The sequence below is a fragment of the Silurus aristotelis genome (assembly GCF_946808225.1).
Source record: "Silurus aristotelis genome assembly, chromosome: 24".
Taxonomy (NCBI): Eukaryota; Metazoa; Chordata; class Actinopteri; order Siluriformes; family Siluridae; genus Silurus; species Silurus aristotelis.
In genome coordinates, this window is record NC_139597.1 from 9,326,997 (window position 1) to 9,399,085 (window position 72,089).

The following is a 72,089-nucleotide window of genomic DNA, read 5'->3' on the forward strand; positions in this document are numbered from 1 at the left end:
ATGGTACAGGTGTGGCTAAGGCTCTGGCTGTATGCTTTAGAGATGGAGTCCATCTCCTACTTGTAGCCTCGTGCTGGCAGGCTGGCCATGGTTAGCCAACCTCCTAGGAGGGACCTTCTCTCTCAAACCGCGGGGCGCTTGGCCTTACCCCTGCCCCAAGCTGTGGAGGCTATGGCTGTGGCCCTTAGGGCAGATGTCGAACTACATGGTGCGGAGTTCACCAGTTATATCCACTTAACTGCCCGGTTGGAACAGTTCGCCAAAGGGTTGTCTCCTTCCACCCTAATTTTTACGTGTCCGCTATTGCAGTTATCATGCTCCACTTGCCGAGCATTCGCTAGGGAAAGTGCCAGTGCCTTCTTCTACTTCAGACCGGGGTATGTCCCCAAGGTACCCTCAGCTGTTCCATGTCCAGTCATGCTCCAGGCATTCTATTCTAAAAGCAGACAAACACGTCCACAGAACGGAGCTGGGGAAGAAGTCAGAACATCTGTTTGTTTGCTACAGTTCCTATAAAAAGGGACTCTCTGCGAACAAGCAGACCCTCAGCAGGTAGATTGTGGATGCTATCTCATCCTTTAATGAGTCCTCTGGTCTCCCCACACCTTACGGGGTCAGAGCTCACTCCGCTCAGTGTAGCAGCCTCTAAAGCCTTGTCCTCTGTAGCGTCCCCCCATCTGCAGACATCTGCAACACTGCGGGCTGGTCTACCCAACTGACCTTTGTCAGGTTCTACAGCCTTGACCTTAGTGCCACTCCTGGCTCCTCTGTCCTTCGACCTAGCTGTGCCCATCCACACTAGGCAGGAACGGTTCAGTCTGTGGTATTAAACATACAAAGCGTTGTTGACGCAGCTCTAGTTCCTAAAAGGAAACGTCTCTAGGTTATGTATGTTACCTGGTTAATCCTGAAATGAGACGCTGCATCTCTGGGCCACACTCCTGACGTCTCTTCCTTCCCTTTCCAGAAGCTATTACCGTTTTCACTGCATGTGCTTGAATAGCTTCCTGGTTGTGACATCACTGTGCCGGTGACATCGCGTCTTTCTGTTAGACAGATTACACATGTGATTCAGAGCATGGTCAAGCGGAAGCGTTGACACGTTGACACAGCATCTTGTTTTTTGTTAGTTGACACCAACAGTCAATATCTAATACAGTGATCATACAAGACTCAAAAACAGATCCGCTTTGGGAAAGCTTCTGCTTGACCACGCTATGATCTAATCTGTCCAACGGAAAGCTATAAAAGCACATGCAGTGGAAACGGTGCTAGCTTCTGTTTGTTTGGGAAGCGCTCTGTGTAAGTCTTTGGTACCAGGTAAAGTATTGGTAAGTGGAAAAGGTAAGAAAAAAAAGAGAACAAGCTGAAAAGGGAAGTGAAAAGGACTGAAAAGGGAAGGAAGCGATGTAGGGAGTGTGGCCTGGAGACGCAGCGTCTCGTTCCAGGTTTAACCAGGTTACATACTGTATGTAAGCTAAGGACGATCTTACAAAAAACATACAATAAAAATAGGGCTATTAAAATTAATGCATTACTAACAAGTTTTATTAATAAGTTGGCCACTATACAGCTATAATACTGTGTGCATCGACATGAGAGAAAATAAATAAATAAATAAAAAATGTATAATTATGTGTGTGTGTGTGTGTGTGTGTGTGTGTGTGTGTGTGTGTGTGTGTGTGTGTGTGTGTGTGTTATTAGAGCTGTCTAAAACACATTAATGCAAATTAATTTTAACGGCATCAATTTTATTAATGCGTGATTAATGCAGCGCATATTTCTTGACCATTTTTGTTACAAATATAAATAAATATAAAAGCTTAATTAAAACCTTTAATGCAACACACATTTATTCACAACTTCTTTTCTTTACTGATATATATATATATATATATATATATATATATATATATATATATATATATATATATATATATATATATATATATATATATATATAACTAAAAATCATTTTTGATTACTAAACATTTGTTTTACTGATGCGGCAAGTCTCAAATCAACCAACCAAAATCCATTCTGAAGCACACATTAGATGCAATTAAAACAGTCCCTGTGGAAACATAGGAAAAGTTCCATTTGGAGTCTTGATGATTTACGTAAGTTTAAACACCATAATTACTTTAAAACATTTACAAATATATTTTTATGAGCTGTCCTGTCATCTGAAAATGTAAACAGGCTTGTCTGTTTGAGCAACTGGCTCAGTGCAAAGAAAGAGAAGTAATGGGAACCTGTGGTTTTTCAGTTTTTTTTCCCATGTGTTAGACATGTTCTTTAAAAAACATGTCTACCGTCTTTGAAACATGTCTGTGTTCTTTAAGCTTTATGTTTAGGATGGTTTTGGTAATATTAAAGATATATTTACATCAGTGGCGAGCCGTGCATTTGGTACCTGGGCATTCAGTGGGAACTTATCTGACCTAATCCACCTCTTAATACCACCACTATCATGTCACGATTATAGAAACCATCAATACAATTCAAAAACGCAATATAAAAATGCGTGGCATTACAGAGAGAGAGGCACTTTACATATGGAGGGTGAATACCATTTTACTAAAGCAAGAAACCCAGTTAAGACTCCAAACCCCTACATTACCACTGCAACTGCAGACCTACATCATCTGGAGCAGTTCAGAATCAATATTTGTCTAATAACATGACAAAAACTTTAAAATGTAAATAAAATACAACCTACTCACCAGAGATGCAGACTCATAATTTGCACTGCTCCTCAGAAGCTGTAATCCAGTGGTACCACTCGTATTCACTGGTCTGGAAGTGGTGAACAAACTCTTTCCCTGGCTGAGACAAGCTAGCTAGCTTCGGGGTTGGCCGACCTCCTCACAATGTCTAGTTTTTCTTGAAAATTAATTTTTTAAGTATGTACGCAACCAAATCAATTTCTCTTCCTCCATAGGCATAAAAAAAGTCTAACTCAGATGTATTCATGTCTTTTCATACTCTGGGCCAGCTAGCTGTGAGGAGATTATGAAATCTGATTGATTAAAGAAACAGACCCGTTGCTAATATAGAGGCTGAAATCTGATTGGACATAAAATCTAACATCCACATACACGTACTGGAAGCAGTGCAGCCAAGAGAAACGCCACAAAATGAAGAGAATAAACTGTTGGGAATAAATTAATAAACTTTAATGGAACAAATATTAGAATTAAGGTTGTAAATGTAGGTCAGTGCTTCTGATAAAAAGAAAGAAAGAAGGCTTTGCTGGCCCTGACTGCCCGCCACTGATTTACATAAAGCATCCATATTTGTCTATGCCCATGTTGATTAGAGTATTAAAAACTTGTAAAGCATTAATTTAAGGTACATTTAGAAGAGACCAAAATGTGCGACTCAAGTTAACTCAAGCATCCAGGCATCCAGAACACCTTTTGAGAAAATGAGTAATTAACACAACACCAATCTGTAATATTAAAGTGAATTTCAGAATACATTAATAAAAATTTTAATATAGAGCTTAACATGCATCTGGTATAGATTTTAACACAAACATGTGAACATATCAGTTTATAAAAGCATATCAGTTTACTTATTAAACCCTCTATTATAATCTTTATATGAGAAGAAAATCTATTAACAATACAAATATGTTTTCAGTCTAGACTTAAACAATGAGACTGTCTGAGTCCCAAACACTATTTTCAAGGTTGTTCTATTACTGTGGGGTTTTATCAGACAATGTTCTGCCCCTTGCTGTGCCTGCACCTTTTGACTAAAATATTGTGCCATTTTCATGGACACCATAATGCTAGTTACAATTTCTGTACAATTTTGATTGTGTGAACAATAGTTAATTGCCAGAGACAGAAGAGATAACTGCCTGCCTGGCTTTTATTGTCTTTTTAGGCATATACAGAACAGTGCACAGTGCACAAAACTAACTAGAACAGAAAGTACACATATGCAAATGTGTAATAAACAGCATTTAGAGCAAACAACAGAACACAATCATATAATAAACACAGTTGTTTAACAGCAGTTACTTGTTCAAAACATCTCAATGAAGGTGTTCGTTTGTGCATGTTTTTGTGTGTGTTTCTGGGTCAGTCCAGTCCAGTCCCTTTGTATTGAGGAGTCAAATGGCTTGTGGGAACCGTCACACATAGATACAGATGTCGGGGTGCACAAATATGGGAACATACAATGCCAGGGGAGTACTAGAGATGCACATTTGTCTTCAGAAATGTCTCTTGGACTGCTGAGTCACAGTCCTTAACCTGCACTTCACTCTGAGGGGCCAAATCCACAGGTGTAGATAACCAGGCTGAGGGTACCAAATAAAAGCAGATGACTGGAAATGATAGGAAGCTATCAAGAGCTTCGGATGCCAGGATACTTATCAGTTTGACTATAGCCCAAAGCTGTTACAGAGATAGTTCCATGGTATACATGAGGCCAACATATAAATGAGCAAAATCTATTATGTAATATGGAAGAATAGCAAATGTACATATTACAGAAACATGTTTTAAGTTTATTTATACAGCTCTTAACGATTAACATTGTCTCAAAGCAGCCGTACAGAATGTAAGAATTAGAGAACAGAAAATATTAATATATATGAATTATGTGCATTTATCCATCATATACAAGCTTATGTAAAACTGTCACAAGGAAAACAATGTCATAAAATTGAAGAATATAAAAAAATATAAAGGGTTGGCCACTGGAAGCAAAGTTATTACATTTGCCTGTGGAAGCTCTTAGTAAAATTTCATTTTAGGATTTATATGTATACATAAGAAATACAATCGTTTTCCACACATCACATTTGATGAAGAAAGAAAACAAAAGAAATTCATATTTTAATCATAATTAATTATGATACATTTGTCAATAACAACCCAGCTATTAGGGTTGCACAAGCCAGTGGACTCTTAGGGTTGCATTATGAAGGCATCCGCCGTAAAACATGTGCCAAATCAAATATATGGATCACGAATCAGAATTCCACACTGGATAGGATGGGGCCAGGGTGACCAATGACCGTCACAGGTATTGTTAGCCAACAGGGTAACAGTGGAAATTGGGCTACTGTTGGCCCGAAGAAGGGGAAGAAGAGGAGGAAGACGTCTACAGAGACAGCAGGGAAAGGAGAAGTGTAGGTGAGTAGAGGTTTGGGTGGGCACTTTAAATGTTGGTACTATGACTGGTAAAGCGAGAGAATTAGCTGATGTGATGGAGCGGAGAAAGATAGACATGTTCAAGAGACCAAGTGGAAAGGGAGTAAGGCCCTTAAGTAAGGAGGTGGGATTAAACTGTTCTACCATGGTGTGGATGGAAAGAGAAATGGTGTAGGGTGATCCTGGAGGAAGAGTACAGTAAGAGTGTAGTTGAGGTGAAGAGAGTTTCTGGACGTGAAGCTGGAGGTAGAAGGGGTGATGATAAGTGTCATCACTTCCTATGCTTCACAAGTGGGTTGTAAGATGGAGTAGAAAAAAAATTCTGGAGTGCGTTCGATGAAGTGGTAGAAGGTTGAACTAGGAAAGAAAGATTAGTGATTGGGGCAGACTTTAAGGGGCATGTAGGTGAAGGGGACAGAGGTGATGAGGAGGTGATGTGTAGGTATTGCTTTAAGGAGAAGAATGTGGAAGGGCAGATGGTGGTAAATCTAGCCAAAAGTGTGTACTATGTTCTATGTAGGAGATGCAACCTGAAGTAGATTGGAGACTGTAAGGTGATGGCAGGGGACAGTGTAGCTAGACAGCATTGGATGGTGGTCTGTAGGATGGCTTTGGAGGTGAAGAAGAAGAGGAATAGAGTGAGGACTGAGAGAAGAATAAGATGGTGGAAACTGAAGAAGGAATATTGTAGTGTAAGGATAAGGGAAAAGGTCAGACACCCTGTTTGGTGGTGGTGAAGAGGTGCTGAATAATTAGGCAACTACTGCAGATGTGATAAGGGTGACAGCTAGAAAGGAACTTGGTGTGACATCTGGAAATAGAAAAAAAGTCAAAGAGAGTTGGTGGTGGAATAAGGAAGTACAGGAAAGCATAAAAAGAAAGACCGGCAGAGAGATGAGAAAAGTAGGCAGGAGTCCAAGGAGATGCGGCAACAAGTGAAGAGGGATGTGGCAAAAGCTAATAAAAAGGCATGCATATTAGGAGCTTTATGTGAAGTTGGACACTAAAGAAGGAGAAAAGGATTTGTACCGATTAGCCAGGCAGAGGGACCATTCTGGGAAGGATGTGCTACAACTTAAAGCAATAAAGGATGCAGAGGAAAATGTGTTGACTATTGAGAAGAGTGTTTTGAGAAGATGAATTGAGTATTTTGAGCAGCTGATGAATGAGGAAAATGAGAGAGAGAGAAGGTTGGATGATGTGGAAATGGTGAAGCAGAAAGTGTATAGGATTTGTAAGGAGAAAGTGAGAGCAGCGATTAAGAGGATGAAGAGTGAAAAGTTGGTGGGACCAGATGACATACCAGTAGAAGCATGCAGATGTTTAGGAGTTTTTAACCAGATTCTTTAACAAGATTTTGGAAGGTGAAAGGATGCCCGAGAAATAGAGAAGAAGTGTACCGGGAGAATAAAGGAGATGTGCAGACCTGCAGTAACTACAGGGGAATACATTTGATCAGTCACACCCTAAAGTTATTAGAAAGAGTAGTGGAAGCTAGGTGAGGAGATGAGGTGACCATCTGTGAGCAACAGTATGGTGTCATGCTGAGGAAGAACACCGCAGATGCATTATTTGCTTTGAGAATGTTGATAGAAAAGTACAGAGAAGGTCAAAAGGAGCTGCATTGTGTGTTGTTGGACTTAAAGAAAGTGTACGACAGGGTGCAGAGAGAAAAGTTGTGGTATTGTATAAGGAAGTCAGGTGTGTCAGAGAAGTATTTGAGGGTGGTGCAGGACATGTATGAGGACAGTGTGACAGCAGTGAGGTGTGCAGTAGGAACGAAAGACTGGTTCAAGGTGGGAGTTGGATTGCATCAAGGATCGGCTATGAGCCCTTTCCTGTTTGCAGTGGTAATGGACAGGTTGATGGACGAGGTCAGACATGAGTCTCCATGGACTATGATGTTTGCAGATGATATTGTTATTTGTGGTGAGAGTAGGGAGCAGGTTGAGAAGGGCCTGAAAAGCTGGAGGTACGTGCTGGAGTGAAGGGGAATGAAAGTCAGTAGGAGTAAGACAGAGTACATGTGTGTGAATGAGAGGAAGGGCAGTGGAGTGGTGCAGTTGCAGGGAGAAAAAGTGGTCAAGGTGAAGGAGTTTACGTACCTGGGCTCAACAATGCAAAGTAATGGAGAGCGTGTTAAATAGTGAAGAAAAGAGTGCAGGCAGGGTGGAGTGGGTGGAGAAGAGTGATAGCAGGAGTGATTTGTGATAAAAGGGTATCTGCAAGAGTGAAAGGAAAAGTTTATAGGACTGTGGTGAGACCTGCTATATTGTATGGTTTAGAGACAGTGGCATTGAGTAAAAGACAGGAGGTGGAGCTGGAGGTAGCAGAGCTGAAGATGTTGAGATTTTAATTGGAGTGACGAGGATTAGCGGGACAGTGCATGTAGGACGTTTTGGAGACAATGTGAGGGAGACTAGATTGAAATAGTTTGGACATGTGCAGAGGAGGGACATGGAGTATATCGGCAGAAGAATGCTGAGATGGAGCCACCAGGATGGAGGAAAAGAGGAAGGCCAAGGAGGTTTATGGATGTGGTGAGGGAAGACATGCAGGTAGTTGGTTTAAAAGAAGCAGATGTAGAGGACAGGGGGGTATGGAGACAGATGATCCGCTGTGGCCACTCCTAATGGGAGAAGCCGAAAGAAGAAGAAGAAGACATATGTCAATAACATTGTATCAGTATTTTTTATTACATGTTTCTTTAGCGAAACAGTCTTGAATTGTCTAATTATGATTTCCATGGAGAATTTAAGTATGTCAATCCTAAAAAAAAAAAAAATGAAATTGTGTGCAATAATGTGGATTGCTTTGAGTTCTCCTTATTAATCACACCATTCACTCCAGCAGGGTGCTAGTCTGGTGGAGCAATAATGCATGCAAATGTTCTTCTCTAAATGATGAGACACCAAGTATCGCCTTAGCTATCCTCTTATTTATTCAATGTGAGAATTTCAGCTGATTTGTAACTGTAATTGGTCCCTGAGCATATTGCTCTGATTGGGAATGAAATAGGAAAACAGATATGACTAAGATAAGGTCTGAAGAGAAAATAGGTAGGTCCTGCCAACCATGAACAAGCCTATATCTGTGTTGTTTACAATAAGTAAATAAAAGAAACTGCTGAACCATGGAGAGAGGGTAGAATAGATATAAAAGAGCACTCTGACCCACGCAATGGGAAGAAGAAATTCACAGCATTTCCCTTGGGGTTCTTTCCATATCAAACTTGCTTCCCTATCAACATATTTAATTACATACTAATTAGGTTGCAGCTCTCTCTGTGTGCCCTCTAATTGCCATATTCACTGGCAGAAGGATGGGTTTTAACAACATGGATCCAACTATGTACCAGACTTGCCAAAAAATTCTGAGAACTGAATCATATGCAATACCTGTGCGAAAATCAACTGCATTTGGTATGGATCATTTAAATATTTAAATATTATGGATTATTTAAATATCCTGTACATTTAATCTTTGTACAGAAGCTCCCACGTTTATGGTTTGTTGTATGGAGCTAAGCATGGTGCTATAAATGTACTTTAATGTGGTTTGGAAAATCTTGCCAGATGTAAGCTTAAAGGTGTTGCAATTGCTAGCTAGTTTACAAAACATTATGCTTTGATTGTTTTGGTTACATTCCATAATGAAATGGATTTAAGTCTAATAGATTCAGATATAAAAGGCATAAATAACAGGTGTTAAATGATCAGTGATGCATATGTGCAGTTGCTTACACAGTATTGAAAATCTAATAAAGTTTTAATATTTAAATGCTAATAGAAACATTTTGTCAAAAGATCAATTCATTACACACTTCAACACAAATGTAATATTAATGGTCAGTCCAGGCGTTGGTTCTTTAAATGCCATGGCTGATGTTTACTTTAGCAAATTAGAATGATGCATGTTATCATTTACATTTACATTTGGGGCGTTTGATAGACATTTTGTCCGGAGCAACTTACAAGTGTATAATTTATATAACTGATCAAGTAAGGGTTAAGGGCCATTGTTGGTTAATGGACCAAAGGTGGCAGCTTGGTGGGGGTAAACTCACAACCATTGATCAGAGGTCTTAACCACTACCACTTCCTCCTTTTCATCAAAATATTTACTTATTTCCACTGTAGGCTTCTAAACTTTGAGGGTGAGAATGGTTGTATTTATTATTTTTTTATTTTATTTAGAGAATAATAAATGGAACATAATCAATATTTTGTAGTGTGTGTGTCTGTCTGTTCATCCAGTGTTCTTGTAATTAACTTGAGGCATACAGTAAGTTCAAAATATGGCATGTGACTGAGACACATGCAAAAAGAAACATATTCCAATTCAGAAAAGGCTTTATTTAAAAACCTTTATAAAATTAACTTGAATATGCAACTCATCAGATACAAGGATGGCAAAACTCTAAACAGTCAGTAACATAATTTGTGGATCAAACCCATTATGGAGCTGTGAGGTTCCTATTATACTGACTGCTCCATTGCACCATTTGTAACTAGATAATCTTGATATTCAGACTATAATAAAAGTTGCATTTCATTTTTTTGAACCGTGAAATTTGTGTAATTTGCTCTATGAAATCTCACATACAAATAATGGCTCTTATACAACAGTATTATGTCAAAAATCTGTCTGTGTGAGCTACATTCCATGAGCATTGATAGCTAGTTTAACAGCATGGGTACATTCCACTGTTTGAATCCCTCTACCTGTCTGTGTTCAATACATAAAATTCAAATTCTAGCAATATTGAGATGCACTGAAGCTGTTACTACACTTGCTACAGGCTGTCAGTCAGTCTGTGTATTGCAAGTTTTTGGAAACTATTTGTTTTGACAGATCAGAGGGAAAAATATATTTGGCCATAGTCTGACTGAAATGTCAGTTAGTCAGTATTCCTTGTATATAAAAGCAATATCACACTGACAATCATGCCGTTGTACTGAACATTGTACTGAATATTCAGTAAAACCTTCATTCTTGAGTATTGCCTAATTGTTGCACAGAGACCACACACTGTTATTAATGTTTATTTATTTATACATTCATAACCCAGCCATTAGGGGGGCACAAGCCAGTGTACTCTTAGTGCCGGTCCCAAGCCCGGGTAAATGGGGAGGGTTGCGTTAGGAAGGGCATCCAGCGTAAAACATGTGCCAAATCAAATATGCGGATCACAAATGAGAATTTCATACCGGATCGGTCGAGGCCCGGGTTAACAACGACCGCCACAGGTATCGTTAGCCGACAGGGTACCGGTGGAAATTGGGCTACTGTTGGCCGAAGGAGGAGAAGGAGAGGAGGAAGGCGTCTACAGAGACGGCAGGAAAAGGAGCAGTGTAGGAGAGTAGAGGTTCGGGTTGGTACTTTAAATGTTGGTACTATGACGGGTAAAGGGAGAGAGATAGCGGATATGATGGAGAGGAGAAAGGTAGATGTGTTGTGTGTTCAGGAGACCAAGTGGAAAGGGAGTAAGGCCAGGAACATTGGAGGTGGGTTTAAACTGTTTTATCGTGGTGTGGATGGGAAGAGAAATGGTGTAGGGGTGATTCTGAAGGAAGCGTACAGTAAGAGTGTAGTGGAGGTGAAGAGAGTTTCTGATAGGGTGATGATCGTGAAGGTGGAAGTTGAAGGGAATTAGATGAAGTGGTAGATGGTGTACCTAGGAAAGAACGATTGGTGATTGGGGCAGACTTTAATGGGCATGTAGGTGAAGGGAACAGAGGTGATGAGGAGGTGATGGGTAGGTATGGTTTTAAGGAGAGGAATGTGGAAGGGCAGATGGTGGTAGATTTTGCTAAAAGGATGGAAATAGCAGTGGTGAACACGTATTTTAAGAAGAAGGAGGATCATAGGGTGACGTATAAGAGTGGAGGAAGGTGCACACAGGTGGATTATCTTCTGTGTAGGAGATGCAACCTGAAGGAGATTGGAGACTGTAAGGTGTTAGCGGGGGACAGTGTAGCTAGACAGCATCGGATGGTGGTCTGTAGGATGGTTTTGGAGGCGAAGAAGAAGAGGAGGAAAGTAAGGTTTGAAAGAAGAATAAGATGGTGGAAACTGAAGGAGGAAGAGTGTAGTGTGAGGTTCAGGGAAGAGGTCAGACAGGGGCTTGGTGGTGGTGAAGAGGTGCCGGATGATTGGGCAACTACTGCAGGAGTGATGAGGGAGGCAGCTAGAAAAGTACTTGGTGTGACATCTGGAAATAGAAAGCAAGACAAGGAGACGTGGTGGTGGAATGAGGAAGTGCAGGAGAGCATTAGGGGGAAGGAGGTTGGCAAAACAGAAGTGGGATCGACAGAGTGATTAGAAAAGTAGGCAGGAGTACAAGGAGATGCGGCAGCAGGTTAAAAGGGATGTGGCGAAAGCCAAGGAAAAGGCATATGAGGAACTGTATAAGAGGTTGGACACTGAGGAAGGAGAAAAGGATTTATACCGATTGGCCAAGCAGAGGGACCGAGCTGGGAAGGATGTACTGCAAGTTAGAGCAATAAAGGATGGAGAGGGAAATGTGTTGACTAGTGAGGAGAGTGTGTTGAGAAGATGGAGGGAGTATTTTGAGCAGCTGATGAATGAGGAAAATCAGAGAGAGAGAAGGTTGGAGGATGTGGAGTTGGTGAAGCAGGATGTAGATAGGATTAGTAAGGAGGAAGTGAGAGCAGCGATTAAGAGGATGAAGAATGGAAAGTCGGTTGGACCAGATGACATACCGGTAGAAGCGTGAAGATGTTTAGGAGAGATGGCAGTGGAGTTTTTAACCAGATTGTTTAACAGGATTCTGGAAGGGGAGAGGATGCCTGAGGAATGGAGAAGGAGTGTGCTGGTACCGATCTTTAAGCATAAGGGAGATGTGCAGACCTGCAGTAACTACAGGGGAATTAAGTTGATCAGTCACACCATGAAGTTATGGGAAAGAGTAGTGGAAGCCAGGCTGAGAGAAGAGGTGACCATCTGTGAGCAACAGTATGGTTTCATGCCGAGGAAGAGCACCACAGATGCCGTATTTGCTTTGAGGATGTTGATGGAGAAGTATAGAGAAGGACAGAAGGAGCTGCATTGTGTATTTGTGGATTTAGAGAAAGCGTACGACAGGGTGCCGAGATAGGAGTTGTGGTATTGTATGAGGAAGTCAGGTGTGTCAGAGAAGTATGTGAGGGTGGTGCAGGACATGTATGAGGACAGTGTGACGACAGTAAAGTGTGCAGTAGGTACGACAGACTGGTTCAGGGTGAAGGTTGGACTGCATCAAGGATCGGCCCTGAGCCCTTTCCTGTTTGCAGTGGTGATGGACAGGTTGACGGACGAGGTCAGACAGGAGTCTCCCTGGACTATGATGTTTGCAGATGATATTGTGATTTGTGGTGAGAGTAGAGAGCAGGTTGAGAAGAGCCTGGAGAGGTGGAGATATGCGCTGGAGAGAAGGGGAATGAAAGTCAGTAGGAGTAAGACAGAGTACATGTGTGTGAATAAGAGGGAGGGCAGTGGAGTGATGCGGTTGCAGGGAGAAGAGGTGGAGAAGGTGGAGGAGTTCAGGTACCTGGGGTCAACAGTGCAAAGTAATGGAGAGTGTGTTAGGGAAGTAAAGAAAAGAGTGCAGGCAGGGTGGAGTGGGTGGAGAAGAGTGACAGGAGTGATTTGTGATAGAAGAGTATCTGCAAATGAAAGGGAAAGTTTATAGGACTGTGGTGAGACCTGCGATGTTGTATGGATTAGAGACAGTGGCATTGAGTAAAAGACAGGAGGTGGAGCTGGAGGTAGCAGAGCTGAAGATGTTGAGGTTTTCGTTGGGAGTGACGAGGATGGACAAGATTAGAAATGAGTTTATTAGAGGGACAGCACATGTAGGATGTTTTGGTGACAAGGTGAGGGAGGCGAGATTGAGATGGTTTGGACATGTGCAGAGAAGGGACATGAATTATATTGGTAGAAAAATGCTGAAGATGGAGCCACCAGGTAGGAGGAAAAGAGGAAGGCCAAGGAGGAGGTTCATGGATGTGGTGAGGGAAGACATGCAGGTAGTTGGTGTAAAAGAGGCAGATATAGAGGACAGGGTGGTATGGAGACGGATGATCCGCTGTGGCGACCCCTAATGGGAGCAGCCGAAAGAAGAAGAAGAAGTATTTATACATTCATATTTTTAAACAGATTTTTTTGTTAATAGTATAATTATAATAATGGCCTAGATTTACCTAACAAAGGCACAAACAACAGTTGCTTCTTAAGGTGCAATCACATACAGTATTGTGTATCACCTAATATTTGTGTAATACCTAAAATTTTTCGTATATGTCCAGCAAAGTTTAAATGCACTACAGCAACTGAGCCTAGAGGAGGGCCATTTCAAATATGCTGTTCTCATGCCTTTTTTTTTTCTAATTTCCTTTAATGGCTACAGCATTTACCATGCAATATAGCCAAAAGCTATTCAGTAAAGGCAGAATCAATAGCCATGTTAGGAAAATCTATGTAAGCCTTGTGTACAAAATCATGTTGTATAGATTAAGTTGAGAGCTGACAAACAAATTAAGCAAAGTCGCACATATAATTCAGCAGAGCTGTTTGCATAATTCTTTCCATCTTGAACATGCCTGGCAGCTGGAAACTCTCTGTCCATTAAAAACAGTATCTGCTGTAACTAAAATCAATTACACGACGAGTGAGTCAGGAAGAAAGTAAGATGCAAAACAGTGCATCATATTCACCCGACTGTATAAATTTAAATTAATAGCTGAAGACATTGTCGCTGTCATGAGGTGGTCAGGATTACTTTATTAAATCCAGGGGATTAAATATTTTTTTCTGCAAGAGTGGCTCAGCGTAACACAACCCCATTAAATTCACACATTAAGAGCTGGTCATTCATTGCTTGGTGTAGATGGTTGTTATTTGATGGTCAGGTCCCATGAACAAACATGGTAATGTATGTAATGCATAGCAGTTGTTGTCGAAGTGGAGGCTCAGGGACAGGGGTCGGTGTATATCCAATTGGTAGAGATTACTATAAATTATTAGCATTAATCATGTAAGAAAGTGATGTATTTTTCCTGATATACAGTGTAGATGGGCAGGAAAATCCAGAAAGAAAGAAATCTAGTAACTTGTATAAATAATTGGATACTGTATGATAAATGTATATGGTATTTATTATACAAGTTAATATTTAACTCCCATATTTTCTTAAATTTATAGGAATCCATGGTCATTTTATTTTCTGAAAGGGGTTTGGGACTGTAAAAATCGTGAGACTCCCTGTACTCCAGTATTTTTTTTATTTTTTTATTCCAATTTTACATAAAAATTTATTTTTGACAAATGTTCAATACAACTTATTTATGACAGTTATTTCTTTTACCTAGGCTTACCCCAGTGTGTATTTTCAAGACTTTTGCCATTTCTCTTTCTGTAACAAATGCAATGGCTTTATGGACTAGTTCTGTTTCTTGCTACATCACAGATTTTTACATAAAGACTTTTTGTTCTCTCCAGCACAATCCCCTTAGTCAATTATATTCAAAACAATTCAAAAAGTCAGCAAAAGCACTTAGAGTTACTATGGCCTTGTGGGATACCCATTAGGCTGTGGTGAAAAAAGTGCAGAAAAAAAAAACATCTTTAAGAGAAATTCATGGGGAATGTGTCAAACACGTTTTAGCTCAATTAGCTAGTCTAATATGTATTTAAATGAAAGGTAAACAGTATCCACAGTAAAATGTACTCTGAATATGATGTGAATGACACATTTGTGTATTTCTATATAAATCTTACTTGTACATTTATTTCTGACAATTCTTTCCAAATAAAACAAAAGATACAAGTTGAGAGATTGATCGCAAATGACTTTTAGCACAGACTGCCTAGTGGTCTAAAATTTAACTGTCTGATCTCAAACAAGATAATACTATATACAATATATATATATATATATATATATATATATATATATATATATATATATATATATATATATATATATATATATATATATATATATACAGTATATAAAAAGCTAGCATTTAAGAAAAATGATGCATAAGCACTCAATGTGCACAATTTAGGACAAAGTTAAGCATAAAATCTTTAAAATCACGTAAAAGTGGATGCAATCCATTTTTTGGATTCCATCAGGATGTGAATGTCCAGCTCCATATTTATTTTTGCACTGATTGCAACACGATCATCACTTTTTTTCATAAACCACTGATCTCCATTTATTTTCATGCACAACATCCTACCATGGAGTGGAATGTAAAACAAAAATGTCCAGAGAACTGAAGCTTAACCTATATCTGCATCATTTGCATGCAATGTGCTGCTTTCAAGCTGATTTTAAGTCTAATGTGCAATCTCATACAACATAAAGGGGAATAAATCATGATAGTTAAGTGAGATCTTTTGTCTGAACTGGATTTTATAAAGTGTATAGTGTTGGACAAACTGGTTCTTACTCAAACTCTTTCCACAAAGTTGGAGGCACATATTTTTAAAGAAGATGTGGCTGCATTAAAATTTCCCCTAATTTAACTAAACCTGTGCTATAATGACAATGCCCCTGTGCACAATACCAGCTCCATGAATCGCCAAAAATCCCACAGCAAACTTTACAAACTGGTGAAACATCTTCCCAGAAAAGTGAAGGTTATTATAATAGCAAATGGGAACTCAATGCAAAATGGGATGTTCATAAACCACATACAAATCTTATGGTCAGGTGTTCAGAAAGTATTCAAAGCGCTTCACTTCCGCATTTTGTTATGTTCCAGCTTTATTCCAAAACGGATTAAATTCATTATTTTCCTCAAAATTCTACAAACAATACCCCATAATGACAACGCAAAAAAGGTGAGTTTGAAATCTTTGCGAGAAAAAAATAAATAATAAAAAATCACATTTACATACGTTTTTTTAGCCTTTGCTCAATACTTGCACCTTTGGCACCAATTACAGCCTCAAGTCTTTTTGAGTATGATGCTACAAGCTTGGCACACCAATTTCTTTGGCAGTTTCTCCCATTCTTTATTGCAAAACCTCTTAAGCTCCACATCCAGGTTGGATGTGAAGCATCAGTGAACAGCTATTTCCAGATCTCTCCAGAGATGGTCAATCAGGTTCAAGTCTGGGTTCTGGCTGGGTCACTCAAGGACATTCACAGAGTCGTCCCATAGCCACTCTTTTGTTATCTTGGCTGTGTGCTTAGGGATGTTGTCCTGTTGGAAGATGAACCGTCAGTCCAGTCTGAAGTTCAGAGCACTCTGGAGCAGGTTTTTTATCAAGGATGTCTCTGTACATTGCTGAATTCATCTTTCTCTCGATCCTGACCAGTCTCATGCTTCACTGTAGGAATGGTATTGGCCCGGTGATGAGCAGTGCCTGGTTTCCTCCAGACATGACACTTGGCATTCAGGACAAATACATTTTATTTGTTTCTAATGGTCTGAGAGTCATTCAAGTGCCTTTTGGCAAACTCCAGGTGGGCTGTCAGGCACCTTTTACTGAGGAGTGGCTTTCATGCAGATCTTACAGGTGTGTGCCTTTCTAAATAATGTCCAATCAACTGAATTTATCACAGATGGACTCAACTCAATCAAGTTGTAGAAACATCTCAAGGATGATCAGTTGAAACAGGATGCACCTGAGTTCAATTTTGAGTGTCAAGGCAAAATCTGGAAAAAGTGAAGAACTGTGAATATTTCTGGATAAATGAATAAATATTGACTGAATCAAGCAGTGAATGAATTTGGTAAATGAATGATGTTCTATAGAAATATAACTTTATAACAAGGAAATTCAGTCACAGTATAAGTATCAATGAAATTGGATGCCTATCCTCTCATTGCTGATTTATACTCAGAGCCCCATTCAAATTATTATCTCGTGTCAGCGACAAGCTGAGATAATCGAAAGTCACGTTTTTGTTTTGACACACTGACAAATGTCAGCCAAATATTCAAACAATGAAATAATGAAACAATTCTAACTCCCAAGGCACATCTCTCAACATTTCAGGTTTATGTTACATGATACAAGACTTTCTGTACTTACCTGTCCTCTACGTCTCCCTTACCGAGATCATCACTGTTTTCACTAAAAGCTGCTTTGCGTTGCAATTTTGGGATGATTCACTCCACACTCACATACCCTAAGCATGCTAAAAGTGTGCAGGAGTGACAGGGATAAAGCTAGAGCTGTCATATGAAAGACAGCACACACAGTGAAGTGAATAGTTTAAGTGGAATAAAAGAGGCAGTTCGAAGGCTGACTCATCAGAGAACCCAAAACCTTTGGTGCTAAACCCATGACTCATCAATTTATTCGGTTTCAGTTGGATACATTGACTAGTTTTCAGTATAGCAGAGAGCTTTTTTCATATGCTCATGTCCCGATTACATCATTAGCCTATTTTCCCAAGCCAATACAAATTTTTACCTGGGTGGATTATTATTTTTTATACATATTTTACACTTTTCATCCTCTGATGATTATCCTCTAGATTCTTGTTGCTAAGTTTAACAGTCACAGACAGAATCCAAAAGGCTGTCTTATGCTCTACAAGGCTGATTGCTGAAGCATGTGGGCTGCATACATATTAGTACACCAAGTGAATCCCCTGGTTGTAAAATCAGTTTGCAAGAAAATAAAGCAAATACAAACACAAAATATTTTGCTTCTACAAGGTCAACTTGGAAAGACTATGACCACATTTTAGTAACTTTTATCAACTCAATAAAGTGGATAAAACTGCTCACAGACATCATTGGTTTTCCATGGGACACTAATAACCACTTGGGGCTCTAGCCACTTTTTATAATGTATTAACTGGCAGGACTTCTGGAGGAAGGCAGAAGCCCTAAAAAAACTTACATCTTAAACATAGCATTGATTTAACTAAAGTCTGCAATTACCAGCAGTGTGAACAACAGCACCATTAATTCCCCAGACTAGCAAGGAAATATAGCTGGGCTGCAGGAAATGCACACATCTTAGAAGAATAGTTTGTAGTTTGATAGGTGCTTCTAAAACAAGAAAAACAAAATAAATTATATATTCATTTAGGAACAGCCAGAATACATAATACATACTTTAGACATTTACAATTACCTCCACTCAGCAAGAAAAGAGCTTTTTGGCTTTACAGAGCTCTTGAGAGGTACTTAAGTAAAGGTACTTTATGTTCAAAATTAAGTACAATTTGTCCATTTATACAGGTTATAAAGAAGTCCTTGGCATAAATTCTTATAGAAGCACATTTTCATAATTTCTTCTTACATTTTTTCCATTTAGAATTCAATTTAAATGTTTCGAATCTTAAAGATCATCACTTGCGATGGATTCGATTCCTGTCCATTTCAAATACACAGAGGTATGTATAAAAGATTGCAGCTTTCACTAGTTTAAAGGCTGTGACTAGAAAAGCATACAAATTATATCTAACATTCTGAATGCTGTAGGCAAACTGTCTAAGTCTGAGTCTGCTGCACTATTTAAGCTACTTTCACTTTTAACATGGTACAGTTTTTACACAATGCAATTAATTTGACTTATTTATCTGCATTGCTCTTACAAAAACTTAACAAGCAAACCCACGCAATAGTTATCTCAGTAACTGCCTGTGCTCACTTTCATTGCCATTTTGAATATGGCTGACACAGGAGATTGTGCCACAGAGTACAATATTTGTCCAAAAATCTGTATGAGACAGAGGCCTCAAAACACATGCTGAGGTAAGCTGAAGTTAAAGATATAATAATGCAGCCTACTGTGAAGCTGACTAGCTATTACTATCCAGTGTTTGTTTCTAGTCAGCTAATATTTCTATTTTATAATTTTGTATATAAAATGTCTAAATCAAGCCAATCTGATCATTTTGGCTTGTTTGCTATTAAGTTTGATGTGGTCTCAGACTCCAAAAATACTTGGCTAAATTTGTTAAAAAAAGTGTTTGAAAAAATCTTGTAAAGCTATTGTTCACTGGTTAAATAATACAATGATCTTTTTTTTTTTTTTTTTTAAGTGTGCATAGAAATGACTGAGAACACTGAGCAATGAGAACATATGCTAAGAAGCCATTGATAAATGGTTGGATAATTATAGAAATCGCTACTTTAAATGTTTTGTGTATTCTGCCCAGCAACTATAACCACTATGTCTAACTTTGTATCACTAAATGAAATATACACTCAAATGTACAATTGAGCAAAATCAGTGTCAGCTTTAGTAACCAAAAACGCCCAAGCATACAAGGATTTTTTTTCTGGTATGAAGCAAACCAGTAGTTCACATTTACCAGACAGACGGTTCTGGACTGAACAAGACATAGACTAAAACAAAATGATTACATATAACTAGATGACCAAGCACAGAAAATAGTACACATTGGCCTGAGACAGAAAGTGATATACAGCAATATAATACCTTATAGGGTATAAAGGTACAACGTAGGATTACCAAAACTGGACATTTAAAGGCTACTGTCCTTAAATAACCTTTTGAAAAAATCCATTAGCCAAAGCTTTGTGCAATCAGGTTCATGTCAATGGTGTGACATGTTTGACCCAAAGACAGAACAGCTTCACTTTCTGGATGCACTAAGCAGCAATCACTGTCCCTTTTCTCTAACTTTTCAGCAACCTTATTATCACGAAGGAGTGTCCATTCTCATTTGGAAAAGGGGTGCGCTGAAGATGGTGAAGCTGCAGAATCATCAGTTTGAGAGCAAAGCATTCTGAGCTACACAACGTCAGACATCCAGCCAAAGTGATTGCTGCAAGTCAGCCAGCAGAATTGGCCGTGGATAAATAGGTCACTTAATAGGCTGTTCACTGCACAGTCGGACATGATACATAAGAGAGGGAGAGAGCAGAGTCTAGTCCTGCCGACTAGAGCAAAATGGAACGCTGGGAACATACTGTGGAAGCATCTATCTCAACTCCAAAGCAGTAATGATAGTAAGTGATTATGTCTAGAAGAAAATACATTTGTACTCTTTGCTTTTTTATTAGGGTTAAGCTTATTTAACATGACCAAGCATCCAGCGCACTTCAGTGACTAAGAAATGCCAAAGGCAAAGATTTCTATTTAGTTGGGCATTTATTTATTTGCTTAAATTATAATATATGTTATAGGTTATTTTATGCCCACTCTATTTAAATAGCTGAAAAGTTGCTTTGAGGTAAAGTAACAGTGATCTAGGTTGATTACTGGTTATGTGACATAGGTCTTAAACAGACTCTTCCCTTCATGTTTTTAACTTGGCTGTGAACTCAAAGTGAGGGCAAGCATAGGAAGCGAAGCTGAAGTCAGAGTCGCCATGGAAACAGTGAAACCATTGAAATGTTACCCTCTATCTAACCCGCACCATTTCTTTAAGCACAAATAATATTCTAGCCAACCGTTCAGGCAGAATCCATGATACAAACATTAGCTCTGTCACAGTGTAATGTCATATGGCTCCTTGACTCAATATAACATAGGTATTTACTATAAAAAGAGTGCTTTGCAAAGCATAATGGCTTTGTTTTAAAAAGCAAACCTGTCTTACATGACCACTTTGCGTTTTCTTTCTTCTTGCAGACCACTGGGGATTTGTGGACTGAGGAGAGTGGCACGCTTTTATGTGCAAAGGCTAATAAGAGGATTCTAGAAACAGTAAATATGACATGACACAGCAAGAATCACTGAAACAGATTTCAGTATCTGTCTCAGAGTGCCCCTCTGTCTGAGTACCTCCTTTATCTAGACTACTGTAGCCATTGTAAGCAAGAACCAGAAAAGGAATTCTGCTGCACCTCAAAAATGATATCAGGTAAAAAAAAAATATATCTTGAAGACATTTGAATTTATCTACTTTTTCCTCATTATACGATTATGATAAAATCAGTATATATTTTAATATATTTATCTTCAATAATTATTTTATTCTGTTCAGAGTCATGGTGGATCCATACCCTATTCCAGGAACACCAAGCCTATACACCAGTTTAATGGAGGGCATCAGGTGCAGACATTTACACAATTATTTGCATCTAGGGTCAATTTTGCATAGCCAATCCAACATTCTTGAGAATCCTTCATTTTTGTGTATCCTTCATATTTTTGTATAAGTACAGAAAATCTACATACAAAGAGGGAACATGCAAAACTTCAGGTAGACATTAAACCAAGCTCAGGATTACTGTGGACCCTGGAGCTGTGAGGCAGCAACACAAGCCCCTGCACCACTATGCTGCCCAGATTTCTTCTATTAGCAGCTAATCTTGCTTCGTTCTATAAATAAATGACTAAAACAGATGAAATTTGTTGCCGATATGTGGATTTCAGATCAACTACAGACTTAATTTTGTTAGATGCTTTTTATCATTAATGGTTAACCAAAGATATTTTGTTTGGCTTTTTGCTGTGTGTTCTTGCATCTCTTGCTAACTATGGGGGACAGGGGGTGGGAAATGTCCGGATAATGGAGCATGGAGTGTGTCTGCTTCACAAAACCATGCCGGCAAGGAGGGCTACAGACGAGGTGTGTGATTGTGCTTTTTACACTCCATGATGACATTTAAAATAGTAACCAGAGATTGGATGCAGTGTCAGCACTTGAATCTGTTCTTTACTCAGGCATCTGTGCCTTAAGTTTTGCACTCAATCCGCATGACTTTTTCCAATGCACCATTACACTTTCACTTAGCACATTTCATACTTTCACTGCCTGAAGCACTGCTCTCAGTCTGCATTTACTTTGCCGATGCACTGTGATACTGTTGTCAATAACGGACACTCGTTTTTATTACTTTATTTCAAGGTGGAGAAAAAGTCCGGCAATAACCATGCAGGCACTGGCCCATGAAATAGTTTTGTTCTTTACTACACAGATATTGCTCAAAGGGGTTCTCTCTCTCTTTCAAGCTTGTTCTCTCTTCCTCTCTCAGGGGGGAAGCAGTCAAAGAAAAGTAGCACAGCCGTTACTGTGCAATTTATCTTTGTTACAAAAAAAAGAGCACAAGACAGAACACAAACAAAACAAGAAAATAAAGTGGTTTTGGGTCATAACCATTGATCATAAATTCCATTAAGATTTGACACTGCACCAGATTGGTAGTGGGACAGTGGCGTTTCTTTTACCAGGTGGAAACCTACAACAAGGACAGTGCCAGAGGTGAGAAAAAAAAAGAAGAAATGTATTGAATAATGATTCAATCATACAATTTCACAGTAAACAGACTTCTCTTTTAATGGAATGAAACTTATGCCATGATAGCAAACAATATCAGTTTGCTACAAGTGGTTTCTGAGAGCCTGAACAGATAATTATTATGGGTAACAACAGGCCACCAAATATGCACAAAGCAGTATGCTACCATTAAGACATTCCTAAAGAAATTGAATGTTGTTACATTCCTAGACAGCATTCATGACTCTGTAGGGATCCTACTTTAACATATCCACTTTTTTAAAAAATATATTATTATAATAGCTACAGAAGTCCATTTGTCATGTCTTTTCAAATTAATTTACAGGAATTTAGAAATAAGCATAGAAAGCTGCTGTTACACAATAATAATAATAATAATAATAATAATAATAATAATAATAATAATAATAATAATAATAATAGATTGTAGTAGTAGTAGTAGTAGTAGCAGTAGTAGTAGTAATACCTGGTTCAATATTGAAGGCTGTTTTATTTTGGTTCATGACAAATAATTTCAAATTATTTCATTTTATTTCCACATTTTGACTCTAAATTCTGACTAAAATATTTTAAGGGGTTGATAACATGCAAACCATTACAGTACCTGTCAAAAGCTTGGAAACACCTAGTTGTTGTGGCTTTTATGAAACATATGCATCCTTCCAAACAACTTCATAAATGTACAGATGCTACATTTAATTTTCATTGAAAAATCCTCCTTCAGCATGAACAAAAGCTTTACACAATCTTCTGACCTAAACAGTTAGTTTCTCCAAACATTATTTCCTTTGGACTTGGCGATCCAGTTCATCCCAGAGCAGTTCAATAGGATTTAGGTCCGTTGACTGGGCAGGTCATTCAGTGATAGAAAACACTTCAGCTGACTGTTTGCTCTCTAAATAACACATACAGAGCTTAAGTGTATGGTTTGGGTCATTGTCTTGTATTGTGAAGTTGCTTGCAATTTGTTGAATAATGGAATAGTTACTCCACTATTACTTTTCCCTGCTTCAAAACAAATCAAACCATTAGGCTTCCAACCTTCATGTTTAACCTTAGGTGTGAGGCAGTCTGCTAACATCTTCTCTCCTGTTCCTATCTTATATAAGTTTTACTGTTAAAATAAAAAATGTCAAATTTTGACTCATCTGTCCAAATAACTTTATTCCAATCATTCACTGTCCTGTTCTGTTCTTGTGCTTTTGCCCTTTATCTAGTTTGTTGTAAATAAACAAAAGGAACGTGTCTCTCTAAAACCATAAGACTAGGTGTTTCCAAACCTTTGACAGGCACTGCAGTTTCTATTCATACCTAAAGAACAAAAGATGCACAAATAAAAATTTAACACAAACATGAAGATTTTAACCATTATTAAAGACTATTTTCATACCCCTAATGTGCCACCTATTTCTCTATGACCTGCAAAGGCCCTGGCCATCAATCTAAACAAAGAATATATAAAATGAGAACCTCTATCCAGTAGGTCAAGACAGTGGCATTAATCTCCTCTGGAGTGTGTTCTGCATTAGAATCAGCTTTTTAGTAGTGGACTCACATTTTAGACATGCTGATAATCCCTGCACCAGCATGCTGTGCAAAGAGTGCTGTAAATGAGCAGGACAGCAGCGGACAGGGCAGATACCAAGGTCAGTGTTTTACTTAAGCTGGTATGCTCTAATTAAATCACAGAATCCTGCATTGAACCCCAACAGAGAGACCCCTTTTCTGCCATAAGTCAATTAAATTTGTAATATGGGGTGAAATGTAGCTCAACACGTCAGCCAGTGAAACATGGCCTGTCTGGACCAAGTTCAGTATGTTTCATTTAACTTCACCAAGCAGGAAATGCAGTTGCCCAGAGAAGTGAATCATCTAAATAAGATCCCCTCTATATCTCATTCTCATTCTAACACATTGTGGGATGTATGTTTATTTCATCATTCTTGAATAATGCTCCTGAGACCTACATGGACTGTCTGACACTATTATATCATTATTATACAGAAAATTAGATTATATATTAGTATATCGAAACACAAATTACAACGTGTCTCACAAGTGATGCAACTAAACATCATGACAAGTGATATATTTTATATATCTAAGTGTATTATTAATATACTTTTATTATTATAAATAAGAAATTAACAGAATTTTAACTTTTTCTATTAAAAAAATATACTATACTATTTCTATAACATTTTTACAGACTTAACATGGTAAGGACAAAACTGTCTTGTACCCAATGGCATACAGTGAGGTGGAGGACAGGTGGGAACTGGACAGACAGAGCCAGATTTAGACATATTTCAACCGCAATGAGATACAATTATTTCATTCTCATTAACTTGGTCTGATTAAGCAGTGCCATTTGGTGGTAGATAATAACAAATCTAAATATCTTTTACACAGATATGAGAACTCAGTCTTCTAGACTATGAAGGGTGATGCTATGCAAATAAAAGGTCTACAAACAGTATATTGTTGATATTCACACAAATAATCACCTCAGGTCAGTGTGAACGGGATTGGAAAATCCGAGGTGAGGCAGAACTCTCGGCTCCTGCACTTCATTGTGCCTTGCCGGGAATTACAGCAATAAAAACAGAATCATAGACAAATTTTATTGTAACACAGGTCTGACAGGAAAACGCTTCGTATAACAAAATATAATTCTCATTTCATTACATTTATATTTTATTGGAATATAAGAGGTGAGGCACTTCCTCGGCTGCCTCTCCTTAATGCTGATCTTTTCTTCTGTAAAGTCTGTCATATATTTTTTACACCCTTCTGTCCCCTGATATAATGACTTGGCCTGCATTATTTGATCGCTTTGAGATATTTATTTATTTATTTATTTGATGTTTTTGTGCTTGCAAAAAAAAAAAAAGTCTGTATGTCATTTTTAATCTGATTAACTTTTATAGTTCTGCACAGAGCCATTAAAGGTTTGTGCAGAGAACTGCGATGAAAATGTCGCATGGAACCTTCTCAATAAATTTACGCTTCCTTTACAAAGATTGTGGAAACTGGACGGGAGCTCTTTCCCACCCGTATTTAGTTATTCCTTTCGAACCGCTATTACGCCGAGTTAGAAAATCTAACCAATAGAAACACAGATAGCGGATAACTAGCCAATCATTGTAATAGAGGCGGGGTTAGTCTAAAAAACGTTCAATAGAAAAAAAAATGAAACCAGGAAATGCAGTAAGATCATGTGACCTGCAGCCTGTTTTCCCAGCAACAGTGAGCAACATGGCGTCTTCATTGACTTTTCCAGGCGTGTTTGCGGTGCTGTGCCTCTTCCTCCTGAGTGTCCTGCAGCCCGTGGAGGCTTACGACGGCGGGGATGCCGTGGCTCTGCTATTGGGGATGGCCATCACGGTGGTTGGCTTCTGCGTGTGCCTCGGCTGGTACTCCCGGAGACGCAGCGGACAGTTTTGATACGACATGCAGGCCGCCCCGTGGTCCGGAAATGTCGCTTCTCGCCTCCTGAAATCCCCGAAACGCCGCTGCAGCTGGTCGCTCTTTCCTGTACGTGTGGCGGTTATAAGACTCTTGACCCTGTAGTGGAAGGTGAAGGTGAAGGCGAAGGTGAAGGCGATTCAATTCGACTCAACTCTACTCGAGGGTCCGAGGTACAAATGAGGGAAGTTCCAACACCAAACCGGAGAGAGAGAGAGAGAGAGAGAGAGAGAGTATGCAGTTAACAAGTCGACATGCACTTCCACTGGACTCATCTGGATAATGATATTCAAGCACATCTGTACGACATGTGGACTCTCCTACTATTACTTTGTTGTACGATGATGTCTGTTATTACACGACGACAATCTCTTTCTTTTCTCCCTCCTGTTATATACACATAGCTCTGTAATTCCAATGTTCCTGACACATGGGCCCTGAAGGCTGAAGGCGTTCATTCTTCACATTTTTAAGCACTGAAAGTTGTCTTTCCCTCGCTGTTTTGCACTTACAATTAGTGGTCTTACTATAGTGAACTATACTTGAAAAATAATTGCTTCCCGCATATGCTTATTTTCTGTAATAAACTCTATGAATGCTACACAGTGGTCTATCTTTTCTCCTAGGTAATGATAAAAACACCTGAAACACGTTTCCATGAAAATAAACTTTAGATTTGTGTTGATGTAATAACACTGGAGTACATACAGTAACATGTAGCTTGAATCTGTAGACCAGGGGGTCACCAACATTTTTTAAACTGAGCGCTACTTCTTGGGTACCGATTAATGTGAAGGGCTACCAGTTTGATACAGTTTTCAGTTTGATCTGAAATAACAAATTTGCTCAGTTTACCTTTTATTGTTATTATTAATATATATGTAAAGACACTGATCGTGTTAATGATTTCTCATAATAATTATCAACAATGATTAAACAAAGTAGGAAACAGCTTTTTTTCATAAAAGGCCAGTGGGCTACTCATGTGGTCCTTGTGGGCTACCTGGTACCCGTAGGCACCATGTTGGTGACCCCTGCTTTATAGAAAGAAACCGATGCTTTTCTATGCATTCATCTTCTGCAATTGCTTTATCCTAGTCTTGATAGTGAATATTGAGCCAATCCTAGGAACAAGGCTTGTAAAGCAGGAATACATTCACACATTCCCACCTACAAGTGGTTTTGAGTCACTAGTGTACTTGCTGGCATTTTTTGGGAGGTAGGAGGAAACACTCAAATGTGATTATTTTCCATAGAAGATACAATTACCTCTGGTTATTGTTACCAAACTCTTGATGCTAAGGTTAAAGTTTCAACCCATTTGTTATCTAGAATACACGGCGTGGACTGGATTTGAGTTGGTAAAAATGGGGAGATGATATTGAACGAGTCTTGCTGCTTCCCCGTGAAAATACAGTTGGTTTAGGGCTGTTTTCATTATTCATTTCCATTGATCAAAATATAACCCCATGAAACCAAAAAGATATATATTTATGTTTTGTATGCAGTACAATAGATTAAATCCATACCCCCACTTCCAGGGTCCCCAGTTCACTCAGGACTTTGGGTTACTGTCTGTTTAGAGTTGTGCATGCTCTCCATGTGGGTTTCCTCTGAGTTTCCTGGTGTCTTTCATTCTTCCAAAATACACATGCTCATAGGTTGATTGGCTTAACTAAATTGCCCCTAGGTGTAAGTATCTGAATGTGTGCAAGCTACGAACCAATGGACTAGCATGTATTCAATATGCTATGGATCTACCTCCTCCCTGACCAGGATAAAGGATTAATTTTAAGTAATTATAAAGTATGATGATGATGATGATTACTATTATTATCCGTAATTACTTTGATCTGTAATTGTATCTTTGTTGCTTTCATTTTCCAAATTGTCCATTTAGACTTCAAATGCAAACACTTCCATTTACAGACCCCTCGTCATCTGGAAGTGGCCTATAACTGAGCATGTCCTTTGTCCTCCTGTGTGTGTATATGAGAATGGGAGAAATGGACCAGTGATGCTGCCCCCCATTGTGCAGATGTTGCCAATGGAGACGGCGCTTCTCCTCCTCCTGCTGCTGCTGCTGCTGCAACCGGAGACCAGACGCGGCTCCGGATCACGAAGAGCGCCAGTGCGCATGCGCCGTCTGCACCGTTTACTGTATATTCACAGTGGGGGGAATAGGGGCAGACGACAAAACCAAGCCCTTATTTAAAAAAAGGAAAAAAAGAAAAAAAAAGGACGAAAAAACGCCGAAGTGGAATCTAATATGTAAATATCATCTCGGAGGCAAGCGGGAATATCAACAGGTATGTATTAATTCATCTCTTTTGTTGTCGTTTGTGTGACAGTGTGCGCTTCCCATGCGGCTGGGAATGGCATCGATTCATAGAAGCGGCTTTGGTTACAAACTGCTTCACCTAATGGACGATGCGCTTCAGACTGAGACTCGCTCGACGGGAAATAATAAAACCAGGATACATGACACTCGCGAGGTAAAATCATAATAATAATAATAATAATAATAATAATAATAATAATAATAATAATAATAATAATAATAATAACCCATTTGTTATACAGGATACTTAGCCTGGACTGGATTTTAGGCGAGATGTTGTAAACATGGCGAGAGAATAAATGGTAGATCTTAAAACACACTGAAACGGAGAGATGCAGAATTGGTCTTGCTCTTTCTTCATGAAAAAAATAAAATAAAAAAAATAAAAAAATCACATCAGCATTGGGGTCTAGAGCTGTTTTGCTCATTCGTTTCTATCCGTCTAAAAGGAACACAGGATTAATAACCTGAATATAATCTTGAAAAATACCTCCTTTATTTTTCCTACACGTTCAACCAAAAAAAAAAAAAAAAAGACAGAATGTCCCAGATTATTTTTTTCCATCAAACCCTAATGTAGGCTGTGTGAGAGCAGGCTGTGGTGCACCAGGATCCGATTTTAGTGAATGCAGAAACGCATTGTTATTACCATTATTATTAGGAGTATTATTATTAGTTTTCAGTGCCAGGTGACTGTCAGTGATGTTAGCCCTGGGTAGCTAATTCCCTAATTTTCTCTGCATTCGAAGGCTGACTGGGATTGTTCCTGTTAAATAGAGACTAGACACTGATTCTGCAGGATCCCTGGGTGGGAGCAACAGCTTCCTGCTGCATTTCTATAAATGTTTCACTCCATCTGCGCCAGAACCTGCACTTAATGCCTTTTGTCTCTTCTGCGTATTTTCTTAACCCCTAACCCACTACTTTAATATTCATATTTCTCAGACTGATGTGGCAGTTTATCCCAATGAAGGATTTTGGTTAACCTGACATTTGCTTTTCAAGCAAATCCTATTGTTTGCAGTAATAATGACTGTATCATGTCGAGTTGAACAACCCAACTGTGGCTCTGCACTAGCTGCATACCATTACAGCTTAAATGTGGTTTTCAAACTGCTAATGGAAAGAAAAAATTGACATTAAGTACCTCTCTGAGTCTGAGACAGAGAGAGCAATGCCATAAAAAGCAGCATGTTTGTTTAATGTTAGCAAATCCTGATGGGTGGATCGTATTTTTCTGGGATTTCTTTTAGGTGTGATGAGACAAAGGAACAAAGGATGCCTTAGAAGTGAGGCAGAGAGCAAGGCTGGAATCGGCTTCAAAGCACACCAAATGGATCTATCTCCTCTCCTTGCATCCAGATCATGATACTTGGCTTAAAGCTTTAATCATCTTTATGATCCCTCCTCCATCTATGGCGAACTATAGCCATGCAGGGGACCACAACATCTTGCAGAATGTCTCTCCCCTCGCCACATTCCTCAAACTAACCTCCCTGGGCTTCATCATTGGCGTCGGTGTTGTGGGAAACCTACTGATCTCCATCCTGCTGGTCAAAGACAAGAGCCTACACCGCGCACCCTACTACTTTTTGTTGGATCTGTGCGCCTCAGACATCCTGCGCTCAGCCATCTGCTTCCCCTTTGTATTCACCTCGGTGAAGAACGGCTCAGTGTGGACGTACGGCACCCTCACTTGCAAAGTGATCGCCTTCCTGGGTGTGCTCTCTTGCTTCCACACAGCTTTCATGCTGTTCTGTGTCAGCGTGACACGCTACCTAGCTATCGCACACCATCGCTTTTATACCAAGCGGCTGACCCTGTGGACGTGCTTGGCTGTGGTGTGCATGGTGTGGACGCTGTCGGTGGCCATGGCATTTCCGCCTGTGCTAGATGTCGGCACATATTCGTTCATCCGCGAGGAGGACCAGTGCACATTTCAGCACCGCTCATTCCGCGCCAATGACTCGCTGGGTTTTATGCTGCTGCTCGCCCTGATCCTCCTGGCCACCCAGCTTGTCTACCTCAAGCTCATATTCTTTGTTCACGATCGGCGCAAGATGAAACCGGTCCAGTTCGTGCCGGCTGTCAGCCAAAACTGGACCTTCCACGGGCCAGGGGCCAGTGGGCAAGCAGCTGCTAACTGGCTAGCTGGTTTCGGCCGAGGCCCGACGCCTCCAACCTTGCTGGGCATCCGGCAAAACGGCAATGCAGCAGGCCGGCGGCGCCTCCTGGTGTTGGATGAGTTTAAGACTGAGAAGAGGATAAGCAGAATGTTCTACGTCATGACTTTCTTCTTTCTTAGTCTGTGGGGGCCCTACCTAGTGGCATGCTACTGGAGAGTGTTCGCCCGTGGACCTGCCGTGCCAGGAGGCTATCTCACAGCAGCCGTATGGATGAGCTTTGCTCAGGCAGCCGTCAATCCCTTCATCTGCATTTTCTCCAACCGTGAGCTCAGACGTTGCTTCAGCACCACACTCCTCTACTGCAGAAAGTCCAGGTTACCAAGGGAACCCTACTGTGTTATATGAAGGCTAAATGGGTAAATTTTTTGGCTCCCTCTGGGTGTTCAGGGGTACATCCTTGTTGTATAGCTCTCCTTTTCTTCATCTTCTTCAGTATAACCCCTGTACACAGCCCTGCCCTCACCCTGTAGGCCTGGTGTCAAACTGTCAATCAAATACACCTCTCAATGCGAAGCTTGAAGGGAATAAAATAATCAGGGAGTGGAGGAACCCCTTCTGTGTTTATGTTCTAGTAAACAACTGCTGCGGAATGTCCTAAAAGCAGAACTGCAAAAAAAAAAAATAGAAAAGAAAAAAGAACAAAAAGAAAGTGAAATAAAAAGAAAGAATGAAAAAAGGAAGGATGTCAATCAAAATGTGATTTTAATAATGGACTCATGCCTTCGCTTTGGATAAGTGGAAGACTCACATTGTACATGACAGAATCACTGGAATGGGTTTGCGTTTAAAAGTTGCACTAAGCTAAAAAAAAAAAAAAAGAAACGATGACGCTGTTTTTCCTAATTTGCATTGCAAGGATGTCTCAGTTTCTCCCCAAACTGACATATGAATGCTTTCTTTTGCAACAGACTTCTCATTTACTGTAAGTAAACAAAACATGTGAGGTGACAAACTCTGTTGGAATACACCTTCACAGGAGGAATAAATTGGTTTAAATGTAAGTGATATCTTTTTCAGTTTTTCGGGTATGGGTGGAGAGGGTTTTGGGACTAAATGGGTACTGATGTGTGATTTTTTCCAATTGCAACTTTAAATTATTTCTTGTAGTTTTATGATCCATGCAGTATGTCCTTGTCTGGCAGTATTCTTTTTTCCTATCTCAGTTTCTAACGATCTTAAAACAATTTTTGGGTTTTAAAAGTTGCTTTTGAGAACCTTGTGCTAAAATGAACGTGGAGAACCAGTTCAATGTTTCATATCCATGTTACCCAGTCACTGACCTTGTTCCAGTATTGCTGATTCCACTCCAGATGTTCTTGCCTTAATGGTTCTGATATTTGTTATTTTGGGTCCGATTTTCAAATGCTCTCCTCTGAAATGCCTCCAGGCTTACAAAGGAGCATTTTCACATTGAAGTAAAGTGCATGTTCATTTTAAAAGCATATCCACTCTCATAAGCATCGACACTGGAAATGCACCAGATGCCCCATTTTCTTCTCCTGAAGCAGTTTTGCTGTACACCTACACTCCATTGAGTGCGCAGAGTGCAGGAAGCCGAGAAGCGCTTGCGTGTGTGTTTGTGTGTAAGCTGGACAGCTGTCACATCAAGACCAGAGCCTTAGTATAAAATCTTGCACAATTTGTAAAAAATGTAATAGAAAACGAACAACAACAAAAAAAAAACATTGTATTTAAGGCACAGCATCTTGTTTATACCCAACATTTGCTCTTTACTGATTGTTTTGATTAACTTTTTTCTCTTGTGGCCATTTTAAAATTTATTATGTATTTTTTTTGTATATTATAGATAAATAGTGTGTAAGTTTGTGAGTCTTTCATTTAAGAGTCCCGGATGTGAGTACTGTTTAAGTTACGATTGCATTTGCTGAAAGTTAACTGTGTAATCTGTTGCTTACATTTTTGAAAATAAAATTTTACATTTTGCAAAATGCGAACGTTCTGATGATTGAAAATCAGCCAGTTTAACTGAGTTCCCTATTTTTAATTTCTTTATTATTCTTTATTTTTTAATGAAAGCTAAAATATCACCTGTGTTGCATTTTCGAATGTAATGCATTTCTTTTTTTGTAGGAATTCACAAATGTTTGCTATGTGAACTATAATTTCTGTCTTTTGCCTGTATTCCGGTTTGTGTTGTTTTTGTACATCTTGTTTCTGTAAAAGACGGCTTTTTTTTGTCCAAAATAGCTATCATTTTCTAAAAGGCTCTCATGTAAGTGAAGTATGTCCCGGTCTGTTGTGTTTTCCATCAGTAAGCCTATTACTCTTACTAAGGGAAAACCATGAAAATTTAGATAAAAAGAAAGACGGCAGGTCGTTGTACACAAAGACTCCCACATTTAGCCTGGTTCTTGCCAAAACTCTTGGCACCCTAGCATTTTTAAAATATGAGTTTTGCCTTTTTTATACCATTTTTTCGTCTGCATGGCTGTCAGTAGAAAAATAGCACATGTTCAGTTTCCAAAAACAAAATGTGACAGAGACAAGCATTTAAATATCATATTTAGTAATAGAAAAAGTTTTTAGATTAAAAGCAACAAGTGCAACAGCCAAATTCTCCAGGAGCCTGGAATATTTTTTACCAATATCTTCTATTAAACAGTGCCCTTAAGATAACATACAAATACTAACTGGGTTTATTTTACTTGTATTCAGTTCTATATTTAGAGCCATCTCCTTTAATTGTTAGTGAAACCAAAATATGACATGTATATTACGTGACAATACTTTTGGATAATACTGGGTATGTATTCAGTGATCAATTAGAAGGCTGTTCACGCCATCCTATTACTTCAGGTGGAGTCACTGAGTAATATTCTTTGAGATTTGTAACTGAACATTAACTTGTAAATGTTGGGGTTAAAGAAATCCCCCCAAAAAACTGTTTTTTTTTAAACAGTGTAGTATCATAACATTTGTATTCATCGTCTATATATATACCCACAATTCACCTTACTGTCCTCAGCAAGATTTTCAACTTGAATATCTACCCCCAATGGAATTGAATGTAGTTTTGTTTTAATTGAAGATGTGTTTTGTTTTAATAATGAATTGAAATGTTGGTCGATGACAAGCATGCATTCATTGACATTTTGATTATTTTCATTTTTCACTGTTGTTATGGAAACATTTGCCTGAATGTTGTTTTGTATGAGATTTTTAACTTGTTGCGAATGTTTCAATTATATTTCTGAAACTGGAATTGCATAGTAAGAACTTCGCTCAGACAGTTGCAAGGTTCTACTTGTTTCAAGGTTGTGGTATTTGCTTTGTGCTTTCACATCTGGTTTCACCAGCCTGTGTTCTCTCCCACTGGAATTGAGCGTATTGATTTTTGTGTCCATTTTTATATAACATGGCAGAATCTGAAGTGAGACATAAGTTTGCCCAATGTAGTTGGAGTGGAAACATGAGACACAGATCCTACCTTCAACTTCTGCTAAAGACATGGCACATACTTTGTACCTATAATGACCTATTTACTGTTTGGCAATGAATAATTTAATTATTTGAATCATTCTCTATGCAAGTGCAACTATAACTGTTTTGAAAAATACAGTATATGTTACGATTGTCTGAGTACATAGAGATCTAAACCCATGTATAGACTTTAATGCATAAAAATACAAACCAAGCAAGATAGATTCAATACACAGGCATTGAGTAAACATACAGCACAGTCTTAATGTATACAAATATTAACAAGTGCGGAGTTCATACTTAAAAATAATACCAAACTTCAATACATACAAATGCATGCATTACCAGGAAAAAAAGTATTGGGACACCTGACTTTTCCAGCCATATTTGGTTCTTCCACAAATGTTTACCACATAGTTGAAGACACACAATTGTACAGGAGGTATTTGGATGTGCTAGCATTAAATATTCCCATTTACTTAAACTAGGAGACCCAAACCTGTTCCATTATGACAATGCTCCTGTGCACAAAGCCAGCTTGATGTAGATATGTTTTACATGGGTTAGAGTGGCTCTGACCTCATTTCTACTGCACACCTTTAGAATGAATGGGAATGCTGATTGCACCCCATGCCTCCTCACCTTACATCTTCCCAGAGAAGTGGAGAAAAAAGTAAAGACTTTGAGAGTAAAGATGTTCAAAAAGCACATATGAATATTCTGGTCAGGTGTCCAAAATCTTTTGTCCATGTAGTGTACCAACATATAGACGTAATTCATAGACATATTTTTTAAGATTCACACGATTTGATATTGCTACAGATGGCATTCCTGTGTGAAAAGATCTTTTGTTTGTTTCATGTTTGGCAAAAAAATAATAAATTTACCCTGATTCTCTTAACTGAAAAATAATAGTGTGGAAGTATTCCTGATATAAATAGGTTATTTGGATTTAGATTTGTTCTGTGCCCATGTGTTTGAACAATTCTAATGAAAATTTTCTTTAAAAGAATTTATAGCGATATAGTCCTGACTAGGCAACGTCCTTGTTTTCTTTCATTTGTTTCATTGAATGTCCCTCCTACACTGATTTCCTATCCGATATTATCAGTGTCTCTAATACTCATCTGAAATGGAAAAAGAATTCCATAACATGCTTGAACAGTCAGGTTTTTCCCTTTTGTTCAAAGGACAGGGCTCTTTTGTATTCTGTTCTCTGGTAGTCAAATGCAATATAGCAGCATCTTGCAGCTCTGTCTGTGCATTACAGTGTGTTTTAGGCAGGTGATAGTGCTTGTGGTGTGTGTGGGTGTGTGTTTTTGGTGGGGGGTGTTCATTACGACACTGTTAGCCTGGGCAGTAAAGCAGGATTGGGGCCACAAGGTTCATGCTTCCCTCAGCATTCCCAGGTGAAATATCACAGAGGCAGCTAACAGTTATCGATGTTCCTGGAGCAGGACGGTGTTGTCGAGGCAGGACTGGAACAGCATGGGGTTATTGTGGGTAGCCAGGGGGCACCTCGCCATTGCTGAAGCACAGCTGCAGATCGATACCTAAAGAGAACCGTAATTCAGAAATCTTTTCTACCTATTGTTTAAATATGCACAGTAAAACAGTTATATAAAACCACAATCGATGCTAACTACACCAGTAGGGTCCAATATTTGACATATCTCTAATCAATTCACAGTCAGATGCTTTAATAGTGATGAAATATTAGTGCTAATGTTGTGATGAGAGGCAGTGGGAGGAGAAATAAGGGGATGCTAAAACACGTGTCCAGCTGTGTTCCTGCGCCTGCAGTGCATAAACAGCTTTCCAATGTGTTTGTTGACAATCTGTCGCTCTCCCTTCCTCTCTTAAAAAAAAAGTGTGATTATGCTTGAATATGCTTTATCTGTATGATATGCACGGCGGAGTCTGGAGGAAGGAAGACAGGGATGTTTGAGTTAAAGCCCAATAAAAAACTAGATGATGATCGGCGGTCCCTTGAGGTCTGCATCAACAAAATGTTGCTGTAGTCATTAGCTGGTCTCGGAATACAAATCATCAGGCAGATGCTTTCAAAACTATTTATATTTTGGTTTCTGGGAGATTGCTGCAGGTTTTTAATGGTTATCCTTCACTGGTTGAATGCTAGAAACAAAAAACATTTGAAGGACAGATCTGCTCTGAATGATATGTCTTATTTTAGATCTTGTGTAAATGGTGCCTAAAATGTATTTTCTAATAACATTCTGAAATAATTTTTTTTTGGTTTAACATTTTTATTGACACATCCTTAGGTTTATCCTTACTATTGTTAATGGTTTGATTACCCACAATGCCTACCTGATTTGGCTACAGTACCTACTAATAGAAGTGCTATTATGATTTCAGACCGATGCAGCAGTGCTTTAGGTCTTTAGTATGTCCAGCTCTTACACTCTGCTCAAACAGATCAGCTTTCAAAGCTTCAGCCTTTATGCTATCAATGCAGGCAATAATGTATTGCCTTCTAGAAGTCCAAGGTTTTCCCCAATTCGACACTGGATTACTCAATAATACATTCAATGTTGCTGGAAAACGGTGAATAAAAGAACAAGCTTTTGCTCTTTGGTTTCAGGATCTCACAGTAAAACATTTCCATTATCCATTATTTGTATTTTTCTGGAAATCACTGCTGTTTTTTTTCTTCTTACACACTGTTTTAACTGCACTGGCAATGTCCCCGTGTGATATCAGTGTGTGGCACACAGCTCACAGGGATAATAAAAAATACAGCACCACTCGAAGAATTCACACCAGAATCACTAAGCCCATCACAAATATTTCAGTACAGACACATTTAATATGTCATTGGGTGAACTTTTACTTTTAACTGGTGCATAATGTTTTGTATGTTGGCTTGAAAGTGTTTTGTTGCACTAAAACTAACTTTTATGTAGACTCTGTAAAAACACTATTTATTGGATATACTGTAATTTTTACTAGGCTTTGTAATATTCTTTTTTCAATCTCACCATAGAGAGAGACAGAAATAAAATGACAGCGATTTCACCCCTTCAGCAACCTGCGGGTAAAATGTTTTGTTTAAGCAGACATTTGCTAAAAAATGCATTGCACTATTACTCTCTACCCCAAAGTCCACTTCCACACTGAATTAGACATGCAGCCATTAGTTAGATAGACAGGGCTACCAAATGTCCTTTAAACGCTGCACACTTTGTTTGCTTCATCACTGCTGAATACACATGAATACACATCATGCATCTTTTCCTGCTACTGGGTGTCTGCATATTTTGCATGAACTATCCTAAATGTCCACACTAGCTCTAAGAAAGTCGCCCTAACATCCAGTCTTATCTGTAGCAGGAAGTTATTCCTTCCAAAAATATATACGGTGTGTGCAAAACACAAGAACAAGACAAAAAACTTTAGATGTTAACATCAATTAAGAAACACATAAATATGAACTCACAGCAGAAAAGACTATTTATATATATACAGTGGGTACGGAAAGTATTCAGACCCCCTTAAATTTTTCACTCTTTTTTATTTTGCAGCCATTTGCTAAAATCATTTAAGTTCATTTCTTTTCCTCATTAATGTACACATAGCACCCTATATTGACAGAAAAACACAGAATTGTTGACACTGTTGCAGATTTATTAAAAAAGAAAAACTAAAATATCACATGGTCCTAAGTATTCAGACCCTTTGCTCAGTATTTAGTAGAAGCCCCCTTTTGATCTAATACAGCCATGAGTCTTTTTGGGAAAGATGCAACAAGTCTTTCACACCTGGATTCAGGGATCCTCCGCCATTCCTCCTTGCAGGTCCTCTCCAGTTCTGTCAGGTTGGACGGTAAACGTTGGTGGACAGCTATTTTTAGGTCTCTCCAGAGATGCTCAATTGGGTTTAAGTCATTGCTCTGGCTGGGCCATTCAAGAACAGTCACGGAGTTGTTGTGAAGCCACTCCATCGTTATTTTAGCTGTGTGCTTAGGGTCATTGTCTTGTTGGAAGGTAAACCTTCAGCCCAGTCTGAGGTCCAAAGCACTCTGGAGAAGGTTTTCGTCCAGGATATCCCTGTGCTTGGCCGCATTCATCTTTCCCTTTATTGCAACCAGTCGTCCTGTCCCTGCAGCTGAAAAACACCCCCACAGCATGATGCTGCCACCACCATGCTTCATTGTTGAGACTGTACTGGACAGGTGATGAGCAGTGCCTGGTTTTCTCCACACATACCGCTTAGAATTAAGGCCAAAAAGATCTATCTTGGTCTCATTAGACCAGAGAATCTTATTTCTCACCATCTTGGAGAACTCCATGCGGGTTTTCATGTGTCCTGCACTGAGGAGAGGCTTCCGTCGGGCCACTCTGCTATAAAGCCCCACTGGTGAAGGGCTGCAGTGATGGTTGACTGTGACAACTTTCTCCCATCTTCCGACTGCATCTCTGGAGCTCAGCCACAGTGATCTTTGGGTTCTTCTTTACCTCTCTCACCAAGGCTCTTCTCCCCCGATAGCTCAGTTTGGCCGGTCGGCCAGCTCTAGGAATGGTTCTGGTCGTCCCAAACGTCTTCCATTTGAGGATTATGGAGGCCACTGTGCTCTTAGAAACCTTAAGTGCAGCAAAAAATTTTTTGGAACCTTGGCCAGATCTGTGCCTTGCCACAATTCTGTCTCTGAGCTCTTCAGGCAGTTCCTTTTACCTTAATGATTCTCATTTGCTCTGACATGCATTGTGATTTGTAAGGTCTTATATAAACAGGTGTGTGGCTTTCCTAATCAAGTCCAATCAGTATAATAAAAAATTTTCTGGACTCAAATGAAGGTGTAGAACCATCTCAAGGATGATCAGAAGAAATGGAGAGCACCTGAGTTAAATATATGAGTGTCACAGCAAAGGGTCTGAAAACTTAGGACCATGTGATATTTCAGTTTTTCTTTTTTAATAAATCTGCAAAAAGGTCAACAATTCTGTGTTTTTCTGTCAGTATGGGGTGCTATGGGTACATTCATGAGGAAAAGAAATGAACTTAAATGATTTTAGCAAATGGCTGCAATATAACAAAAAGTGAAAAATTTAAGGGGGTCTGAATACTTTCCGTACCCACTGTATATATATATATATATATATATGCAAATATATGTTTATTTTTACTCAACATAGAGCATGAAAGCAAAATATTCTTGTAAATGTTTTGTAAATGTAAAAGTAATTATGGTGTTTTAAATTACGTATCATCAGGACACCAAACGGAACTTTTGCAATGTTTTCACATGGATGATTTTAATTGCTGGATGTGTGCATCATTGCAGATTTCAGTGTTTGAATTGGCACATCAGTAAAACAAATGTTTAGTGATTACAAATAATTATTTAGTGAAGTTTTTTTTTTTTCTTACCTGATTAAAGAAAGCTGTAAAAAAACATGTGTTGCATTGAAGGTTTTAATTTCACCTTTGTTATATATATATATATATATATATATATATATATATATATATATATATATATATATATATATATAATTAATATTTTTAGTATAAATGGTCAAATAGAAATGCGTGCTGCATAAATCGTATGTTAATGATATTAATGCGGTTAAAATGAATAAATTCTTTAATGCATTATTAATTTTGACAGCCCTAATATATATATATATATATATATATATATATATATATATATATATATATATATATGTATGTATGTATGTATATATATATATATATATATATATATATATATATATATATATATATATATACATATATATATATATATACATATATATATATATATATATATATATATATATATATATATATATATATATATATATATATGTATATATGTATGTGTGTGTGTATATATATATATATATATATATATATATATATATATATATATATATATATATATATATATATATATATATATATATATGCAAACCTGCTTACTATAACATAAAAGGTATGGTCACATTCATTCTTTATCTCACTATAGACTAGCTGTCTTATTAAGTGCTTTTTTTATGATTTGTCATCCACTTCAATACAATCAGCAATGAGCATGTTCAAAAAGCACTCACTCTTGCTGTTGAGGTTTTTGTTTGTTTAATCAAGGAAATCCTGAACCAAAAGTCCAGTGGGTGGAGCTAGACCTATGCTGGATCATCCTATATACACCTAGCCCTAAACTTAACCACCAGCAATATCTCTTATAATACTACTTAACATGAAACAATACACATCTTCTGGCTCGCTTGATTCTCCCCAAGTAGGAGGAACTGGATCAGGTCTGCTCTAACTAGACTTTTTGTTCTGCAGAAACTTGTTACTTGTTAATCTTGATCTTGGTGCTCAAACAATTGTTAAAAGTCAGTTCTAATTGGTTAGAAGGAAAACCTACAGTAATGGCAGTTTTAACAATAAAATGACAGCCAACAAATATATGATATCTACACTTTAGGGGTGTGTATTTAAGGTTTTTAAAAAGGGTTCTATTAGAAAAAAAAAAAAAAAATTTTTTGTACATCAAAATTGTACAATTTTACAAAGAACCCGAGGGACAAATGGAAGAATAATGGTTACCTGTAAAAGTGCATGTGTGATTAAACAGGTCAGATAATGTGACCAATGTTTATTGTTTTCATTAATATTATTAGGCTGAAATTCTTGCATGAATTCTTTTTTTTTTCTTTTTTTTTTTTTTACATGTATACTTCTGTAGCAAGTTAAGATTATTTTTTAACATTTGATACAAAAAGATAATAGTTATTGTGTGAACTGATGTCTTGATGTCTTGTTTTGTTGTTTTTTGTAATATAATTTCTATGTATTTAAAAGGTTTTAATTTGTGTTTGAACTGGATTATTTCTGTATTGTCTACAGCTTTTACTTTTGTAATGCATCATGTATATTTGTTTGTTTTGGAAGTTAAATTAACATTTTTAACTGTTCGATTTTGAATGCCATTGTAGAATATCTATTGTGTCTGACCATATGTCGGGATGTGGGTGTCATGACTTAATTAACAGCATGGATTACTCATTTCATATGTAATGAATGGGAGTCTTCATACAGTGATGCTGTACCACTCCAATTCTGAGAAAGAAATGTTTGCATCGAACTTGGCATCATCTCTCATCCACTCTTTACACCTGCCATATTTGCATCTAGACCACTGCAATCTTTCCCAACCTGAAGAATTTGCAGAGTGTGTATTTATGCAGACTGTATGCAGATTGTACTGTGAAACCCTGTATACGAACCACAACAGAAATGGAGGAAAGTGGAAGTCAGGCAGTTAGAAGAAATGAAAAGGAATATTCAGGTCACATGAAAATTGAATGGAGAAGCAGGGATTGTAGGTTGCTGCAAATTGCAAGCTGCGCTGTAACTCATAAGCGGCAGTCCTCATTTTGCAGCTAATGTGCTAAAGTGCTAGAGGAGCTGGCATGAGAAGGCTAGCCCATGGGACACACTGCAAACATTTTCCTGCCTGAAATATTTAGCTAGGCAGAGCACACATTTGGGTTGTTCCTTCTTTAGCAAAAGTCAGGGCTGTACATTAAAAAGACATTTAGACCATGAGTCTAAGAGACATTTAGATTCCTAGTTTTGGAGATCTCACATTTTAGTGTTTGTCTTGCATTAACACAACTATGTCGACTCTGGAATTGCTGCCGATTAGCTGATAAATTGGATCAGGTCTGTTGGGAGCCAGGAAAACAACTGATATGTGTAGTACAAGAGATACTTCCAGACCTGAAAACACATGCCTTAAAATAAACACTGGTTCTAAAAGGAGGTATATGATACAATACCAGTTTATATGCTCAAATCTATTATGTTCCATTAATGTTTTTGCTAGCGTGGTACAGTGCCAGCTGAAGCATGTAATGCTATGACTATTTAAACCTTTTGAAGTGTTTGTTACAAAGTTTAGGGTTCTGATAGTTCATTAATATCGAATGAATGGCTGAACAGTTCTTCAACAGAATGCTTAAACATTCATTATGAAATATATAAACTGTGTGAAAATTCTGAACTCCTACGGCAAGTAAGGAGGCCCTTCCTTAAATAATGTACGTGGACCATTTCCTGGTAAATCTATATAACATACATGCGTAAAAATTTTCTTCAGGTCTACAAAGAATCATTTAGAAGGGCATACCAAAGAATCATCAAGTGTTAAAAGTTTTTTTAAAAGACTTGATAAAAACATACTGCTTTGAATGTATGACTGTTGTAGAATTCTACACAGATACTTCAAGGAGGGACAAGTTCAAGTAAAAATGTGAATACGTTGTGCAATCTTGAGAAATGTAAGGGTTCTTCACTTTCTTCAAAAAACATTTTTAATTGTTATCTTCAGTTAAAACTTGCACTCAAAACCTTTTCCGATATTATATTGTAAAAAATTGTGGAAGGGCACTAAATAGGAATAAACAGGAACAAGGGAAGAAGAATGCGCAAACTATGTGTGAATACAAGAAAAAGGTTCGTATTAGACCTTTCCGAACAGGCAGTCACTGTTGTACACCGTTGTACACACACTGTTGTAGGTTTTCTGTGAGGGGCAATTGAAGAACCCTCAAGAGATCTCTATATATATATTGTGTGAATGATTATAAACACGTTCTAAGACCCTTGCAGCAGCAGGATCCTATTCTGAGTAACTTTGCTTAAGGTGGTCTTTCAATGTGAATATGAAATGAAATTTAACCAGATCAGGTTAAGCTTGTCCTGCAGTCATCCTGTGATATTTATGCCTCCAGCAGACTTTTCTTCTGTGCTTATCTGTTCATGTGGGAGGCTTTTTGACAACCCAATCTTTTCTCTTTGATTACCATCTTCTGTATAAACTACCTCCAATTTTATCATTGACAATCAGCAAAAGTCAGGGTTTAAAGAAAGCCTTTTCATCTCCTGTCTCTCCATCTTCTAAATTTATAAAAAAAGGCACCTTAGGTTCAGAGAGTCCCCCATTTTCTAAAAATGTTGGTCCTATGTGACAGTTGTATAATATTAAAATTTAATTTGAGTTAAATATGAGGACCTGGCAGAATATTTGAAAATCTTGCTTCATCTATTTGTTGATCTCATTTTATTTTGTGGAGCCTTCACAATTCACTGGTTCATGTTTTATTTTGGTAAAATTCATTATTTGTTAATTATGCAGCCATAGGACAAATAAATGTACCAATGCCTTATTTGCTTTGAGGATGTTGATGGAGAAGTATAGAGAAGGACAGAAGGAGCTGCATTGTGTATTTGTGGATTTAGAGAAAGCGTACGACAGGGTGCCGAGAGAGGAGTTGTGGTATTGTATGAGGAAGTCAGGTGTGTCAGAGAAGTATTTGAGGGTGGTGCAGGACATGTATGAGGACAGTGTGACGGCAGTAAAGTGTGCAGTAGGTACGACAGACTGGTTCAGGGTGAAGGTTGGACTACATCAAGGATCGGCCCTGAGCCCTTTCCTGTTTGCAGTGGTGATGGACAGGTTGACGGACGAGGTCAGACAGGAGTCTCCCTGGACTATGATGTTTGCAGATGATATTGTGATTTGTGGTGAGAGTAGAGAGCAGGTTGAGAAGAGCCTGGAGAGGTGGAGATATGCGCTGGAGAGAAGGGGAATGAAAGTCAGTAGGAGTAAGACAGAGTACATGTGTGTGAATGAGAGGGAGGGCAGTGGAGTGATGCGGTTGCAGGGTGAAGAGGTGAAGAAGGTGGAGGAGTTCAGGTACCTGGGGTCAACAGTGCAAAGTAATGGAGAGTGTGTTAGGGAAGTAAAGAAAAGAGTGCAGGCAGGGTGGAGTGGGTGGAGAAGAGTGACAGGAGTGATTTGTGATAGAAGAGTATCTGCAAGAATGAAAGGGAAAGTTAATAGGACTGTGGTGAGACCTGCGATGTTGTATGGATTAGAGACAGTGGCATTGAGTAAAAGACAGGAGGTGGAGCTGGAGGTAGCAGAGCTGAAGATGTTGAGGTTTTCGTTGGGAGTGACGAGGATGGACAAGATTAGAAATGAGTTTATTAGAGGGACAGCACATGTAGGATGTTGTGGTGACAAGGTGAGGGAGGCGAGATTGAGATGGTTTGGACATGTGCAGAGAAGGGACATGAATTATATTGGTAGAAAAATGCTGAAGATGGAGCCACCAGGTAGGAGGAAAAGAGGAAGGCCAAGGAGGAGGTTCATGGATGTGGTGAGGGAAGACATGCAGGTAGTTGGTGTAAAAGAGGCAGATATAGAGGACAGGGTGGTATGGAGACGGATGATCCGCTGTGGCGACCCCTAATGGGAGCAGCCGAAAGAAGAAGAAGAAGAAGAGTATCCACAGAATCATTCATTATGAGACTTGAATATATTTGTCCAGGCTGAATGTTAGGGATATTTCTTGGTAAAAGCAGTTTAAGCATTTGTTCAGAGATCCTAAATCGCAACCAGGTTTAATGACTTTTAAAACATATAAAAACATGTACATTTTACTGTCCCAGTACTATTTAGCAAAAAGATTTATGTATCCTGACAGTCACAACAAGCCCCCATTTTGGTATGAAAACCTCAGAGGGTACAATTTATTAGTAATTAAATTAGGTAACTAACATCAAAACATCTAAACATTATAAAAAAAAAAAAAAAGGAACCAAGGTAGTTTCATATTAATGTAAGAAAGAAAAAATGCAAAAAGAAAAAAAATTACCAAAAACATGATGAGAAATGAATTGCTAATTAATTGTATTTAGTCAGTTTGTCCACTTTCTCAGGGGTCCCCGACCATTGGGCCTAAGAACTGGGCCACACAGATAGAATAAAAATCTTTTCATTTTTATTTTATTGAATTTTATTGAATTTTACATATTTTGGAAGATGACCACTTCCACCTATGCCAATTTCCTGCCCTTGTTTCAGTCGCAATTGAGTTAAATTTTCATTGTATATGTAATAATTAAATTAATAATTAAATCATATGCTATGTGATTTTTTGCAAATTGATGCAAATCATTGTGTTATGTGTGTGACCCCCACTCCTTGGTCCATGGAAAAATAGTTTTGCGTGAAACTTGCAAAAGCGTGCAAAAAAAGGTTGGAATCCACTGCACTTTTTTTATTTTCTTATGTTAAAGTAATTTAAATGTATAGTATTAGTTAGCTAGCTAGTGTTACACTAAACATGCCATGTTGCTAGCTCATTACTACATTTATTTGTATTTATTTAACTTTTTTGTAACTAATTGTTTGCTGAAATCTTGTTTTAAAAGATGTAATTTTAAGTTGACTGATCTCTCTTTTTTTTTTTTATGTGTCTATTTTGTGGACTAAGGTGTTAGTGGCTAACATTTCTATAAAATGTTTGAGCTCTTTTACCCAAACTGAGCATATTTAAATTATTGAAAAACATTCAAACTACTTAATTATGTTAAGAGGAAAACAGTCTGAGCATTGTGAATACCCAGTGATCTCTAAGCAGTTTCATTTTAATTAAAATGTATGAATTACAATGTATAAATATTATATAATATAAATATTTATACACCTAGCTAAACTTAATGCTAAGCCTTAAATCAGTCAATCCAATGATCCTCTTTCACCAAAGCTTTCATAACTAAAGGTTTACGCAGCCTGACTAACCGCGTTGACACTACAAAAACCAATATAAATTGTATTCTCTCAAAATTAAAGTCATGTTTCTGTAAGTGGTTTACCAGTCCAATCTCAGTCAAATACAAATGCATGATCAGACAACCATACACATTCAAACAATTTATATAATGCAGATTGTGAAAAGTAGTTGGGAATGTTATGTACCCATGTCAAGTTATTGATATGATACAAAATATTTAGTATTGATTAGTGGCCCTCCATGCCTAATTATATGCTCCCTATCAAACTTTAAAACTGGCTTGGACACACTCCTTCATGGGTATTTAACGAAAACAATTAACTAAATATGTGAAAATAAAATTGCTCAGTTAAGCAGGACAACGCTAATGTTTTCCATACTGTTGTAAATCAGTGGCTCAGCTCATGCAGATTGAGCCATTATCACCTTATCCTCTAGTAAACCTATTGTAATTAGAGCACTACCCTTTTTTCATTCCCCTGTGTTTGGGAATTTGCGTAGCCATTACTGCCAATTTAACATCAGCCTGACTAGACTCCTGCACCATTTACTGAATCCCAAAACGCTCCATGTTTGAGGTATAGCAGACTGCAAAAGGTGCGTAAGCCATTATTTTACACTCAATAGACAGCAGTTATAGTCTATAGGGAGCAGCGAGCCATTCGGGACCGAGCCATGCTGCCCGGGCTTGATTTGTCACCAGTTTCCTAGGCTACCACAGAGCAGTTTAAATTGTGCACCATTTTAGTATTAAACGGAGGCCTGGCATCATGTACAAGTGATGAACTGACACCAATGATCTGCTTTTGTGTTTCTGATCAAAATCTATTTATGATGATGTATTGGATTACAAGACTTTTCTATTCTTTTCATAATCATAGTTTATTTGATTATTACAAGTCATTGTCACAAACACAAAGTCATAACATTTTTTGTGTAATGTGCCTTGGACTGAGGTGTTATAAATGCTGGGCTGACATCGAAGTTAATGGCTTATACATGATTTTACAATTCAGCTATTAGATTGTTACCACACTGTTTCTGTTCGGTGTATGTTCCGTATATTTTTCTTTCTATTCTTATTCTTCTTATTGTTGTTATTGTTGTTACTGGTAGTAATAAGTAGAAGTTATACTAGTGGTATATGCTTTGGCTTTAGGAAACATTGTTTTCCACTGTCCCTTTGGAGACGTCAGCAACACTCAATTAGATTCTATTGTTTTCACCCCACGAGTGCTCCATCAGCAGTTGCTGTATATGTGCACACTTTCAGGAGAGTGCAGATATAATGGATATTGTTTTACACTGTACCATCACAAAAATATTTGTTGAGCTTATATAAATATATGTAAAGAATTAAAACATTTCATGCCATGCTGTTATAAGAACATAATACATTTTAGAGTGATCATCAAGCTGCCTGTAATCTAGTAACAGACATGGGTTTTGTACCTCTGTTTTGACAATGATTACTTTTCCTAGTAAATACGCAATGTACATTTAACTGTTTATAAACAAAGTTTATGCTGTGAACATCCGTGAGCCAATCCTTTACCCACCTCCCTTTTCTCTCAATGAATTAATAAGACCCACCCTGTCATGTCAAAGAAAAACCAGTAGACTTTCCTGTGGTGGGAAAAATGGCAAAAAAGTTTATGAACTGACACCAGAGACCTTTTTCATTTATTCATTCATTCTTATACCTTACAGGAAACATCATCATACCAACAAATTTCTGTTTTACTATATCTAATAGGGTCACCTTTTACAGATCCATGTATTATTAGGCTTTGATTCTGTGGACTGACCATCATAGAAGACCCTGTGATTTAGTTATTACTACAGAAAAAAAGAATATTAAAATGAGCACATTAAACTACAACTATGACTTGTGTTACAGCTGTCAAAGCTTCTCCTCTCCTAAATAGGAAGGGTTGCATTAAGAAGGGCATCCAGGGTAAAACGGGCCAAATCAAATATGCAGACCACAAATCAGAAATTCATACATAATCGGTCGAAGCCCAGGTTACCAAAGACCGCCACAGGTATTGTTAGTCAACAGGGTACCGGTGGAAATTGAGCTACTGTTGGCCGAAGGAGGAGAAGGAGGAGAAGGAGGGGAGGAAGACGTCTACAGAGACAGCAGGGACAGGGGAAGTGTAGGAGAGTGTAGGTTTGGGGGGGAACTTCAATGTGGGTATTATGACTGGTAAAGGGAGAGAGTTAGCTGATATGATGTAGCAGAGAAAGTGAGACAGGTTGTATGTTCAGGAGACCAAGTGGAAAGGGAGAAGGGCCAGAAACATTGAAGGGGAGTTTAAACTGTTCTATCATGGTGTGGATGGAAAGAGAAATGGTGTTGGGGTGATTATGAAGGAAGAGTTTAGTAACAATGTTGTGCAGGTGAAGAGAGTTTCTGATAGGGTGATGATAATGAGGCTGGAAGGTTAATGGGTGATGATACATGTTATCAGTGCTTACGCTCCACAAGTGAGTTGTGAGATGGAGGAGAAGGAAAAATTCTGGAGTGAGTTAGATAAAGTGGTAGAAGGTGTACCTAGAAAATAAAGATTGGTGATTGGTGCAGACTTCAATGGCCATGTTAGTAAAGGGAACAGAGGTGATGAGGAGGTGATGGGTAGGTATGGCTTTAAGGAGAGGAATGTGGAAGGGCCGATAGTGTTAGATTTTGCTAAAACGATGAAAATAGCTGTGGTGAATACATATTTTAGAAAAAAATAAGGATCATAGGGTGACATAAAAGTGAAGAAAGGTGCACACAGGTGGAATATGTTCTATGTAGGAGATGCAACCTGTAGGAGATTGGAGACTGTAAGGTGTTGGCAGGGGACAGTGTAGCTAGACAGAATCAGAAGGGGGTCTGTAGGATAGCTTTGGAGGTGAAGAAGAAGAGGAGGAGAGTGAGGACTGAAAGAAGAATAAGATGATGGAAACTAAAGGAGGAAAACTGTAGTGTGAGATTCAGGCAAGAGGTCAGAAAGGGGCTCGGTGGTGGTGAAGAGGTGCAGGATGATTGGGAAACTACTGCAGGAGTAGGACACAGCTAGGAAGGTACTTGATGTGACAGGAAAGCATAAGGAGAAAGAGGTTGGCAAAACAGAATTGGGATTGACAGAGTGATAAAAAAAAAAGTAGTCAGGAGTAAAAGGGAAATGCGGCAGCAGGTAAAGAGAGATGCGGCAAAAGCAAATGAAAAGGCATACAAGGAGCTGTATGAGAAGTTGGACACTAAGGAAGGAGAAAAGGATTTGTTCCGATTGGTAGGGCAGAGGGACCGAGCTTGGAATGATGTGCTGCAAGTTAGAGCAATAAAGGATAAAGATGGAAATGTGTTGACTAGCGAGGAGAGTGTGTTGGGAAGGTGCAGGGAGTATTTTGAACAGCTGATGAATGAGGAAAATGAGAGAGATGGCAGTAGAGTTTTCAGCCATGTTGTTCAACAAAAGTTTGAAAGGTGAAAGGATGTCTGAAGAATGGATAAGGAGTGTGCTGATACTGATTTTTTTAGAATTAGCAAGATGTGCAGACCTGCATCTACAGGGGAATAAAGTTGATTAGTCACACCATAAGGTTATGGAAAAGAGTAGTGGAAGCCAGGCTGAGAGAAGAGGTGACCATCTCTGAGAGCAGTAGGGTTTCATGCCGAGGAAGATCACTAAAGATGCATTATTTGCTTTGTGAATGTTGATGGTGAAGTATAGAGAAGGTCAGTTGCGTTGTGTGTGTTTGTGGATTTACAGAAAGAGTACGACAGGGTGCCGAGAGAGGAGCTGTGGTATTGTTTGTGGAAGTCAGGTCAGTCAGAAAATTATGTGAGGGTGGTGCAGAACATGTATGAGGACAGTGTGACAGCATTGAAGTGTGCAGTAAGAACGACAGACTGGTTTAAGGTGGAGGTTGGAATGCATCAAGGATCGGCTCTGAGCCCTTACTTGTTTGCAGTGGTGATGGGCAGGTTGACAGAAGAGGTCAGACAGGAGTCTCCGTGGACTAGGATGTTTGCAGATGATATTGTGATTTGTGGTTAGAGTAGGGAGCAGGTTGAGAAGAGCCTGGAGAGGTGAAGGTATGTGCTGGAGATTACATGTGACAGAGTACATGTGTGTAAAGGAAAGGGAGGGCAATGGAGTGGTGCAGTTGCAGGGAGAAGAGGTGGAGAAGGTGGAGGAGTTTAGGTACCTGGGGACAACAGTGCAAAGTAATGGAGAGTGTGTTAGAGAAGTGAAGAAAGGAGTTCAGGCAGGGTGGAGTGGGTGGAGAAGAGTGGCAGGAGTGATTTGTGATAGACGAGTATCTGCAAGCGTAAAAGGGAAAGTTTATAGCAGTTAGACCTGCTTTGTTGTATGGTTTAGAGACAGGGGCATTGAGTAAAAGACAGGAGGTGGAGCTTGAGGTAGCAGAGCTGAAGATGTTAAGGTTTTTGTGTGGAGAGACAAGGATGGACAGGATTAGAAACAAGTTTATTAGAGGGACCACACATGTAGGACGTTTTGGAGACAAGATGAGGGAGGTCCGATTGAGATGGTTTGGATATGTTCAGAGGAGGGACATGAGGTACATCAGTAGGAGAATGCTAAAGATGGAACCACCAAGAAGAAGGAAAAGAGAAAGACAAAGAAGAATGTTTATGGAAGTGGTGAGGGAAAACATGCAGGTAGTTGGTTTGAAAGAAGCAGATGTAGAGGGGGGTATAGAGACGGATGATCCGCTGTGGCGACCCCTAATAGGAGCAGCCAAAAGAAGAAGAAGAACCAGGAAATGAAGGCATGAAGGTGCCGAATGTATAGGCAACTCATGCCCAGGTTATACCTAAAGAGCAGCAAGAAAACAAAGTAAGAGTTAAATTACTACTACTACTTGACAGAATAAGAGATAAATTAAGAATTATGGCAGAAAGTAATGGCAAAGAAGGCAGACTTTAGACAAATAGACTCAAAACATAAAAAATTCATATAGAAGGACCATGGAGAAAACAGAAAAATTTGAAAGAATATAGATGTATCCCCCAGAACCTCTATATTTTAAAGTAAACTAAATTACTGTAGCATAGCATGGCAAGGTTATCTTAGTAATCCTATATTTCTGCCATTAAGCTGTGGGTAATTAGGAGTGTAGGTGAGATCATTGTTAAGTTTCTGTATATGGAATCTGGATGCGTTACTGCCTGTGTGGAAAAAAGTGTGTGCACCCACACTGGCACTTTGTTGGATCATGAAGCTAACATTATTGTATAATGTGTGCGTGTATAACTTTGGAGAGAGGTTTGTATGGCAGATGGAAGGCGTGGGACTAAAAGGGGGATGGATGAAGTATTAGAGGAAAACATAATACTTTCTTACACAAAGCTTTTTTATGTATAGGAGTATGGTACTGTACAATCGCAAAAAAAAAAAATATAGCTATCAAGAATTTTACCATATGGGAAATACATCATTTTAGACTGTCCATTACAGATAAAACTTTTTGTATCTCTCTTATTCTTTATATATATATATATATATATATATATATATATATATATATATATATATATATATATATATATATATATATATATATTTGTTTGTTTGTTTGTTTTTTAAATGTCTGGGTGTGTGTGGGTGGGTCTGGGTGTGGGTGTGGGTGAGGGAGATGATATAATGATCGGTAGTTGTATATGGCACATAAATATTACATTGCAAAAAAATAGCTTTTTTTTTCAGGGTCACAAACTGTTTGATTATAAAATCAATTATGTGCACAGTACATATTTTTCATAATATAATTGATTTTTCACAAGAAACTTTAGAATCAATCTGTATATACCTTGTGGCTAAGCAGAAGTTATTGAGTTTACAAACACCAGGCAGAGTAACATCAAGTATAAAGTTGGAAAATATGTTCTGGATTGGTTTTTCTTATTATTAATACCTTATTACTTGAAAAGGAAAAAATTATAATTTAAATTCGATTTAATTCACTTTAATTTGTATAGCGTTTTTACATGGGCTATATCCATGATCCCTCCAGATCTGCTCCTTTACATAAGAAAAAACTACTGATAAAAGACTTGACTAAATAAATGTTTTTTAGATCACAATGTTTTTTAACTTGATCACTGAGACTGAGTCCCAATCACTAATTGAAAAGCTGTTCTAAAACTGTGGGCTTTATAAGATAAATATCTGCCCCCTGCTGTACTCTTCATTATTTGAGGTACCAACAAATAGCCTGCACCTTTTGATCTAAGTAGGCATGGGGGATCATAATGGTACAAAATGTTCATTCAGATACTGCGGCGCGAAACCGTTAAGTGCTTTATACGTCAGTTAGAGCATTTTATAATCAATACGAGATTACAATAACTTGCCGCCTATCTTTCATACAGGTCATACACAAGTTTATTAGATCCATGTCACACAGTGTGATTTCTGATCTCACATTTTTAAGATTAGCAAAGTAAGCATTGCATTGCACTGCATTAATAATCTTACATGAAAAGCACCCTGGAAAAAACAAAACATGAATAAACCTATACCCAGCATGTCATTCTATATTTGCCTAAAAAAAAAAAAAAAGCAACCAGACCTACTCTGGATAAATGTAGAACTGTGACCATATGCAGCCCATCAGGCTTTGCATGATAAAGTGGGTCAAGCATATCAGCAAGTATATTACAGGCATGAATGCATGAAATAGCTTACACATAATGAGTATGTACATAAATGTACATTTTTAAATCCTGTACCGCCTTTGTGTATAAGAAGCAAAACTAGACCTTTGTAATCACATACACTATACACAGTTTCATTTTATAAGATTCTTTAGAGTATGTGCCATGCCTAATGTTCTATACCTAAATAAAGTCATGTCTCATGCGGTGGAGGTGGTTTACATAATCACTGGCGACACATACAGAGAAGTAGGAGGGCAAGAGAATGAGATTAACAAAATGTCCCTTCTTTGTTCCCTTGATGTTGCCTTTTACATGAAGCCTTTGGGCTTTAGCTCATCCTGGTCATGCAAAACAAATGCAGGTCGATGCAGGTACATTGTATTCCTGCTTGTAGTTTTGGGGCTGTCATTCTGCCAGTGTTTATTACCATGTTGCAAGTTTCTGGACAGAAAGCTGCTTCACACTGCTGTTGCATTCTCTTACTCACAAACCCTGCCAGCACTTAAACTTAATAGGCCCTGAGTTCACATTGTTCTGCTCCACAGCTACCCACAGTCCAAGAGATAACAACTGGCTTTTCCTACAATTATTGCAGTAAAACCTGTCTAGAGGGTTGTTTTTAGCTTCCCTAATCAATTTAGGTAAATAATATAATAAAGTGCATCATACTCCCACACACATCACTATGCTTTAGGTGAAGGGCTTGGACGAGGTTCAGAGCATCTCTGGCAAATTCACTTGTTATTAATGTTAGAGATACACTGGATCCTACTTTCTACTTTTTTTTAACATTATTTCTCATTCGAAAATATGAAACATATGGTAACCCTAACCCTGCTAGTTACTGATCTAATACTTACATCCACACTCTCAAACCCATCGATCTTTTAGTTCGTCACAAGATTCGAAATGTTGCAGGTTGAAGTCAGACATGTTTTCACACATCTAATGTCTATAAGTTTTCTGTCTACTAGGCTTTTTTCAAGGTTAAGTAAAAATGGCAGAATGCTTTAAGGTGAGTCCTATAATCATGTGCAGAAATGGTGCCATATCGACATCACACACATTCATTCATTCATTTTAAAACAGTTGCTTAAGTAACTGCTTTATTCTGGTCAGGATTGCTGTGAACTCAAAACTTTTCTGAGCCTTTAACCTGCAATGGGGATAATCACACACCTCACTCAAGTACACCTAGAGCCCATTTAGCATAGTCAGTCCACTTAGCCTGTGGAAAAAAACACAAACATCAGAAGGACGTGTTAAATTCCAGACAGACATCAAATGTTAAAAAAAAGATCAAATGAACCAGGTATTCTGGAGGTGTCTGCTACACAAACATGTTGCCCATATCATCACTGGAGTAACATAAACATTGGATTTAAGGTTAATACAGTTTTAAGCCAATACTAGATTAGTGCATATCCATTTAAAACTGCACAATGGGCTGCATTCTGTAGGAATAAGTCTTCAACAGAATTAAATATAAAAAAGGGCAAAGAACAGACACTTGCTTTAACACCTTGTGGCTTCCATGACAAGCTTCTTATACTTTATTGTACATTGGACAATATTCTGGTGTCTAAAATGTCTTTACAAGCATTGCATGAATTAATTTTTCCTTTCCCCATGGTTGTCCATTCAATGTGCTTGTAACAATTTAAATAGCATGCTGCTCAGAGAATACAGCAAGGAAGAACACACAAGTCTATTTATTGGTGCTCATGCCCATTGGCACTGTCAACCGACAGTAATGTAAAACTTAAACAAAGGTGCAGCTTTACAGCTTGCTTACTGGATATGGTACTCACTTTTTGTTTTGCTCAGCACATGGCTACACGCATTGAGAAAGAGAGATAACAGGGCATCCGAGGTAAAATGTACATCATAAGACCCATAACCTCAAAATCACAGCCTATTGCTTCAGATTCCTGTAAATCAAACACGGCTACAATCAAAGCCCCTCTGACATCTAAAATATCTGCCAAGATGATGTAAACAGTGGTAATAGATAAATGAAATCTTTAGTTTAATTATGGACCCACCAAGCTGATGCTGAATACCACAGCTTTTATTATCTGTGTTTATGGGAACACAGAGAGATTTAGATGCAGCCACAAGGTGCTGTCAGTGCATAGAGGGAAATATGAGAGAGGCAAAATAATGCATTGGGTAAATAAGACTACAGTTGATACATTAGATTACTGTATAAAAGATCATTTCATGGGAGGATAACATAAAGACACCAAGGTGACAAATGAACACTTGGTGCATCTTTCAAGCCCAGAGAATTTTTCATTCAGGTTTTTTTCCCTTGGAGGTTGCAGTGATATGTCCTTCTGCGTTGGTTCACTTCATAATTCACAGCTGCCTAAAAACTGTAAATGGCTTGGCCATAAAGCTGCTGCACCTGAATGGGAATTGACTGCTGTTTACCTTGTCTGGAATTTATGCTTAATATGAAGAAAACTTAAGAGCTTGGCTTGGGCATTAGTGTAGCTGTCTTTTTCTGATATATTCATGTGAGGTGGCCTTTAAATGTAAATTACTTGCGGTTAAATGAACCCCAAGGATACTCAGTCTTGAATATTTTTGGTGTTCCTCAAAAGCTCCCCCTGAATCAGATTTCAACTAGAGCAAGTGATACTAAGAAGGCTCTCTGCTCTATTCTTGTTACTGTTCAACTGTCACGCTCTATCACACAGCTATTGTGATCATTTATCACATTAATTCAAAAGAAAATACTCAACACAAAATGCTGTCACTTCTGATCATCTTCTTAACCAGCTAAATGACAACAAGACCAATAAATACAGCAACAAAAAAAATGCCATTTAGCTCCCTACAGTTATGACTGTCCCGTAAATTGATGCTTAAATGTTGAACATTTGTTTAACTTTCACACTCATAACATTAATCAACATAGCCACTGGTGTTCTTCAGTAAAACTTTTAGCTGTAACGTTATCTTTTATTCTTCAGACAGGGCTATCAAAACTGAGCTGTAAATACATTTGTACGATAAGATTTGTTTCTTTCAAAACTAATTTTAAATTGAATAGATGAAAAATGAAAATATGATGAAAGAGGTGATGATGGTGAAAAAAGCTAGTTCCTGGAAAAGCTAGTAGTTTCACCTCTTGCAGCTAGATACTCTGATACTGCTAATATTTGGTAGTTAATTTGGGATAAGTTTGTTCCACCATCAAAAAGCATGTGAACCTGGCCAATTTGAGCTGATTAGAGCAAGTAGAACAGATTGAACAGATAATGAGACAATGTCTGTCTCACTCTGTCCATACACATTGGTTACCACAGCTGTGTTTCTCTTATCTGCAGTAGCAACCCCTCACGGACCTAATTTCTTTAGGACATTGTTTGAAGATAAAGCTTAAAATAGACTTGATGTGTCCCTGGCTCTGGCTGGACACAGGGGGGAAAAGGGAAAGACCACGCACTAATGGATACATAAATGTCAGGCTGCAGCCATCGCAGAGGCTTTGCTGCTTTGGAGACCTTGACACCCATGGCCTGGATAAGAAAATGCACTACTTTTATTCAAACCCTCTGGAGATTAAATAGATTTTCCTATTGACCCTGTGGCTCAACGATCAGACCAATAGTTATCCTCACTCTTGTGTGGTTTTCTGTGTGCCCACAGTGGCACTTAAACACCCTCACCACACACATGCACACACTGTGGTCCCTCGGTACTTAGTTTAGTTAAGCTATATGAAGGAAAAAGGCTGGTGCACTGGCATAATCCATACGCTTGTGTCTCAGTGAATTGGATGATGTAGACAAGCCCCAGCAGTCAGCAGAGAGGTCTTAATGGTACCTCACAGGGCTCTGATCCATCTGTTTAATGCACAGCATACTGAACATTAAGGCTTAGAGCAGTACATAGCTCTTTTTCCCACATGTCTCTTGTGAACCCCTGCTGCAGAACATGCTTTTACCTGGAAATGATGTGTTATGCTTTTAAAGGAATAAGACTGAGCTTCTGACTTTAGTTGAAAGTTTTTCTGAAACATGGCAGAGAATAGAATAGAATAGAATAGAATAGAATAGAATAGAATAGAATAGAATAGAATAGAATAGAATAGAATTTTTCATTGTAAGAGCACAATGAAAGGTTGTATCTTCTGTTATATGAACAGAGAATGTGTATGTAATAAAACAATAGAATACTATACATAACAATAATATGATGTAATATACTGCACCGTATAACGTTGTTGCGACCTCACAAATGCTGTTAAGATTGCAAAAACTAATGTGACCTTACAAATACTGTAGCAACATTACAGTCATTGTGCTGACATGAAAAATCTTGTAGTGATGTCACAGATATGGTACTGACCTTTCAAATACTTTAGTGACATTTAGAACACTGTTGTGCATTGCAGTGGAATGTAGTGGAATGTATGCATGTTCATGGTTTTTGGTACTGATTTTTATAAATACATTTTTTTAAAATAAAATTGCAGTAATAATAATATTAATAATCATAATCATAATAATAATAATAATAATAATAATAATAATAATAACAGTTTTCAATATCACAAAAGAAGCTGGGTATGGTCAGGAGAGAACTGATGTACCGTCATGTTTATATCTTTAGTTTATATTGGCTGTTGTTTATCAGTGCATTGAGTCTGTGTAATTAAAGGGTAGAGTCTGTTAGAGCAAATGCAGTTCCAATGGGTTGGTGTAATTGATTAAGGTCATAAGGCCTTTAATAAAAATGCTGTTTCTCAGTCTAAAGGTGCATGAGTAGAAGGTCCCGTACTGCATGCTTTATATGGGAAATGTGATCTAGAACCCTGCTAACATGGTTAGATATAAAGAACATGAACTGTACAAAAACACTGAAAAGAAAAGGTCACATGCCAACCACTGTTTTTTTTTTTTTCACTATATAAAATGAAATGAATTTTTTAACGATCCCATCCATTTAACTGTTATGCAACACTGAATGCTTAGGAAGAGCTTTCACAAGCTTACTTCTGACTTTGTGCCAAAGTGATATATTCCTCTATATGATTGACTGAGGGAAAGTGATGGAGATGAGTATTGTTTTGGAGAGGCTACATGCCAGTTTCAATAGCTTATATACTGATGCAGAACTGTGGCCCCAAAATTTTCACTCTTATATTAGCATTCACATCACATGAGATCATTAGTCCACTATTATCTATCATGAACAACACGTAAAATATTGTAAGACAAAAAAGGAGGGACAAAAAAAGAATGCAGCCATTACCCAGGTTGCTCTATGGAATCTCGTTCATTTTGTAATAGTCACCTGACTCTGGTTTAAAGTCAAAAACTGTGATGAGGGCAATTTAATAGTAAAAATTAAGTGTCATGGTAACATATTCATATTTTTATATCTAATCAAAATATATAAAAAGAGTGTATATAAAAAGAGAATGCAGTCATTTAGCAATACTGCTAGATGTTAATTCATATTCTCATGGTCTTACCTTACCTAATTATATTACATATACAGGAGAACTAATAAATAGAAAAATAATTAAATTAAAACTCCCAAATTGTGCTCTTTAAATACTTGCTGAAAACAAAGCATGTCATAATGGTAGTGATTACTCTGAATTTTATGTCTTTAGTAGCTCTGTTTTCAGGAATAAAGCTGTGTACTGTAACTGTAACATTGTATTACAGACAGCTTCAAGCTGGTGATTAGAATTCTAGCAAATCTAAACCCAGACGTAACAACAAGAACAGAGAGTGAAATAATCTGTAGATGCTTTCATTTTGGTTTAAGTTTTAAATTTTTTTTGGTGAGTAGCTTAATGCAGACATTTTGCATTTAAATAATACATTTAAAACTGCAGAATTTATTGAAAAATTTATGTATTTTATGTATTAAGAAATTCAGAAAAGTAAGATTTAAAATATCCGAGATGTTTCAGTTATTAAGAATTCATTCATCTTCAGTATCTTTATTTTGTTCAGACTTGCCATTGAAGCAAAGTATATTCTAAGGAACAACACCCAGAAATATCAGTATACCAATTCACTGTCATTGGACTATTAAAAAAAAAATGCAGTTAAATGAAATGGTTATATATACTGTTCAAATGACAGGCTTGTGGTGGTAGAAGTAGAATTAAGCCCATTTTACAACAGGTGCAAAAACACATTGCTGTCTACTGCATTACACTCACATTAACATATCCAAATTGCATTTTTTACAAATTTTTTTAAATCCAAAAACTTTGCGAAATTTTGCTGTATACAGTGGCATGTCAAGTTAATATTATTCTTACAATTACAGACATTTGCAGGATATAGTTATGCATGTTTCATTATTTTTTCTAAAGTCAAAAGTGATAGGGGAAAGACTGTAGAAGAAATGAACATAATAAACTAAACTTCTGAAAGGATTTATGTTTGTTGTTTGCCACTGGTTTGTAATTGGTGTATAATATCCTTGACAATGTTGAACTTTTTTGAAACAAAATCAAATTAAATAAACATACTATATTTGTGTGTAGTCAGACTTCTTTTTCTGAACTAACAGTATTTTATACAGTGCTAGAATATTTCTACCAGGTAAAAGCATACCAAATAATAAATAAAGCTCAAATTTGCATCACGTCCTGTCTTTGAAAAACTCTCCTTAAAGCTGTTAAATGCTGTTGTAAGATTCTCTGCAAGGATTAATGTAAATATTTTCCCATTAGACAAAAGCAACACAATTCTTTCTGGTCTCACTTAGACATATGTTATATATTTCTGCACAACACAAACACATATGTCCACAGTGTGAGGCTTTCTCCGTTTTCAAGCTCACTTAATCACAGTTTAACCTACATACAGTGGCACAGAGCTTCCTTTGGCTTGTCCCAGAACACTGTAAATAGCACAGGATCCATATGTGTGCTATGTTCACCAGCAGCTACCCCTTAGCCAGAGAGAGTGTCTCACTGCTTCTATCACTCACACACTCTCCCTTCTGGAGAGGCCTTTTTTTTTGACAAATCGTGACCATTCATATGTTATGAAACGTGGTAGCTGGCATCTCTCATGAGCCCTACTAATAGAAAAGCATATGAATGTAATAACACACATGCAGTTACGCTTTATCTCTGTTGCTGACCTGCTCCTACTGTAGCTGGGAGAAAAACATTGCAGTGTCTTATGTAAGCACATAATTACAGGCATAGTTTATGCAGCATTATCAGTATGCATGCTGAATGCAGTAAAATCAGAGCTAAACTGTTATTTTCATGGGGACTGTTTGCTCCCTGCCGAGGGTAATCTCTGCCTCAAGGCCAGGTTTGGCTAAAGACTATATATGCAAATGATGAGAACAAGCCCTCGAACCTGCATTTCACACACATGACATTAATGATGCCCTTCAGAGCTGAGCAGAACATGGTGATTTAGTTCGTCATATTAGTTATAGGGTTGGGCAGTGAAAATCTTAGAGATATCATTGACGTTCCTGGAAAAATAAATTTCATGTTCTTATTATGTCTGAATACTTGCTGTTGATGTTCTGCCCCACTAATGGCTTATGTATGCTTAGGTTTAGTCAGTTTCTTTTATATTCTTGAAATTCTTGGAATCGTTTTTAGGAATTTATATGTATGGCATGGTCTTTTAAGCCCTGTTTTCATCTGCCATAGTTTTTGTAATGGCTTTGAATCAATTTGTACTTTAGGGACATATTTAGGGATATTTTTAAAGGTCTTATCCAATTAGTTTTTTCTTTATCTATGTTTCATATATATATGTATATATCTTTTTTTACTTATCATATTTTTGTCCTGATCAGGACTGATGTGGATCCAGTAGACTGTATAAAGTGAGAAAACCTGAATTAAATCAGTACACACACACCACACACACACACACACACACACACACACACACGCACACGCACACGCACACACACACAAATTGCAATTGGAAAAAAAGTCATTTAGAATAGCCAGTGGGAGGACTGAGAACTGACTCAGAACTTTAATCTCTGTCCACTTTAATAGGAACACCTGTGCACAAATGTTCATCCAATCAGATGCCAGCAGCACATCAAACATCCAAATAGTGGAAAATACTGTATGATCTTAGTAACTCAATATCTGTGACATAGATGTTTTTCAGATTGGATGTATTGCAAGATAGGCCGCTTTAGGTATTTTAGAAACTGCTGATCTCTGGGGATTTTCAGGCATAAAAGTCTCTGGAGATTACAGAAAAGCAAACAAAAAACATGCACTGAGCAGCAGTTCTGTGTGCAGAAGTTCGCTGTTGATGAGACAGTGTAGTTGGCCAGACTGATTCATGCTAACCTGAAGCATACAACAAGCTTAATAAACACTTTTAAAAACTGGTTTAAGCAGAAAAGCACCTTTAAATGCACAGCACACCAGACCTTGAGGTTGCCACATGATTGGATAATTGCATGAAGCAGGTGAACATGTTTAACTATTAAAGTTGGCATGCATGTTTGATTTTTTTGATGGGGCTGCACTTTAAATGAGAGCTGATATATAAAGAATGAATGAAGCAACACAATGAATAGGTGGAAAGAATGACTATAGCAGAATGTAGACAGCAAGAAGAGCATTTGTTTTTCTTATGCAGAGGAAAACAGAATACATAGCCAGGAGCAGTCATTATACTTATTGCACGTGAAGGATGCAGTCATGTGGAGGAGACAGCCAGGAGAAAAAGACAAAAGATAGCAGTAGGGAGAGAAATAATTTGACACTCCTCTGTCCAGTGCCTTGGGGCTAATGTGTGGTGAGCAGTGCATTTAAAAGTCTCCTGTGCCTAAGACTAGATTTCTATAGACTTCACTATAGAACTACATTTTATGCAGTGGTTCTCATCATCCAGTGTGCTATTATGCATTCACCCACAAAAAAAGGGTTTGAGAGTGTTCTCTGTATATGAATGCCTGAAAAGGACAGCTGCATATTTGCTCTAAGAGAATTGACCAAATGGTTACTATTACTCATCCTTTGACTTACTAAGATTCCAAATGAATAAAGGTAATTGTCTATGTGAAGTTAGTAAAGGGGTTACAGGTGACGAAGTATTCTGCAAATGACAACACACGTAAAATAGAGGGCTGTGGTTCAAAATAATTTTCGTTAGTACTGGATTTCCACAAACGATTATAGAAGCATGATATAAAACTAAAGCTCAAGTCTAATTAATTTTTGATTAATAAATCCATACTTGTCTGCACACACAACCAGTTCCTTAAACTGCATCTATATCTACATGTGCATCTCTATCTACACTATATGGTAAAAAGTTATTTTTGTGCTTTTTAAACATCTTTTTCAACATTTAATCTTCATTTGGTGTTATAATAACCTCTGCTCTCTGGAAATATGTTCCACTATATTTTGAAGTGTGCTTTTGGAGATTTGAGCTCATTTAGTCACAAGGGTGTTAATAAAATCAGATACTGATGTAGTTTGGGGGGGCTTGAGGTGCAGTCAGTGTTCATCCTAAAGGTGTTTAGTAGTATAAAATTTTCCCTTCACTTAAACTATTTTGCTCACGCACAAAATCCTTCAAACCCAGTTAGTCCTCTCTTTTTTTTTGCTATTGTCAACACATAAGACACATTGTATATTTCACACACGAAATAAAAAAGAAAGATTAGGAAACCAAGGCCTTAGTGCAAGGCATATGGTTTGGGATAACCCAATCCACAATAACACAAAGTACTAAATATTTGTCCAAGTAACAAGAGGGCTTCAAAATATCCCAAAAGCTGTGTAACATGTTAATGTAACATATTTTTGACATAAAGACGCATAATGTTGAATGTTGAAATTTCCTTTTTTTTTTTTTTTTTTTTTACATAAATCCTAAAAAAAAAAAAAAAATACTTATATATGCATATCTCAAAGACCTGAGCCACTGAGAGTTCAGATTTCTGAGCACTACTGTGTTAGCATGTATTTGCATGTATTAAACAGCAAGATTCCCCTCTTCAGCCCTGTGAATGCATGGATCTGCTTTAATCTGTGCAGGAAGCAGGTAGCAGAGTGCATGAGAGGGCTGAGTCTATATGAATGAGAGGCAGTGGGTGTGAAGTGGGTGTTCAAGCTGATCATGCCAGGCTGATGAAATAACACACTGTAACCCAAAGCCTTCTCTTCCTCAGGTATCACTGTTAATGATGGCTCTAGTGTAATGCTGAAACATGGATAAGTCACAGTTACAGCAAAATATAATATTATTTATAGCAAAACAAAATGTTATAGTCCACATACTATATTATGTTTAATGCAATTTGAAGTTATTTCACTTTATTTCAGTAATAAAATAAGAAATAAATAAGAAAGATGGGATGTGCTGTTGGGGTCCACCACCATTATTACTCTGAAACCCTTAAAAAAACATAATTCTGACAGAAGACGGGCACAATATCTTATTGCAAAGAATGCAACTTCCTTGCATCAAGTGATTAGTATTCCACTAAAGGCTTGTTGATGCACCATGTGGAGTTATGAACATCAGCACATCAGTGTTCCTCTGCATTCTATTCCCCACATACTCTTATTTGTGTTGTGATGTAAATATGTAGATTTTAGCATTCAAATATAATCCAGCATTAATGCTGCATTTTCTTTATGACAGTAGACCGGAGACACATTGAAAAAAGAACAGGGATAGCGAAATAAGCCACCACCAGTGACAATTTAATTCTTTAATATGACTGCAAACCTGGCACTGCTCTATAGTGCAGTGCTATAATGAACACAATGCCTCTGGAAAGTGCAGATGTGCGTTTGACCCTTTGAGGACTTTGCTTAGTCTCTTGACACTGCAGAGGACTTTCATTACATCCTTTGTCCCTATGGGCGGTTGCTCTGCTTCTGGTTCTGCTGTGGACCTTGTTCTACCTCTTTGCATGGCAGAGGACATTACACCCCAATTTAGTTCTCAATTCTACCTCCCCCTTCCACCCCCCCCCCCCTTCAAGGAGTTTGAAGGACATTATTCTAAGGTATATAGGACCTCCTTTTGCCTTGCCCTCAGGTTCCAATACTCCATAGGCAAGCATCAAGGATCTGCCATCTGCAGCTCATATGTTTTTACATTATGTGGACTTTAATTTGTTATTAAACAAATTAAACATTATCTGACACAGTTGGACAAGTGAGCCCAAAAAAAGCAAAATGCTGTCCACTGCATAGAATTCTTCTTTAATTTTTGCATGTTCTATATACAGTATATCCATAATCATAGACCTATCTACTTGCTATAGGCTATAGATAATCTATTTTCGTGATATCAGGGCTTAAGGACAGTTTAGAGCAGTTGTTCTTGAAGAAAACAGAAGGTGTAATATAGAACTGTCCTGCCAAAAGTAAATCTATGATCTGAAAAATATACACTCATAGAGGTCTGTCCACATCACTAACAAACTGTTGATGTTGCAATATTTTATAATGAGAAATGAACACATTGCAATTAAATTATGTACATACAATTGCATTCCATGGGCAGGCCATTGTACCAGTGCTAATGGTAAAAGAGCTACATGTTGTGTGATGTAGCTCTATGTTGTTAAATGTAGCAACAGGGTTCTGGAGGAACGTTGTCTCATTTCACTGTTTACTGTGTCAGCTATATATGGTAGAAATGACAATAAAGGCTTCTTGACTTGACTTGATTTGTAGTGTTTAGCTGTGAGAGAGTAAATAAATGCAAAGAAAAAGCATTGTGTGATCCTTTAGACAGGTATGAGGTGTGATCTAGCCAAAATGTTGATTTGTATCTGCACAAATGCATTAATACAGCATTTGCTATTTGTGCCAGAACCATGTTTAATGGGGGTAGTAAATGATGAGCCAGTGTAATAAGGCATTTAAGGTCATAGCAATTTGGAAAGGTTGTGGCCAGCAGTGGCTTAGACAAGTTTCACTTACACACCTCCAGAGCAAATATAATATAAACAGGGCACCGCGTCCTGTGTGGCTAGTCAACAGAGTTACCCAAATACATTATATTCTAATAGTCATAAAAAATAGATATTTGCAGTATTTGCCGAGTAGCTTCCTATTATCTAGACTCACTTTTTGCATGTCTGACTGTATACAAAGACTAGCAGCAGTGTATACAGTATATACATATAAACATTTGTATTTACAGATACTATATACTATATTGCACTTCTTCTTCACATCGTCTTCTTCTTCTTCTGTGGGGTCGCCACAGCGGATCATCTGTCTCCATACCCCTATGTCCTCTACATCTGCCTCTTTCAACCCAACTACCTGCATGACTTCCTCCACCACATCCATAAACCTCCTCTTTGGCCTTCATCTTTTCCTCCTTCCTGGTGACTCCATCCTCAGCATTCTTCTACCGATATACCCCATGTCCCTCCTCTGCACATGTCCAAACCATCTCAATCTCGCCTTCCTTACCTTGTCTCCAAAACATCCTACATGCGCTGTCCCTCTAATAAACTCATTTCTAATCCTGTCCATTCTCATCACTCCCAACGAAAACCTCAACATCTTCAGCTCTGCTACCTCCAGCTCCACCTCCTGTCTTTTACTCAATACCACTGTCTCTAAACCATACAACATAGCAGGTCTCACCACAGTCCTATAAACTCTTTCTTTCACTCTTGCAGATACCCTTCTATCACAACTATATTGCACTATTATACTGACATAAAATTAAATAATGCTATATTTTCTACTTAGTTTAGTCATAGCATAGTGGTCCATTTAATTAACTGGTCAGTTAGCACTCATCGCTTTGAAGATGACACATAAACAACACCTACCATGTTACAGGTCTCATCTCAATGATAATATCAAACTAAATGCTTGCACTTTGTTCATCACCTCCTAACATTAATATAAGTGGGATCAAATGGTTAAATCCCCCTACAGTGATGCTACCACGATGAACAAATAACTGCTGTATATGAATGTCCAGACCTTTATTGCATTTCATTGCACTATTGTGGTATTAATGTGTAAAAAGAATTGCCGTTTGTGTCGTTTTGCTGTCATTGTTGTTTACCTATTTCACTATGATACAAGAAGAGCCAGCAGGACTTTTGGTTGTATTTGAATATACTTAGTTAAATATGTTATTGTTAGTATAATATAATAAAAGGAATACTGGATCCGACTATGTGACCAGAGATGGCAAAAGTATGCATATCCTTCATGTACTTCACAGTATACACATCCTTCAAAGTACTGACTACACTTTTTGACTCAAGTGAAAGTAAAGAAGTTTGGACAGTCTGACATGTACTTAAGAAAAAAGTAGCCATTACTACTACCTGTTAGTGTCATGCTGGTAACTGTAATATATTAATACAAAATAATAAAAAATGTTGTTACATAAATAATGTATTCACGCTGAACAACCACCATATAGAACACAAGCAGAGAAAAGGTGATGATGATCAGGTGATCAGGAATGTTTCTGTTTTCAGTCATCGCTGACTCCCTCTGTCTCATCCATGTTAACCCCATACAGTATTTCTTGTTGCCTTCCACCTAATATTACTTAAGCACAGTAACAAAGTATTTGTACTTCATAACTTTTTTTATCTCTGTTTGTGACAAGACAAAGCAACAGACAATTCCCATGTTCACAAAATACATATATTATACAAGTATAAACCATGAAAAGCACAACATGTGATTCACATTATTTTCATCCTGTCAACCCTTTCATTGATGCCTTGTGCTCTGTGGAAGGGGTGGGGTCATCCTGGAAGAGATCAATCCCATCAGGATATATTTTTTTCATTATAGGAGGTCAGTCAGGAGACCTTTTCATTGATTTGCAGTGATGACAAGTGAACCCAAACAATGTTTAAGGGCATTTCACACCAGATGGTCATTTCTTTTGGTGATTATGATGCACAATGCACACAGTAATTATGTGTTGCTCTAAACAGGCATTTTGATCAATATTTGCCACATCAGAAGCAAATTCACAAAAGTGTAAAACTTTAATTCACTTATTGTTTTACCCTTGTTTTATGTGCAAAGTAATTTTTTGACCTGCAGCTGTAAAGTGTAAGCTCCATAAAAATTCACTAATACCACACAGTCACACCTTCTGTGTAATTTTAATTACAATCATAATCTACAAATATGTCTGTATTGCACAAGTGTATTTTCAATGAAAAGTGTTTGTGTGGTAGTTAGTCTTATGGATAACCAATCAAATAAGTTAAGCTTCACCATGTCACATATCACATTTTATTAAGCTGTGCTATAAATACAGCTGACTATACCCCTTGTCCTACAGTGACATGGCTGTATATTTGAGTGTCTTGATAAATATAAAGTATGCTGTTCTGCTCCTCCTGCTTCTTGTCCTTCCTTAAGTGACTTCCTAAGAGGAAAAGATAAATTTGATGGATCAACTGAAAACTGGTAAGATCTTCTACTTTTTTAAGCCAACCAAAAAAAACCCCACCCCTGAAATAAAATGTATCAAGTATCTTTTCTAAGCAGACACACATTAATCTAGAGTAGCACAACTATTGCATTCGAGATTAATGTTTTTGTACACGGTCCCTAACAAATGTTCTTGATCCAAAATTGGCATTAGCATATTGGGACAATTTTAACAATTACTTAATCATTAGACTTTCACTGGACATTTCCCAAAATTGTTTTGTCATCTTTTTGATGGTAAAAGCACTATGGTGAAATTTCAATCAAGAAAAAAATGTAAAACAGAAGTAGACCTACACTTGCTGGTGCTATCATATAAGTGTTTCTTCAAGTGCTCACTTTTTTACTCTAATCCGAACTAGCATGCACAGAATAATAATTAGTCTTCCTGTTCACATGGATAATCCCCTCAGGTCTTTAAGAGGCACAACTCAGACACATTCCAAACCTTTCAAGAGCTTTATAAATACAGTACACAAGTAAACAGTTCAATCTGATCTTGCATACCCATTCAATTAGAGCATAATAGGCTATAATCTAAACTATATGAAGACGTAAATCTTAGGTCTGTAGGTAAAATGGTGCAGGCACTTTAGAATAACCTTTCTAGTGTGACCTTTCTGAACAAATAACAGTAATATTGCTCTACATTTCTGCCCTTCAAAGTTTTTAACACTTAAATTCATGGTAGAATTATCATGCAGTGTTCACATGTACTTCTCTAAAAGATTCTTTCAAATAGGCAGAAAATTTCCCAGTTTTGCACCACAATTAAAAAGATACTATTTGAAGTCACTGGATTAAGAAAATATAGAGAAATGTTACATCATCACATCTTCAATTTGTATTCAAAAGTTACTTGGGTGATAAATGATCTACTTTTGTAAATGCTGGTTGCTTTTGATGGTGTTTAGTACTTAAATTTCTTACTATCTCTAGCAAAAGCTTGCAGGAATAACTCCTACAGAAAACCAAAATGTCATGAAGGTGTTTAAATAAAACCAATTCCACCTGTCCAACCTTCATTCATCTGGGATTGCAGCATGGATTTACAGCTTGGCACAATGCCACTGTGAGACTGCCCATAATCTCTATCTAAATTTCATGCCATGGATAATTATTTATTAGACGTACTTGCCCATCTTTTGTAGGTAAAAAAGGATGGTCAAGTGCAACCCTGTTTCGATCAACAAATATGCAAAGACTTTATGATAAAGCAAATACTATATTTGATATTTTTAGAGATAGCAAACACGAAAGCTTTCCTGTGTATTATTGCAGTCTTTTGCAAATGTTAGAGACTGAAAAAGTCCTGGTTTGTTTATTCAGTAAGCAAGGCTGTAGAAGAGAGAGAAAATATCCCTGACAAGAGGCAGCGTCAAATATAGGAAAGATATGTCAAGCATCCTTAGCGTTCATGATGGGTCACCCGAGAATATATAATATTTTCATAAATGGAAAGAACTAAGCAGAAGGTCAAACTCTCGAAACATTATGGATGTGAAGAATCGATGGGAAAACTTTGCTGTACACTGGCAATAGATGTTGCAGGGTTTGGTTAATCAGCGTGATGGCCAAGCAAACTCTAGTATTCATTGGTAATATAGCTTTAATTATTCAGAGCAAGGTTATTTTCCTTAAACATTTGTAAAAAAAAAAAAAAATCACAAAAATCCAAATGCACATTTACAATTGACCCTAAACATTCAATTTGTTACAACACAATAAATACACTCTGTTCCCCTCTATCATACAACAGCTCCCTACTGGGAACCAAAAGGCAAACACATCCTTCTTCAGAGACAGGTGAAGCAAGTCTATTGTATCTTTATAAACTTATGCTGCATCAAAAGGAAGCATAATACATTCAGCACAATACATCTTCCCCCTTCCACGTACATGAACTCACAAACTCCTGAGCTGAGATGCACAGGAAAAAGTAAGTATGCCATCCCTTTCATCCAGAACACACAGATAATTCGGCTGCCTTGGCCCCAAGCCAAGAATTTGTCTGGCATCATTGGGATGTTAACTTCAATTTCCTAACAAAAGCAACACAGATGCTTTTCTGTATGTTCTTTTCCTTTGTAAGGCAAACACTTGGGAAAAAATTGGAGTGATTTGGATAGTTAACCTCATTCAAAATAGGTTTGAACTCTTTTTGAAAGGAAACCACTTTGGTTTAGGGTTCAGTAGAGTTCCAGTAAAGACAAAATTGTGTGGAAATCAGCAAACATTTCCAAGCAGTTTTTAAACAGTCCTTGATTATCTGGTTAATGATATTATGGATATGAAAGGTCTGGATTAACAACATCAGACATGATGAAAAATACATTGACAGAAAGCTATTGTCAATACAGACAATAGACTATACAATACAGACAATAGACTATACAATACAGACAATAGACTATACAATAGAGACAATAGACTATACAATAGACCATATACTCTATATTATATGGTATGTAAATAACAATAACAGTATGAACTCTGCTGTTGTATCTGCAGTAAAATATGAAAAGTGACTTGTGGATGTGGATTTAGGAAATATTGAAAAGTAAGCCATGTGGTATACTAGAGAAGATTGTGAGGTAAAATCATTTTGATAATTATGATGATAGGAAACAATCCATCTTTATCATTAGGGTTAGGGTTAAATTTTGTACTGATGCAGTTTTATCTAAATTACAGGATGTCTGCAACTGTAAAGAGAGTCTACTACTTTTTACTCTGCTTTCATTTCAGTGTATGGGTGAGTGCAATTTTACAGTGAAATCTCTATATCTCAGCAGATGATGGAAAAATAGAGTAGACAATGTCAGTAGCAGAAGGTGACAGTTGTCAAGTTGAACAAATACAAAGTGAGGAGATTTGCAAAAACCTGTTCATGTGTGTTCTATGATGGCATAGTAGGAGGTTTAGAAAGTTGATTTACACATATGAACTCACGAACCCTCTAATTAGTAGCTTCAGCAGTTCGCCTCACCTTGGTGGCATCCAACCAAAATGACTTCAAAATCAAGAAAATCTACCTATGCAGATTTAATGAACTAGGCTTTTTGCCACAGAGAAGGCACTGGCACACAAAATTTAAACAGATGATGCATATTGTTCCCAGTGTACAGTGAGCCAAAAAACACAGTTATTATGCTTTGTTATGTGATTTGTGCAGTACTATTTTAGCCATTTTGGTGATATTGGTGGTGGGATTTGAAATGGGATTTCTTTGTTCAAGAACTACATATAACAGTGGAATCTGTATAAGGTATTTGCAACAAGACCATATTTCCATTATGCAGACATTATGTGATTATGCATTATTAATGTGTTGAAGTGTGCTTCAGAATCTTGCAGTGCTCAAACATCCCACAGTTTATTGCATATTTTATAGTCTAGATACTTTAGTAAGCACACATTGAATGCACAGTATACTATTTAACCGAGGAACACACAATTATTTTTACGTAGAGAGGCAAAATGACATGCGATCCACTTGATTTTTGCTATCTTACACACTTTTTTACAGAGTATAGCAGGGCAAATTTGACCTTTTAGTCAGATTATATGGAATAAAGAATAAATGCCTCACTTAACTTGCTCTCTGTTTTTGTGTTGTTTGTTTGTTTTTTATGTTAACCTCCTTCCAAATTATTAACTTAATGATTTCTGTACACATTCTTGAATTTGTGTTTATGTGCTCAAGCTAATAAACTCTGAATTTAGATTTACCCTGTGTGTCCAAGCTGTGCAATGTTAGAGCAAAATAGCTTGCTCCTTATTTAGTTTGCCAATTTATTTCAGCAGATAAGTGCAGTGCCAAGCTGAGCAAATGCGAAAAACAGATTAGCTGAGAAAGGCATCGTCGCCATATGAACACCAGACTTACTCATCTAATATATGCAGACTACTCATAAAAATAAAATGTGATGATTGTATCATCATTAGATGAGGTTGTTAAATTTGTGTGAAAAGATAATCAGCTGTAAAAAAACGACCTCATCATAAACATTTAAACTGAACTGTCAGTGCACACAAAGAAATCTATATTTATTAAATCTTTATTTGAAAGTCTGTCAGACATTTTTTTTTCCAAGTTTTAAAGCTGGAGGTTAAAAATTATTTGAGCAAATATGGAACAACAATATTAATGCCCATGGATTTAAAATAGGATATTCAGTTCTCAAGTGTCCACATACTTTTGCCATTTTGGTATGTCACTCTCTCATCAACAAACATTCATGTACTTTTATTCTTGGTACCCAAAAATTAATTCAACTAAAATGATCACATAGCCTTTTGATTAAAAGGTAATAAGAGCAGAGCAGGATACTTGACTGTAATTGGAGCTGATTCATATTGAATAACAAGATTAGTTAATGCTTTCTAAGAAGTCAGTCCTCCAAAGGCTCATTTGCTTGGGGTCTTCTGTATGTATTGAAAAACAATTGACTACAATGGTACATATATATATAAATAAATATATATAAAAAAAAAATATATATATATATATATATATATATATATATTTTTTTTTTTTTTTTTTTTTTTTTTAAATCACTATAATATGATTAATTTCTTACCTGGAAATCTCAAAACAGTTTTTAATATATTGCATAAGTACATCTGATCTAATTCTCCATTCAACTTAAAAATGGAACATCAGAGAAAAAAATGCATACTGTAATTGTCAAGATAACATTAATATAATTTATAACATTAATGGTGTTTGAGTTTATGGTGTTTCTCAAAACAGTGACCTGTACTGACCTGTAGTGTGCATGTTATTACACCACCACTACATGTTATCACAATTACAACATGTACTGTCAATTTTATCACAATATGCTAAACTCATATGGTGACAAATTCTTACATTTTTAGCTATGAATTCTAAGTAGAGACAGCATTTTCTCAAAAAAAGTTTTTTCAGTTCTCAAGTCGGAGTCCAAAAATTCTGATTTACAAGCTTCAGTTAAATGCACCATATTTCTGCTTTATGCTGAGTCAGAAAAAAATGAATGCTTACAGTGGATTAGTGGCACCAAAGTAGTTTTTAAAATGCCCACATGCCCAGGAAGAGTAATTTGGTTAGCACTTAATTCATTTTTAAAGTAGTAATATGAATGCTATGGTAATTTTACTATTAATCACGCTTAAGAAGCCATAAAAGCAGGTAGTTGGATAAAACAATTTGCACAAAATGAATTAACCTTTCAATTATCCAACAATTCCTCTGCTTTTAGCAAGGCATATAAAGCATATCATACAAAAATAGAAACTTAAAAAGCAGTAGATTTATGGAAATTGGAAACAGCAGCATTAAAGCAGAAAGATCACGAGACTGTGCTCGACTCTATACAGCCATACTGGGTTACATTAATGCTCACCCAATCAGACCAGGAACACACAACATAAACTGATGCTGTCCGAGCGAGACAGTGTTTCACTCAGAGACTAGACTGACCCCCCAGAGACCTCAAATACAGCAGAAGTGTCATTAGCCCCATATCCAAATCCCAAAAGTGACTGCCAT

At 37.6% G+C, this 72,089-nt stretch overlaps 1 protein-coding gene and 1 long non-coding RNA gene across 3 annotated transcripts; both read left to right on the forward strand.

Annotated features, from left to right (window-relative positions):
• The first annotated feature begins 20,946 nt into the window (after positions 1 to 20,946).
• LOC310719023 lies at positions 20,947 to 22,625 on the forward strand. Its single transcript, XR_014531357.1, has 2 exons — positions 20,947 to 20,988; positions 21,112 to 22,625. It is a non-coding gene; the product is annotated as an uncharacterized lncRNA (long non-coding RNA).
• A 229-nt stretch (positions 22,626 to 22,854) lies between these two features.
• On the forward strand, positions 22,855 to 32,312 carry gpr85 (G protein-coupled receptor 85). Of its 2 annotated transcripts, none has more exons than XM_083528233.1 (2): positions 22,855 to 28,331; positions 29,431 to 32,312. In XM_083528233.1, exon 2 carries the CDS (start codon positions 29,575 to 29,577, stop codon positions 30,706 to 30,708), a length of 1,134 nt encoding a protein of 377 aa, XP_083384359.1. In that variant the 5' UTR covers positions 22,855 to 28,331; positions 29,431 to 29,574; the 3' UTR covers positions 30,709 to 32,312. The 2 variants fall into 2 exon arrangements, with proteins under 2 accessions (XP_083384359.1, XP_083384358.1); XM_083528232.1 differs by having other exon boundaries at positions 22,857 to 28,145.
• The last annotated feature ends 39,777 nt before the right edge of the window (positions 32,313 to 72,089 follow it).

Bases quoted from the DNA above. Each gene is read 5' to 3' on its own strand.
- gpr85 (XM_083528233.1), top strand. From the start codon at position 29,575: ATGATCCCTCCTCCATCTATGGCGAACTATAGCCATGCAGGGGACCAC.